The sequence below is a fragment of the Struthio camelus genome, chromosome Z (assembly GCF_040807025.1).
Source record: "Struthio camelus isolate bStrCam1 chromosome Z, bStrCam1.hap1, whole genome shotgun sequence".
Classification (NCBI taxonomy): Eukaryota; Metazoa; Chordata; class Aves; order Struthioniformes; family Struthionidae; genus Struthio; species Struthio camelus.
In genome coordinates, this window is record NC_090982.1 from 32,238,659 (window position 1) to 32,310,747 (window position 72,089).

At 41.4% G+C, this 72,089-nt stretch overlaps 1 long non-coding RNA gene across 3 annotated transcripts; it reads left to right on the forward strand.

Annotated features, from left to right (window-relative positions):
• Nucleotides 1-29,499: 29,499 nt before the first annotated feature.
• Nucleotides 29,500-59,609, forward strand: LOC104141362 (uncharacterized). 3 transcript variants are annotated; one of them, XR_011138036.1, is made up of 4 exons: nucleotides 29,500-29,589; nucleotides 42,508-42,943; nucleotides 46,033-49,082; nucleotides 58,361-59,609. It is a non-coding gene; the product is annotated as an uncharacterized lncRNA (long non-coding RNA). The 3 variants fall into 3 exon arrangements; XR_693519.2 differs by lacking the exon at nucleotides 58,361-59,609 and adding an exon at nucleotides 44,703-44,848 and having other exon boundaries at nucleotides 29,501-29,589; nucleotides 46,033-49,447; XR_693520.2 differs by lacking the exon at nucleotides 58,361-59,609 and having other exon boundaries at nucleotides 46,033-49,447.
• Nucleotides 59,610-72,089: the final 12,480 nt, after the last annotated feature.

The following is a 72,089-nucleotide window of genomic DNA, read 5'->3' on the forward strand; positions in this document are numbered from 1 at the left end:
ATCTGTATTGCTGTGAAGAAACCGCAACTGCTTTTAGGGCTGGCTGGGAGCCAGAAGTAAGGTAAAGTATGCTTAAAAAGCATTTGTTCAAGTGAAATCTCATTAATGAAGCTGAAAGGGAAAAACATTTTACTTACAACTTGAAAGAAAGACTATGAGATAAATCCATTTCAAACGGACTACCCCAGCCTTTGATTAGTATGTAAGGTCCTCATCCTGTTAAAACTTCTGCACAGATGTCCACATTTCCTCTGCCTCACTTCCCGTTCTAACCAACTTTTTGCACCACCAAAATGAAGGGAGTTGTCATTGCATAAGCGTTTGCCAGACTGGGGCTGCTGTTTGTATTTAATTAGTGTTTGACATATAGAGTAGGAAGTCAGATCAACTGGAGGCTGTAATTAATGCATAATTTTGCATTTGCTGGGGCAAGTTTAATTTACGAGCTTGTTACACTCATAGCCGAATGTTACTTTTGGCAAAAAGAATGTTTACGATGTTGTTGTTTGGACATATTACAACTATTTTTACTTCGCCTGATTCACTCACCACTGGCAGGAAGAAAAGATCGTCACTGCTTTCAATGGCAGGGGCCCTCTTTCTCTCTGTGCATGGACGAGTAACCACCATCTGACATTTTGGATGACTTGACCCTTGACAAACCTTTGACTAACCCATCTCGGAAGCACCTAGGCTATCTTCTGTACGGGCCAGGCAGCACCTACCTACACTACCTATTTCAGCACCTGTGCTGAAACCTAGGCAGAATCAGGCATATCAGTCCCCAACAGTTATCTGTGGAGTCCAGGCTACAGGGCTTCATCTCTGTAAGAGTGACCTAACATCCTTCCACTCGTACCTTTGGGACTGGAAGTGTTTTCCTAGTACGCCTAAACCTAGCCAGTAGTACGTAACATCTTGCTCTGCTCTAAAGACCATTACAAACCAGAATGACACCTGTATCCCGTACATCCGCAGAGGAACCTTGGCTTGGAGCAGCACATGGTGCCTCCTGGTGGTCTAGCCCAGAGGAAAGCATCTCTGGTCATTCCTTCTCAGAAGTTTTCTGCTGGCTCTGGTTAGGCCTACTTCATAATGGCCTGCTGGTTAAAGGGTTTGCACAGGAGCCGGGAGACAGGAGCACGCACCTTCTTGTTGGATATCTCTCTGACCTCATTACTTTTGCATTCCTTTCTGCATGCTTGCATAGCTTGGACAGGAAAGGTGGGAAAGACCTCTCCAGCAACACCAGGTAACACACATTTCCTTGGTAGGTCAGAACAGTGCCATTTTCATCCGATGTCGTTTCAGAGAGCTGACAGCCCATCACCTCCCTTCTTGGCTAATTGCTTTTACCAGTGCGCAATTATACAAAAAGGGGAAGAGTCTCTGGCTAACCTATTTTTGAAGTCCCAGTCAGCTTGTCCCTCAATATGAGGAGTCTGAGCTTTTAGTCTAGATGAGTAATGCACAAGCCGAAGTTGAACACCTAAGCTGCAGAAGTCGTGCGCATTTGCTCTCAGCACTTCGCATGAAGTGTTCACGTTCATCTTCTCAGCCTCCGAGTCTTTTGAATTTCTCTTTGGAGACATCCAACTTTTTATTTTGATTGGAGGGGGAGCTTAAATACTGAACTCTGACTTCAGCAGCGTTCAGCTGGGAGCAGGTGCATAATATTAGAGGTAGCTAATCCCCAAATTAGAAGCGCTATGTCCTTTTCCTGGATCCCTCCCCAGAGAAGGGGCCCTTTCCTTTTGCCACCTCTCCTTTTGCTTTCTCCTTAATCATGTTTCAGGAAACAGCTACTCGGGGCAGCGTGCTTCCCTTCAGTGTAGACTAAAGAGTGGCTGAGAGAAAATCTAGTTAATCCTCACCAGCATAGCATTTAGGGGAGTTTCACAACTGTCTTGAGGAGGCCTCATGCCTGATTCCCCAGAGGCACTGAAAGCAGCCATGTCCTGGAAGCTGGTGGCAGTGAGAGTTAGTCTTGTTGCCTGTGTTGTGGAGGAGTCACTACAGAACGTTAATTCATACCTTCAACAGTCCAACATCAATTCTAGTCCAGACTATTATCACTGAAGTTTTATGTTCAGTTAACAATGAGTTATTGCCTGGTAAAAATGGTAGGGATTATTATATAGACACTGGGCCTCAGGGAAGTGGCATATGCAACCACTGCTGTACTTTGATCACAACGTCCTAAGGGTCTTGGTATGCACACCAACTTCTGATTATATTTTACAACTTTCTCTGCTCTTTTCCTGTGTATAATTCCTTTCTGAAAGAAAGGAACAGAAATATATTTTAGCAGGCCAGAGAATAGCCAAGGTACCTCAGTGCAGATCACAGAGGGTTCTGCAAAAGTAGTCCATCCTTAGGGCACCCCACCAGGGAAATCTGAGATTTATCATCTGCTCAGCCACTGGATATTTTTTCATGTGAAATCCTTCTGTTTGATTAACCTGAATGAGCCGACTGAACAGCTGCTTTATTTTAATTTATTTTTATATTATTACTGCTGTGCAGTTCAGTGCTCTTTCATCTTCTATTATTTCATTAGCTTTTATGATTTGCCACAACTAATGCCCGAGTACTGCCTCACTGTGCTTGTGTGAAAAAAGTAGAAATAATTAGTATGACGTTTTGAAAGGCTAAATACGCAATTATTGCCAAGGCTTTTTACTATTGTGCTACTCTGAAGGCCGAATACTGGCTAGTTGTGTTCTTAGCAGTCCAACTTCTGTAAAACCCTCTAGCATGAAGTTGCCAGTGTCTTCTCTTAGACTTACCTATTTAGTAAGTGAGTTCCCCTGTTTTTTACACAATTTCTACTATGGGTCCTTACTCCTCCTACAAACCTTCCAGCTGCCTGCCCCCCGACATTTTTTGACCTGAACACCACTGCATGCATGGGAAACACCACTGGAACTGCTGCAAGGGCACTTCATAACCGAAGTCTCACTTCACGCAAGCCTCACTCCTTTTAGAAAATGCCATAATAATTGCTCAAAATTGTGTCAGGAGTCAGACAGCAGGATGCGAAGATTTCTCCTCACTGCTGAAGATAATTTAGTAAATCAAGGTGAGTGTGTCTCCAGGTTATATCTGTTTACCATAATCTGTTCACATTGAACCATACTCCTGGGGATGGTTCTCTGGATACCAGAGAACTTGGTGCCACCTATTGCATTAGCTGTACGGTGATCTCTTCAAGGGTTGGCAGGTGATTCAGAGAGCTCCACATCTTAATTACGCACTGCGTAAAGAAGTATGCAAGGGATTTGTTTTATACCTGCTGTCTGGTATGTTCACATCTCTTGTACTGTGGGAAGTAATGAATCATCATTCTCTATTCAGCTTTTCCAGAGCACTTACAACTTGATAGATTTTCATCGTATCCCCACTGAGTCATCGCTTTTCCAGGCTGAAGTGTGCTAGTCCAGCTAACTTCCATCAATCAGTCTGTACCAAAAAGCTTATCTAGATTAAATTACCTCTACCTTGTAATAATCATCTTTCAGGAATATCTAATGTCTGCTCCTTATTATTTTTCTGTTTGAACATTTTAATAAGAAAAGAGAGAGAGGATAGATCAGCTAAAGATGTAATAAAGTTGTCTCTAAAGGAGATACTCCTAGTGGACCTCACCAAGCCTCTGTTTATTGTCTTATAATAAAGCTCTGACATTTTCAGAAGCAAGGTGACCCAAAAGGCTAGTCTTCTTTTTGAAGATGTGACTGATGATACCCTTAGACTGTAGAAGAAAGAAAATACATTTGTATACAGTTTGATGTTACCTCTGCTGAAATTAGCTGGTGTCTTGAAATCACCACCGTGGCTGTCTAGGCTGCCTGAACTAGCCATGTAGCTCACAGCCTCTCACTGAAGTTGGCAAGGGCTTCACGTTGATAAAGTCCCATACACCCACATATTCACATTGCAGCTGATTAGCAAAGAGTATATTTTTCATGGAAACGCTGCATATCTTTCTCTGTGAGGTGGCTCGAAGTGCTCCTTGAAGTTATACACTCCTATCCTGACAGTACATACAGCACAGGCTTTTTCTGGGGGGAGGGGTGGGTCTTGGCAGGGAGGTGATACTGGCCATTTGAAGCTAACCATATGCACTTATTAATCTGTTTGATTTTTACTAAAAAAAGTATACTAACTGTAAATCTGTGTTGGGATTGGGCTTTTTTCCAGCTAGCGGGTGATCACATACACAGTGAATCTTTAGGAAACACTGGAGCTATTCTGTTTGGATTGTGGTGCACAGTGCTGGGGATGAAATATTTCAACAAATCAAGTGCAATCATCATCAGAATTTGTTTTCCTTTTCATCATGGCAAGTACCTTAGCCCACAGCTAGTACTTTAGGGGGTAAACCTATTCCATGGTGTATTATCCCAGAACGTACAATAAAAATAAATGATTTCATTTGCATGATCTCTAAGAAAACTGCAGCTGCTTGACTACGTTAGTACGGAAAAAACACTTGAAAACTTCAAAGTGCTGTGACACGTTCCTTCTACCTTTCTACTCATGAAATCTGACAACTGCATCTGGTTTATTCATTAAGAAGCTGCTGGCTGAGTAAGAAGCTAATCATGCCATGGATGCTTCCAAAAAATGGGGCATTAGAGAAACTCCAAATCTCACCTGTGCTGAAGGAAGGTATCCTGAGCCTCCAGAGGGAGAATAAACATATGAATTAAAAATTAGATCCTAAGAGGAGAAAAATTATAAGAATTAATGAATTATTTAATCTTTTTGATAAATTATGGTAAGGTCAAAGCAAGAGATCTTTCCTTACCTTGGAAAAAAATATAAACTATCGTCTATAAAATCAAGTCTGATATGTCTAAGAATGCTTATAATTCACTTTAAAATATTTCTGAAACATCACAAAGTTGGTTTATGTGTTTTGTTTTCTTGAAGAAACTGCTTGCCTTATAGCTACAAAAAAATACTTGAGACCTCTTATGAGGAAAGAAGTTTGAAGAGAACCTGGATGAAGGAGCCAACTAAAATGAGCAGGGCAGTAAAAGTTACAATTTCACAGGTAATTTCTGTGCTTCCAAGGGTAGGTATGTCCTTAGCACAGTTACAAGGAGTGCCTTTGAATCTATTTTTTCAAAACTGCATGTATGAATTGTGAGGCTGATTTCCCAACCTGGCACAGTCCATCGGGATCCTCAGCCTAGCTGCAAGTGAGTGTGGCTCAAGATTCAAAGAGACACATTTTTAGAAGTGTTAGGACATTTGTGAAATTTTCAAAATAACTGTAAATCAGTATTCTATCGAAACCATACATTTAAAATGAGGTGCAGTTTACCTACAATTTAAAAGAGGACAGTATAATGCACATAAGGAGAACTAAAGCTTGTACGTTATAGAAAAAAGACAGGAAGATCTTGCAGCTTTGCTCGGAAAGTAGAGATTCCTCTTTTGGAAGAGCAGAGTAGGTATGAGTCTGGAACTTGTCATTTATCTTCCAAAATAGTTAAGCAAAGTCTTACTGCCTTCTGGTTTTGAGCACCCAGAGAGACATGCTCCATATTATCCAAATTCCTATGAAGTCTTGTGGGTTCTTTCCAGAGATAACAAACAAGTAGTATCACTGTAATCATTTTTTACTTCCATCCACTAAACAAAAATATAGTTTTTTCAGTGGGTAACATAAGAACACAAAAAGTGCAAATGGAAACAGAGTATTATAAGTATTGGAAATTAGAAAGTTCCATGCACTTTTTAAGTTTTAATTGACTCAAGAGAGCTACAGCTAAGCCAGCAGGCTTGCTGCTGTTTATCAACACTTGCAGACTCTTAGATTTTGCTTATCACTGGTTAATTTAGATTGCCTACCAGTTAAAATTCTTTTTTTTTTTATTGTAGTTCAAAATGGTTAAATAAAATATTAGGACAGGCAAGGCAGACAGGCATTGATAAATTGCAGAGCACTTTTATTAGATTAGCAATGTGTTAGTTTTGACATCAGCTGTAATACGATCCAGTATTGCAAAACACACATTTGGATCCTGACACGTTTATTGTTGTGTTTGGCATTTTTGCTGGAATATCTTTTTCTTACTAAGAGCTGAATGCATGTCTGTTATGGGGCAGGAATTTTTTTTTAAAAGTGACATTATGCAAGCTTGTACTTGAAAGCGCTTTACATGGCAAATGAGGTTACAGAGGGTGTAGAAGTGAGAGCAAAAGTCAGTACACAAAAGGGCTTGTGTCTTAAGATGCTGGTCTGGAATTTACCTTTACGTCAACCTCTTGGTCTATTCAAACAACAATGTACTGAGTGTCAGTCATGGATGGGCAAACTAAGGGTATTGCCGGTCTCTTGACACTGTACTGCTTGGATATGATGAATGTGGAGAAATCTAATCCCTCCAGAGGGAGTCAGGTGGCACTGTCAGGACAAAGAGAGCAAACAATTTTGTACTGGAAAAAACTTTCCATTTTTGTCTTCCTGTGCCAAAAATGTTACAGTCTACAGCTGTTCTGTGTTAAACACTAAATCTACTAGAGAAAAGAATCTCAAAGAAAAGGTTAAACACTCTGTAGGAGTTTCTATTGGTTGGATTATGTTTAGATCATAAAAAACATGCTAAAAATCATTTCCCAGGCACTGTAAAAACATCTGCTTTCTCGATTAGAAAGCTAGACATTCAAATCTAAGTTGGGAAAAAATGATAGCCAAAAGCTATTTTCTTTAAAGGCCCTGTGCAGCAAACAAGTGAGTTGAGTGTTTGTGATATATTCCTATTACCCCAGAAATCAGTCTGAGCAGACAGAGAAAGAAAGCAGATGTCCTACATACTGAGACACTGTTATTTGACGAACAATATAAGTGATCTTCCAAAAAAACAATGATTTAATTTGGGTTTTCCCTTTTGTTGTCCCTGCACTAAAACTGAGTGTTTTACTTTGTCCTCTTAAATCAAGAAAGAAGAATGGAAGTGTCTGGTCCTTTGACATTTCCACTGATTTTTTAGAACTGCATATCACTTTCCCATCAATCCAGGGAATTCCAGCATTCATCCTGGCAATCTGGTATTTTCCCGTTTGCCCCATGTTTTCTCCACAGGTGATTTATTGGTTTCCTTTCACTACAGCCTCTGACTCTGGACAATGACATCAGGCTTCTTGAAACTATACATGCTGATGTTGAGATAGGATGAGAGTACCATAGGTCAGCTAGGCAGAACTGGCTCTTGGTAGTGCTGGAATACTTGTGATTATAGCACAAGTCTTGTGGTATCTGGTGCTCTTTAAAACGCCCAAACAGTAAGATGTGCTCCCGCACGAGTCTGACCTTATGTTCGAAAAATATGTGTTTCTGTTCTTATGGTAGCATAGAAAAAAAATAAAAAGCTCTTGAAAATATGAATTAAAGTTCCCTGAATCTTTTTTTTTTTTTTTTTTTGAAATCTCATTATTTTAAGCCTATCTCAGGATTTTGGGGAATGTCTCATGACTTTTTTGTTTTAGAAGTTCACAGTACTGTGATGGAATGCAGAAGGCTGGTTACAGAGTGTTGACTCTTTTTGTCTTCAGTAGCTGACTTGCATAATAGAAAACAGATGAAGACATATTCTGGTCAGCGTTGTCAGAGCTATTTTGGGGTCAGACTTGTGAATAGAGATAGCTGGAAATATCTTCTAGTTACTTTTTGATAATTGGATTTCAATTACTTGTTCGTAAAAAGAATTCTGTTGTTCCACCAAAACTATCTTTCGTCTAAATAGTGAAAATGTGAACACGCAGAATGTTTTGGCATTCAGATATTTGTCTAAAGGCTTTCCAAACAAAAATTTAAAAGCTAGTGCGTAGTTTTATAAATGTGACCTGAGTTATGTAGGTTTTTCTGTAGCTGCCTCAGAGATGTTACATCAGTAAGAGCTGAGCAATCCTCTAAGAAATCTTTGTAGTTCACGAAAACACCAAAGATTCCCCCAGTTTCATCTTGACTTTTTTGTGCTTTGGAAAAAGTGCCATTATATGAAAATTATACAGGAGCTCAAAATGTTTGTGGAATGTGTGTTATTAGTAAAGAATCAGCTGCCCATGGATTATTCGTACCGCAAGGGGTGGCATTCTGTGCACAGACTTCAAAATGCCTAGCCAAGAGTCACTACTAAAGTAAAATAGAAAGTCAGTTGCGGATACACATGCTAATCGTTGTGTACATGGAAACCTAAAATATACTTTTGACAGAGTCACTCAGACAGGCTTTGAATATTAATGAATATGAGAACTCCAGGAGACCCAGCCAGGAAGGAATCACACTGGGACACTGATGTACATAGTACATTCACATATTTTTGCCCAATATTTGATCAGTTCTATGGTAAACTTGCTTATTATCAAAGTTAGAGGTATCAGTGCAAAGTTAGATTTTTTACCACATCAGCTAATCCTTAGTATTCATTCAGAAATCACTGGGAAAGGGCTGATATCTTCAGCCCCCTTCAACACGCAAATCTATCAAGTAGCTACACCAGTAAGTGTGAGGAAGGGGCATATTGCTGACCTGATTTTGCAAAGTCAAATTCGCTACATTATTATAATCCTCTGAACCTGAAGGGAACTTGGGTAAAGAAGACAAGAAGAGCTCACAACCTTAGAAGGGCTCAAGTTATGCTGTGCTGCATGATCCGTGGTGTTTATTTGTTGGTAAGATGTGTGCCTACAGTTAATCTGCTTTTCTATCTTAAATAGTCCAGATAGATAGATTAGGACAAGAAAACATCACATATGCCTGGAGGGCAAGGCAGATGAATGCGGAGACTTTATACTGTGTAAGATATTAGCAGGAATAAAGAAAGCTCCAAACTGCGGCAGTGTGATACAGAAAATGTGACACCACTTTGGTTTACTTAAATTTTAGTTCACTGTTGTCTTCTAGGAGTACAAATCAGGCCCAGTTCACACAACGGTGCTTGGCCAGGGTTACATAAAGCTTGTGGTGTTACGAGACTCTGCAGTAAGGCATGGCAACACCTCAGATTTGGGGATGTAACACTCATGAGATGGAAAGAGAAGAGTAATTCAATCAGCTCCTCTATACGGAGGACAAAGGAGGCCACTGCATTATCTCATGCAGCTTGTAGCATTTATATTATAATTGAAACCAGAGCAGCCAGAGGAGGTCATTTAGCATCTGTGAAGCATCTTAGTAGATGCTTACTGAATTAAGCTAGCTTATGATTTTCAAAAAGCTGAGCATTATCGCTTTAGTTGACAGCCTATCCCAAGACAGATAATTATGTTGCTGTTGACCTTCTCATACTTTTTTCTTCCCTTTATTGTGCTCATTTCCACTTTTTCTTTCTTCCTTTTTACCTCTCCTTCCTCTTCTTTTGCTACCCTGGGGCAGGTAGAAGGAGGATCCCTCTGGAAATAAGTCACATACTGTGACGTGTCTGTTTCATCTTTCTCTGGTCTCTTTTAGTACCTTCATCTTTCTGCCTGAATTCTGTGGTTAAATATTCTATTGGATAAAGCCCCAATCTCCATTAAAGCTTTATTTGTTGCAGAGCCTCTCTGTGATAACCGTTACTGTAGCAGTTCAGTTCCTTGCAAACAAAAGTTTGAACTAAAAATAGTCCCCTTTTTTAGACAATGAAACAGAAGCCTTTAGAAATTAATAAAATTACTCAACTTGCAACAAAAACTAGTGGCCAATAAAATCTCAGTTTCCTGACTCACAGTTCTTTCTCTGTCATGACTAAAAGATTTCTTTCCTCAATTCAATCATTTCTTTCTGCAAAAACAAAAAACTGATCTCACATTGATCTACATGAGAAGATGTAGGCTACACAAAGTAATGTTAGCAGTAAAATAATGCTTTTTTTTTTTTGGAATAACGTCAGTTGCAAGATAGAAGAGGACATTGTGAGATCATTTCTTGGAACATACTTGTTATTCACAGATATTACTGGAATAATCTGATTAATCAATTGTCTTGCTAGTGGGTGTTATTTAGCTGTTTTGTTTGGCTATGCACTCTGTGATTTGTAGCATGTAAGCCACAACATCAGTCTGGAAGTACTCCAGCGTTTAAGAAGGGTTCAGATACAGATCTCACTGTGTTGTGGGTTAGATGTCCTTCTGATGACAGTAAATTGACCATCTGAAGTGTGTCCATGGTCAAAACTAATGAAAAAATGTCTGACTATTAGTATAGACGTATTAGGATTGGTATAGTTAGCTCTATTAGTATTGGTATAGTTAGATGTAGATAGAAAGGGCCTTCTAAATCTGAGGTTGTTTCTCACTGAATATATATACCAATCACTGAAAATGACCTAAATGGTTTGAATTGAGGAACTATTTTAAGGATACATGCATATGTCCCAGTGTTTTTATAGCACAACCTATTCTAGACTTAAATGCAAGATCCAAAGCATCTTTAATCTGTAAATTATTTTCTCCTTTATTCTTGCTTCATGGATGCATCAAATTGGTATTAGTATTAACAGCAGGTGAGTGCCAAGGGGAAGGCATGTTTCTGAGAGCAGTTAAAAATGGAGCAGAAAAGTAAAAAAAGTACATTCTGAGTTCACTACTGGATATCTAATGTATTAAATATTGCTATGATTTACACTACACTTACAGCGCACCCAATCTAATCTCTTCTCTTTTCTTCTGTACATACTATATTGGGGGCTGATAGCAAAGTTTCACTCCTGGATTATAAAACATGTGTGCGAGCCTCCTTGTGGAAGCCAGAAGAGGTCAAGGCAGCCAGAGGTGGACACCTGGGCATTAATGCTGGGGATGCAGAGGAAGTTGGATTCGGATGCTAGTTCCAGCCTTCCCTGCTGGGCTCTTGGCTATAGAAATTGATCGAAATTGACTGAACCAGATTCTCCCCTGCCTGATTGGTGCCCCTGACTCAGGTAGGTCTCTGGCTTTTAATGCAATGTGTCCATTATGATGCTGGCTGAAAACAAAGGTTTTCCAGTCTCAACGTTTTATAGTTATGCAGTCCTTAGCAGTTATCAAAGATGTGTAATACATGAAAAGACAAAAATGGTAGGGTGATGGTTGTGGCATCAGTATCCCTCTTCTGTCTTCTAGTCTTCTTCTAGTGAGGCTGAAGGAAAGATTCCCACTGACATAGCCAGGAATCAGTCTGTGCCCAGAAATGAACATACTATGACAGTGAAAAAAAGGGCCCCGAGATGGAGGAAAACTAATAACAAGTCCCGATGGATATCCAGAAAGAACAGAAAAGTGGTAGGAGAGTGGTAAAAAGAGTACCGCAAATCCTTCTCTGGACTACAACACAAATGCTAGATTGGGTAAAAGTCCTTAATTTTTGTTCGGTGTACCTTCAGAGGAATAAAACAGATTCCTGACTCAGTAATTAAAACAATCGGATATCTATAACATAAACCTATACTATGCTGAGTCATCATATATCTTTTTAAGTGTGTCTTCTCAGATTGACAGATACTATCTTCGTAAGTGATTTCACGATTTACACAGCAACAGGACAAGATGTGCATTACGCTTTGTATGAGGATGAAGCTCATCTGAGGTCCTCATGCTCGGTTCTGCAGGGCACTGCTTGTCCCTTCCACCACACCTGGCACATGCTGCCCAACTTCCCTCCTGAACATCTCCCTTTCTGCTTGCAAGAGCCTCCTGTCAGGCAAAACCTCCTGCCTAAGCAGAGAGGACCTATTTTGCAGGTGGTCCCTTCTCACACCTTGCATACATGCCACTTGGGACTGCAAACCTCAGGGTTACCTTGGCCTGCCAGTGAGGCAGACCCAGCTATAGACTGTGGTCAGGAGCCTTCTGCAGGGACCAGAGCATCCTGTGGTCCCAGCATGTCACCTAGCATTGTACATTTTCATATATTCGGCTAATACTCTGATGTGGCTTATATCATGGAGAGTTTATGTGGTGGTCATTGAAAATAAAGCTAAAGTGAATGCTCTCTTACATTTAAAGGATATTTCCCCATCTCAGGAAGTACTAAAAGTCTGAAACATGCATTGATACAGAAGGGTGCAAAGGATGGTGCTTTTCCAAAGATGATGAGAATAAATAGCTGTTTATTCTCATCATCTTTGGAAAGCTGTTTAAATAGCTGCTCAGTTTTTAAACAGGCTTTATTTTTCTGAAGGGTGAGGATAAGGACCAAATATTTAACCCAGGAGCTTTCTAGCACGCATAGGCTGGAACTGTTCCAATCCACTTTAACCCCTGGACATAATGTTTACTCACTAGACGGTCAAATGCCAGCTGTTATAACATGCACAGCTCTGCTCCAGCACACGGCACAAGTAGGTATATTTATACAGGCTTGAGGGGTTACTCGCAGACAAATAACACTTATGAGATGATGCTAATCGACAGTTAAACTATGGAACAGAGAGCAAGAAAAAGGATCTGCATTCAGAAGAAGTCTGGAGCTTGCAAAATGAAATCTGTTAGCAGATTTCCAGTGTGCTCATGGAGAAAATCACCAAGAATACCATACAATGGCAAGGTTTCTTTTCAAATGTGCGGCATCCTTGGTCCTGCGGTGCTATTTGAGGTAATCATGAACCACACGATGTGCAGAACTGATATTTGATCACCTTCATTTTCGTTAGGGTCCCAAGTCATATTTCTCTGTTAATCCTGTATGATTCAAGGAGTGAAAAAGATATAAACCACCATTTTTGGCTGGATTGCTGTGCTTGGGTCGCTCTCAGTCACAGCCTAGCTTTGGGCCTCTTCCCTCCTCTCTCTACCTAGAGCCAAATGGCTGCCCACCGCTCAGGCAGTCTCCTTGCTCATGGAAAGGCTTATTGGGCCTTCAGGCTCCAGGCCTCCTTTGCTGCTAACCCAGCACCCTCCTTTCCAACCCGATGTACCTGGTGGTGTACTCGGCTAATGCGGCTCTGTAACCATGTAGTTTTCCTGCTACTTGAGCGTTGGTACACTTCGCAGGTTGCTCAGATTTATGGATGTGTGTAATGAATTCAGATCAATAGGCTCCTCTAAACCTTTCAAGGAGCCACATTCATCAGGCTCTTTAGGAGTTTTGGCTCTGTGACTAATCTCAGAACTATATATTCTTTATTCCTGTGCCTGAGTTAGTTATTAAAATCACAGTTTATGGCATTTTCCTATTAAAATACGTAGTTTCCCAAAGGCTAGTTGAAATATCTAAGTACTCGGAATGAAAGAAATGTAAAAATGTTGGCAAACGTGGTATCCAGTTTACAGTGGTAGAAATTACTCTGGATCATTGTTATTGTTGGACTGCATGAAAGACTTCAGGCTGAAAAACAGGATTTTCACTGAAGGGAGATAATCAGAATACTACATGTTGTCTTCATTCACTCCTTGACTTAATTTTCAGAATATTCTTGGTGACATTTACTAACTATAGGCCCGTTTGTGGCAAGCGGAAGCATTGCCTGATGCTCTGAGCCTGTGACCAGCAGGTTTTAGGACACCGGCTTTATTCCGTTCTGGTTATCACGCTTATAGAGACTCTGTGAACATTTAAAGCACGTTGTCTTTGACCAGCTTCTTCCTCGAAGAAGAAAGGTCATGAATAAACCTCCTGTACTTTGCAAATAAGCTGCAACAATCAACATTTATAAAGTGTTCTGAATGTGAAATATAAGGGAAATATAAGGGAGAAACAGAGCCAGTCCCACTACATTTGTTAAGTCCAGAAATGTTTCCATGGTTGTTTTCTGTTAGTTTACACCAATTTTTGTGGGTGAGCGGCTATATGGGGGAGTAGTTAACCTGCTAATCAAACAGTGATGTTTTCACTAATGGCAATAGGAACACATGCAAGAGTATAAAAACCATGAAATGCCTGTAGAAGAAGTGCATTTAGCCAAAACTGTCCATCTAGAAAGCAAATGTCAGGTGCTGCCTTGTCATATAGTCCTGTTGATTTTGCCTGAATTACGCTGTGTGTAAATTAAGGTCGATTTTGGCCCTTCCTGATGTGATCCTTATAAACATTTGGACCATTGGCTCGCAGGCCTCAGGCTGTGTATTCCATCAGGCAACTGGTCAATGGGAAGTGCCCACCAGAACCACAATCATGCTGGCAAGGCTTCCGAGGGAGATAGTGAGGAAAAGGTTCAGCACGGGAGAAATTTTGCATGTTAACAGTGATCCCCTGGTCCCTTGGCTTGCGACCCATTGCGCCGGAGAGATAAAAATGTATATTTCTGGTAAAAAAGAGAAGCTTTGCCATCTGTCCCCAACACCAGCAGGCAGCTGCAGTCTTCTCTCAAATTTTGCTGCCGTCAGTTTTGAATTTCCGGTTTTCTATTGGGAGAGGTTTGAGGCCTCCAGCAATCTCATCCTCTCCAAAGCCTCGCTGATGCCTTTGCTGCCAAAGGTGGGGAACAGCAGGAGCAGCTCTGGCTGGAGAAAGCCTACAGGCAGGTGTTAGCGAAGCATTTCTAGGCTCACAGGGTGCTTGGGTCTGGCTCAGTGAAAAGGAGGGAGAGAAGGTGGCGGGGTGGACAAGAGAGAGTTTATTGACAGGCTATTTTTTCAAAGCACATGCTAAGTTTATAGTGCCTATATTTTTATTCCCAAAGCCTTGGGAAGTGATATGAAATGTCTAGAGGCATTGGCCAACCACATAGGTCAGGGCCGGGGCTTGAAGGATGCTGCCTTGGAACAGGGAGACAGGCAATGCACAGCCCTTCATGCAGGGTCAGGCATCCTTTCCCCATCTTTTTTTTGGGGTGTCATGTCTTTATTTTAACAGAGTGGCAGGAGATATTTTGAAGGACTGCTGATTTCAGAAACCTTTGAAAACACTGACAACGGAAGCGCTGTCCCTCATCTAACTTCTGCACTGACAGGATCCAAACTTCTTTGTCAGACACGGAGAAGGCAGTATTTTTGTTCCAAAATGAAAAATTCCACTTTGACAGAAACATCTTCCTCAGGGACTGAGACTAGATGATTTAGCTTAGAGTGTAAAACTGTTTTAAAATAGATTGTTTAAGAAATTCAGTATTCAGTGTCACAAGGAAAGAATTTACAGATTCTCCAAATTTGCCAGATTGTTAAAATTCACTGTAATCTTTCACAAAGGCTGATGCAACTTTGTAGTCAAGGTGGCCAAAGGCCCCATACTCCTCACACTGCACTCTTAGCTTTTCCTAGTAAAACAAAATACCACTTTTGATTTCTCTGTTCTTGAGAATAGACACTAACAACTCTATTAAATAAAGTCAGACACTGAACTTGGCTTTATTGAACAGATCATTAAAAGAGTTGTCATCCACATTCACATGTTGAAAAATAAAATATATTAAGAGGTAAATAGTAAATACTTGTTTTGGGGGTTATTTTGTTGAACTGATGGTAACTTAACAGGCAACTAAGAGTGTGAAAAAAACATTTTTCTGCTGCAGATAGGTAAACCAATCTGCTACCCACATGCTCTGTTAATACTGGCAGCCAGTCAGGGAACAGAACTCAATTAAACAGATTAGGCCACAGAAAGCATAAATGCAGAATTCAGGCAAATTACCAAAAATTGCCCTCATTCAAACATACGTCTCATTTGAAGTCTAGGTATAAGCTGTACTGCAGTGTCAAAAGTACATTTGAAAGACCTTGACAAGCTCGCATAGGATTTGATACATGTTAAGAAACAGCACAATATGAAGCCACTTCATTTGAACACAGGCTGGATGTGTTTGAAATTTATCGTGTCGAAGCCAGCACTTGCTTTGCAGCCCTCATTAGAATAACCAAATGATACAATGGCTTCTTTCTACGTAAACAAATGGGGGCTCGTGGGCTGCGAAGGCTTTTTTCAAACACCCAGACTGAGACCTGATCAGCTGCCTCCAAGAGCTGGAGGCACAGGACAGACTGCCCTCTGTGCTGGCTGGCGGGAAGGAGATTTTATCTATCTCGTGCTTCGGCCCTCATAATTGCATCTCACTCCTGACTCCGGCAAAATAACGAACGTATCCTCCCCATGCTTTGCAGAGCACATGCAGAGGAAGTAGCAGGGCTGCGAGCTAACTGACACAAAAATCCTATCCAGATGATGGAAAATATGTTTGTCAAATTGAGAGTGCTTCAGAGATTTTCTTCTTCCAAGAGTATTGTATATAGTATACTAAATAGTCTCCCCTGGAATCGACCTACCCTATCTTAAGAAAGCTATTACTTGTTATGCCAGTACCATTTTGCCAAGTGCTCTGCTTTAACATATGCAAGAAGATTCCAGGGAATAATATTCCCCCCTTATTGGCAGTCATATAAAGTACATTTGAAAAAAAGAGGGTCAAAAAGCCCCAAAAGCAATAAATGACATTTTGGGAGGGAAGAAAAGCTCATAAAACAGCATTATATTCCTAATTTCATTAAATAGAAAAGGTGATTAAATACTCCTGAAAACCGAATGATTGTTTTGCTGAGCTTTTCCTTGGAATGATGATGTTTTTTTCCCAGCTCTTCTTGCAGCTCTGGAGGATTTAGTTCAGCTCCTTCAGAAGTAGTCTGCATTGCTCTATACTGGAACAAGTTATTTTTAGGCCAGATTTTCAGGTGAAGCATCAGCGCGCCATTAAGAGCTAGCAACAGCTCATGGTGTTAGTGTTTCCCCGTCTCCAGAGGCTTTCATGACTCATTAACACGTTAACTTTCAGAAATAATGCTTATTTACCAACAGTAATTCACTAAATGCCTCTGACAAGATGAAGTAAAACGATTTTCTCAATTGCTGAGATAAAATTATGGAGCTGGGACTTCAGAAAGTGTAAATAAATCTGCCTTTTTTTAAAGTTAGGGACTTACACTAACTTCTGCCAGTTGAGACCTGGGCCCACATCTGAAGTTCAAGGAGGATTTTCCTATCGAAGAAACATGTGAATAGGCTCTACCGTAGCATGAAATTTGTGTTCAGGCTGTTGCCAAACATGCTCAAGATACTCTGGCTGCAGTCAATCACTGTCTTCATTTATCCTTCCCTTTAACAAAAGCCAGTGCCCCCTACGCCTTGCCCTGCCTGTGTCCTTGGTATCCTCGCTATAACCATTTTTAAAAGGATATTTTGTGCACTTCATTTGGAGAAAAGAGAAAGTAAGGTGAGAAAAAAGTAGCTGTCCTTAAAAAAAGGGGGTTTCTATGGAAGGGTCTTGAGAAGTCAGCTAGTCCATGCCCTTGTCTCAAGCCAGGCTCCACAGTGCTCACTGACACTGCAACCAGACGTTTTTAGAAAGCTGCAATGATGGCATTTCTGCACCTCTGTTGCAGTAGTTTACGTCCTGGCTTTAAAAAGCATCTCCTGCAATCCAACCTAGTACACCCTCGGTGTGACTTAGGCTTAGTGGACAGGAAAGAGATGTATCCCCTTGCTGGTTATAGCTACCTTTGAACATAATTGAAGAATATTAGCTAGTGTAATCTCCTCTTCTCCAGAGCAAAAACTCCCACTTGCTTCAGTCTTCCTTTGCAGTTCATTTTTTTTGACTTCTGATTGTTCTCTTTTGGACTATCCCTTCTTGATCTCATGATCTTCACCATGTCTGGAGTGCAATTTCCAAAACTGGGCAGAGCCCTTCAGTTGTGTTGCCTTTTCAGCACTGGGAAGAGTGGGATTATTTCGTGGGCCCACATTAGGGCACTATTCTTACATGTCTGATATTCCTTTTTCTAGAGTTCTTGGCTTTGCTGACTCCCAGTCACCTTCATCCTCAGGTTCTTTCCTGCTGTGTTACTACTTGGCTAGTCCTTTACCTTCCTGTCTTTGCGCTGCTGCTTCTTCATATCCCGAAAGACAACAGAGCTGCATTTATCCCTATTAAAATATGTCTTCGTATTTCCTGATCATTATTCCAGTAATCACTGCAAGCTCCGAACTTGCTGACCTGAAAGTCTGACTAGATGCCAAAAAGCACCATGTGGGAGTTTTCCCTACACATTGCATCCCCTGCGTACCTTGTCGTGTCTCCATCATGAATCCATCCACCCTCACAGGGGTAGTAACCAGTTTCATAGCCTAGTTTTATTTTGAGCAGCAGGATATAATTCTGCCCTAGCATAAGACATCCTTATGCCCTATTTTGTCCCAGTGTAAAGTTTCTGCTAAGCTCAACAGCAGGTGTCCCTCATTAAAACGATAAATTTTTTTAATGAAAATGATCCAGGTCCAATTCTCAAAACTGGCATCTTGTTCTCTTCTTTTAATGTGGCAGAACACTCTGTTCCGAACTCCAGAGGTGTCTCAGCAGCTAGAGCTTGTGGCCCACATGGGTTTAAAAAAAAGGATTGCCCCCAGATACAGCCGTATTCTGATGAAGTAGAAATTTTCTTAGGGCATGTAAGCATAAGACTGTAAAACAGTACAGAGCAAAGACAGTGATATGAAGAAAAGTGCTTGTTTCGATGTGTAGAGAATTTCAAATAATTTACTTTGAGACAGTTTGAATTACAGGATTCAGCCAAGGTCAGCAGAAGAAGCTAGAGCTCAGCAATGCTTGGTAGCCCAGTGGGTTGATAACGAAACCTTATACTCTGAGACATCTTTGCTTCCACAACGTGGACTGAAGAAGAAGTGGAGGTGTCTGTGCAGGAAGAGAATTCAGTATTATTCACTGTCACAGCGACTGACTGTTTTGACTTCCATTACTAGGCCTGTTTCACCAAACTTGTTTTTCTTTGATTTTTCAATATGAAAAACTGTTTTGCTTTGATTTTCTCACCACTTCACTACATGAGGGGGATTATCCCACTATTACTCAATTTTTCACATTTCTTTTTCTATAGTGTTGCTTCTATAGTGGTTTAATCACTATTAAAGCCTCATTTTTGGATTGTATTGAGTTAAATAGCCAGCTGCTTTTGGGAAAGAACAGAAAATTTGTTGCGAAAACTTGGGGACATTAGGCATGTTTTTAACTTTCAGTGTATAGCCGAATGGTTATTTGGCTTCTTTGCCTTGCGGACCGATTTTGCTTTACTCTTCTGCCAATTTTCATTTTATATGTACCAGGCAGTGTGAGAGTCACAGCCCAGTTTGAATAGGTGCAAAAGCTGGATGGAAGAACCTTCCATTACAAATACCAGAATAGGTACAGTACAGCCCTTGTCACAATAAACACTTGCTCCTGTGAAGGGCGGAGACGTTATGCCAGCTTTCTAGGGAAAGACCTGAGATCCAGGACACCTGAATAAATTGCCCAACGTTACACGGGGATTCGCGGAAGGAGTGAGCCATGACCCACTCTCTGCCGTGTCCCCACAGCCCCATAGGTTATGTAGCGTAATTTCCATTGGAGATGGGGCCTGCCTTGCATCTGCTTTCAATATCCGAGCCAATGTGTCTGGTAGCACTCCTTAGTTCCCCCAGATATCCTGTAACAGCTGTTGCAGATGTTGTGGAAACTCCTGGCTCCCAGCCTGTTGGGGGCTGCAGTCTCTTGTCTGAAGCACCCAAACCTCCATCAGCTCTCTAAAGCCATACCCAAATCTGTTCAGCAAAATCTCTCTTCCCTCCCCACTTACGGATTAATTTCATTTCTTGACGAGACCTTTCCTCCTTCTGTGGTGGTGCTCCCATGGGTTTAATGTAGAAATCTCGGCCTTTTTTTATCACTTTAGTCAATCTTTCTCAATTCTTTTCACTATTGGCCTTTGAATATTTTTAATACAATGCTTTTTTAACAGATATGGCCCTCAAACTACCTGCTTGCCTCACGTATTACTGTAGAGTGTCAAATATTTCCCCAAATGTTTGTATTTTGTTTATATTTTTTCCTTCCTTCCTATTTCTCTTCTATTACTGTTGTGTTCAGATATATATGTGTGGATGTTTTACCCATGGGTATGCATTGGTATTATATGGCAAGCAGTATTTTTAAAATAAAATCTTTTTAACTGAAGTGTATCTTTTATCTCTGTGTTGTAAGTATTTCTTGCACTTGTTTACAGTAGTCTTTCCTACCACTACTTCTATTATCTGAACTTTTGAAATTCCTGCTGTAAAATATTAATCCTACATTAATGTCTGCAGCTATGTTAATTAAACCGGTCATCTCTCGTTATGCTGAATCAGGTTTGTGCTTGGATGAGATGTCTTAAAGCAAAACATAGGTGCATGTGTTCATGTCTTGTCAAAAACAATAAGGACAATATTAGGACTTACCACAAAAATGATAGGAAATAAAATAGAAAGCATCTTTTTAAGTTCCTGAACACAGGCCTGGTACATCCACCTGTGGAACACTGCCTTCAGTTCTGGTCCCCCCTGTTTAAAAATATCCCCCCATTTGCAAAGTTAAAGAAAAGGACTACATGGCAGGCAGCATATGAAACAAATTCCATGGAAAAAGAGTAAAAATTAACTTTGATGAAGGGGCAATATGACAGAGATTTAAAAACATCATGAGGCAGAGGAAGAAAATACTGAAACGCTGTTCTTTAACTGTCATAGCGAAAGAACTAAATGAAATTTTCAGGCAGGAGTTTGAAACAGCCTAAAGCAAGTCCTTCCTCAGACAAGACGTAACAGAACTCGCTGCCGCAGGGTAATGGGGATGCCAAGACGCTTCAATGGATTCAGAAAGTAGTTAGACCTAAGTTCATGGACAAAAATCCATTGCAAGTTATTAAACTTCCCTCTTGGGAAGGCCCTAAGCCCCAGATAGCCAGGAGTTAGGTTCTTCCACCCAGGGAAATATCGCTACCCACCCGCCTTGCCCTCATGCTGCTGCCAAAGCATTGCCTGCAGGGCCCCAGGGCTGGTGAGCTGGAGGCAAACCCAGGCTGTGCAGCCCATATGACATATAGCCTCCACCAGCTTGCTCGGGTACGCAGGAGCAGCGACACCACTGAGCCCATTGTATGTAACATGGCAATACTCATGCTCAAGATTATAATACTGAGGCCTCTGGGCTCATGCAACCACTGTGGCCCTTTTCGTTACAGTTAGGGGCATAACCTTTGCTGGCCAAAAGCCCAATGTGGTCACTACATCCCCTCTGCCGAAAAGGACCTCCAAGGGCCTCAGTTTAATATAATTTTTCTTTCAGTTGTCTCAGGCTTCCTTTCAGAGAAGGCAGCTGCCACACAGCTGAAAGGGAAGCAGTTTCAGAAACTCTGGAAACACTGGCCAAAATATCCTTTGGAAATACTGATCGCTACTTTTGAGCTTATTGTGTAACCCATTCCCTGATGCACCACAGGGTGCCAGCAGCGCTGGACTAGATCGTAGCACCTTTCTGAGCCACTCCGCAGGGGTGTCACCATTGCATACAAGAGCCCAGACACCCCACTTTCAGAATATCCTGCTGTGCTGGACCTTTATGTCACACATAGGAGTTTCTTCCTTTTTATTTCAATATTTACTAGGTTTTGTCACAGAGTTTCTCTCATGCTACTCTGTCCCTGCTCATTGCTCAGATAGATTTGCCCATTAGCAAGCTGTGCAAACACAATACCTCCTGCTGCCTGGTGAAATAAACCCTTCACTTTAGGACCACAGCATCCTTTTCTAACTTTTTCTACCAGTGCAAAATTTTCTTCTCACCTCAGATGGGCAAGACAGCTTTAAGAGACTCAAGTAACCCTTTTTTTGACTGCTGCCCAAGAGGCATTATTCCACAATATGAAAAAAAAATCACTCAGGCTTTTTTAAATTGCACTTTAGTATTGCTACCACATTTTCACTATTACTTCCCCTCCTTTTAAAAAAGCGTCCTGAGATCTTCATTTACGGTAGTTATGAAATTTGTATGGTTCCTAACTTTGAAGACATGTCTTCATGAAAGCCAAATTTTGCTGTCAGTTCCACCAGGAAACATCCAGATAGACTCCGTGGCCATCAGTGCTGTTGTTCTACATTGCACTGGGGCAACTGGATCAACTCGCAACAGGTGAAGATTTCTGGACCTAGATTCTTGCTGAAACAATGGAAGGGCCCAGAAAGAGACCGACAGTTCTTCAGCAGCAGTAAAAACTCTGCACAAGGCTAAAGCACATTTCAGACATTGTTTTTCATAAGTATTGCAAACAAATCCCCAGAAGAAAAATGAAAAATCTTTTTCTATAGCTTGCTCCAGGTTTGTAAAGGAAAGCTAATATTTGCTTGGGGTTTGCTTTCTGTTTTGTCCAAAAGAACAAATTCCCCTTAGCTATTTCTGAGACTTTTGATTTGTTTTCACAGGATGCTTACTCAGGAAAGCAGCCACATAAGTTAATTGTTATTCCTCATTTGTGCTAAGGTGGTATCTAAAGTATGACTAAGATTGGGTACCCAACACAACTACCACATGTTAGGTACTGTACAAAGAGCAATAAGGAGTATTTGCTGCCCCAAAAGGAATGAGCACGTACTTACTTGAGTCAGTACTGCAGAAAAATTGAGTGTTATGTTTCGTTCCTCTGGCTTTTGGTCACATTTATAGAACCATTTGCAACGCATTCTGGCTTGGTCTGTGTGACTTTATCCAAGCTGTGTGTTGTGTTAAGACAACCATCGCAATGTGCATGAACGGACAGGAGGGTGGCTTGACACCTGAAGTGGGAAAATGGCAAACATTTTGTTTCTATTTATTTAATCAGCAAGAGGATGAATATGAAAAGCATGATAATAAAATAATTTAGAAGGACAATATAGGAGACATTCACCATACTACATGGTAGTAATATCATATTTGACAAGTCCGGTGTTGTAGTAATGTCTTTTGGTATCCTGAGAAGTTATTATTCAGAAACAATGACCAAGGTGAGACAGAAACTATAGTACACTTGAAATATATTCTTGTTTATTTTCTCTTTTCCTCACTTGAATATGAATGATCACTCAATAATATATTCTACAGCTTTTGAATCCTTAAATCTGATTCCTCGACCTAGAGCAAGTCAATATGCTACTTTTTGATGAATAATGTAATCTCTCTCTCCCTTATAGACTTGGAGATGAAGCTTTCATTGTCAAAAGCAGTTAAATTAAGATACCATACCACATCCAGCCTCTCAGTGCAACTGAACCTATTTGGGAGTTTGGCAACAGCCAGACCATTCCCAGCATACGGTGGCACTGGCACTGCCGATGTTGTCCTGTCCTTGTCCCTATTCGCTCCGTGAGCTAATAGCACAAGACTCCGGAGTTTTGGAAATGTTCAGCAGCCATTAATGATGTTTTCAAAAGAGCGCCATGTATGAGATATGCATTCAGGGGAGGAAATCTGGTCCTGTCCTGGAGTGAGCTGCTAATGGTTGGCTTTCCCACAAACACTGCTGAACATTTCCCAAAACTATGCAGATCATTAACACTGGTAACATTTGCCTCTTAGAGTTCCCAGGTCTGCTCAGAAACACCCCATGAGTTGCTATACTGCTCTGCAACGCAGAGCCAAGCCCTAACGAGCGCACTCCCATCACTCAGGCCAAGATGCGAGTGTAACTGTAGACGGCCTCAAGGGTTGGCAGTACTGCTGGGTGCCACCCTGCCTGGCCTACCAGTCCTGCCTCTTCCCTAGATGAACACTCACAGTCCATCTACTCCCTGACCAGGCCTTTCCTGTACCCTGGCCCCAAATCATTAAGCTTCACCATGGTCTGCTGGCAGCAGCCAGGGCATTGGCCATCATTGCCCCCTCACCCTCTCCGAGGTGCTCACGTGCTCTTCCAGCCGTATGCCACATCCTGTCTCGCCTTTTGTGCCGCTACACAGTTCTGCACCCTTCCTTTTCGCATCGCCACGTCGGGATTTTTGTGCCCTTTCAACCATTTCTCCCAGGTTTGCTGCTCACTTCTGCTATCTTTTTGCACGTACTTCTTCCATCTGATTCTTAACCACAGGACTGACAGCTTTAATGATTTTATTACAGCAGTTGTTACATCTGATATGCTTTTTTGCTAAAAACCTCAGCTGCTGGACTGTAGTGATTACATATAGTCTCTGCTTTCACTTGTTAGGAAAAGAACATTTGTGTCCCTCATGGTTGCAGAGAAAACTTGGAAACGCAAAGCAAATGAACCTGAAAAACTCAGAAAGCACAAGGCAAGTAAAAAGAGACTTTATTAAAAAAAAATCCAAACAATTTATAACAATATCATGGCATTTTTTTCCAGCCCTCCCTCATGGCTTTGATATGCAGTAGACTTAGGGCTTTGGGCTGATGCTGACTCCAACCCTCTGTAATTATGTTAATCAGAAAAATCACATCAGAATAAAAAACCCTCCCCCTCTTAGTGTACTGTACATTTTCTTCGTCTGACACAATCTAACTGAGTAAGTGAGTAACGCAATGGAAAAAACTGCCTAAACATAAATCATCAAGTTTCTAGCTGGCTTTCCTTTCCAGGAGAGTGGAGGGAGAAGGCTGTGTTGCTTGCTGTTTCAGACATCTTTGAATAGTCAGTAGAATTATAATAATTTTTAAAGAGCCAGGCAAGAACGTCTGAGGATTTTAAAAGTTAGAAAGTACATGGCAAGGGCCATAGGGTCTGGCAACCCTAGCATCCAGTTTTAAACAATTTTTGATTAATTTTTCATCTGTTACTTTCACTTGTTTAAATAGTAATGCTACTGACGTTAAAAGCACTGACATAGTGTAATTTTTCAAGACAGACTAACTTCAAAAGACTTGCTTGGGGATGATGAAAGGATGTGGCAAGCTTACGAGGAGTCAGGCTCTGAGTTCATCATTCAAATAAAATAATAATTGGCTCTGCAGATCTCTTTTGAGCATGAATCGCTGTGCCCGAGCATCACACATTTATCCCAGCTAGAGAGGTAGTGCCGCATGGGGCCCCACCGCAGCTTGGCAGGACCCGTGCAAGGTGATGAAAGAGCTCCCAGCAGCATCTGGTATCAGTTTTTCATTCACCGTGGAAAACTGCTGGTGTTATAATCAACTCGCCATGCCATTTGTTTTTTTCTTCCTTTGTAGTCCTTGCAAGAGGTTTCTCTCAGATTTTTGATTTACTGTTGGGTTATTTCTTTGTAGCTTTGTAGTTTTGTGGTAATTTCTGACAAATGGCCAAGCACTTTGAAGTTTGGTCTTCAGAAATGTTTTCTTGCGTTGGGGGACACAAAGAGATCAAAATTCTATTGACTCTGGATCAACCCAAAAGAATATGATGAGGCATTAAATTCAAGGGGATGCAAGATTTCACTTGAGCCTGAGGCCTTGTATATCTGCTGCCTGGTCAGTGAAGAAGGAGACTCAGTTCCAAGTATCTTTCTTTTGTCAGTTAGGACAAAGGCTTTGGCTTTTGTTTCCTGGCTTCTTCAAGAAAAAAAAGACTGAAAAAGTGGTTTGAAAATTTGAAAATCATGGCTCACACTATAACAGCACAACTTCTAGCCATTTCACAGGTCTCAGGATGTCATGGTTCCCTCCACTTATATATATGAACTTGCAAGTTCATCTGCAAGTGAGATCTGATTTTTAACAGAAAATTGTTTTCCTAACTGTACTGGACCCATGATCAATATAGTGCTCTCTAACTCCTTCCTCTGATCAGATGTTTTAGAGTAGAGATGCTGCCAGATTACCCCACACAGCACCATGCTCATATAAGTGCAACCAAGAAAAGTTTGTTCTCAGATCTGGAAAGCCGTGTAGCAATACTGCGTTATATTCATTCCTTTATCCTCTCTTTGACCAGGAAAGGCCCATCTTGTACACCTAATTTAACCATCCCAGATGGCATCACTGGAGGCCTTTGTGGTCTCTGAGGTCCTTCTATAGCAGTCCCTGTTTAGAAGATGGAATTGCCCTTGAATAGATACACCTGGCAAATTTGAAATGTCCTATCTTCTGCATAAGAAAAGACTGCCAGGCCCTTTACTTTTTGCTTGTCTTCCTCCTCCTTCCAATATAAAAAAAAAAGAAAAAAATGCCTATGTACTGTTTATTATAATATAACTGAGGAGCACCTAGAGGCATTACCACAAGCAGGTTTCAAACAAAAGGTAGTTTTTCAGCCAACGCATAGTCAGGAACTCATTGTTACAGGATATTGCGGAGGGCAGAAGCATTAAAATACTTTTTAAAAATAAAAGTAAAGAGTTAAAACAGGTAAACATAGAGGATAGATGAATTGCTGTCTACTAAATAATCTCCAGCTTAAAAAGCTGCTTTGCTTCGGAGTCTTGGAAGCTTTGCAGCTGTGACATAGGGAGGATCACCTTGTACCAGTCCTTACAGTGTTTCCGTAAGATTTGTTTCTCAGGATACCAGGAGATAAGGTACTGAGTCAGATGGAGCCTCCCTGTGGTTCAGCATAGCTGTTCTTATGTTCTTTAATTCTTCTGGTTTTGCCAAGGCTGCAGGGCAGGACTGAATGTTTATATAATGCTTTGTATTGTTTCTGCACTAGGCTCCTGTTTTCAGTACTTTCATACTCTAAATCTTGGATACAAAGCTGGGTCATGATTTTTCAAAGTTGCCTAGGACCTTTCAGAGAAAGTAGTGTGTGGAAGCCCTTACATTGCTTTGAAAACCTCCATTACAAAGCTTCAGAGTTAAAAACACTTACAAATAATTTCTTGCAATCTGAAGGCTTGCTCTGGTTAACAAACCGCTGCCTTGCTACAGTCCAGAGTTCAGGTTCGTGTATGTCTAGGCCTAATATTTAGACACCTCCCCTAAAATAAAGTTTGCAATCAACCGTTGTATTGAACCGTGTGTGCCACAGGAAGCCAAGGGATACTGCTTCTTCTTGAGCACAGCAGTTGCACTCTTCCACCACCAATATGGTTTTTAAGTGAGCTCCTGCTTCCAAACCACCTGCTGACTTCCTCAGAGGGTTTCCCGCCTTGTCAGTTGTCCTCCCTCACACCTCCATCCTTTGGGGCTGGGAATTGTCCCTCCTTGCCCACCTGTGCTGCTGGCTTCCTGCGTGCCACTCGCTTCCAGGCCCGCTGCTGCTGGTGCCCAGGAATGGGGCTTCCCGGCGGAGCAGCTCTCCACACAGCCAGATCCCTTCCCTCTTGCTGCATTGGTGGGGAGCAAGGAAGAGGCCGCTCAGCTGTGTTTCAGCTGCTGGGATACGAGCTACATGTTAGCTCCTTCCCCCAGGAAGGACAAGCACCCAGTGACCCAGGGAGCGGGCGCCTTCCCACAGGGTGGGAGAGTGAGAGTGGGGTAGAAACCACATGCTTGAGGGGGTGGGCAGAGAGGGATCACTTTGCGAGGCAGTCCGTGGCAGTAACTAATACATAGGAAAGCCTGCTGTCCTTGCAGGGCATCTTTTTAATATAAAAAAATTTATTTTCCGTGTTCATTCACCACTACCTGGAACACTGTTTACATCTTACACAGTGGAGTTTCTCAGGACATTCGCTCTATCCCCTTTCATCCTTTCACTTTGCCTGTAAGAAGACTGATGATTTATGTAGCATTTTTAGAAATAAGAAGGGAATGGTGTTGTTTTTACATCTTTTTTTTTGTTTTGTTTTACAGTAGGTGACAACGTGCAAACCATACCTTCTGCATTCAGAGAAATATTCACTTTTTTCGCATTTATTTTGAAATTATACGATCTTTTTTTCAGTAGATGACCAGAATTGTTTTGTTTTCCTTCGTTGTATGACGAACTGAGCAGTGTAAAATTGTGAAATTCCTTTCCGGAGAACAAAAGGTAGCCTATTTCCCACTGATAAAATAGCTATTTTAGCACCTGTAAATCTGTTTTGCATTTAATGGAAAACTACATTCTGTGCTGATAACAGGATCAGAAAATGGGCTCTGACAGCATGTTGTGATTTTACAGTATCCAGGGGTAAAACATGAGCTAATTATGAGCACATGGCTTTCAAGAGTCATACTTTTGTATTTAACTCCATAAATCTTGCTAAGTGAAATCCAAACCTATGTCTACAGCATTTGCTAATCATTAGGCCATTAATTGGTTTTGCTTCTTTATTCATAAAAGATGGGAGTGTTCGGAGTTTTATTTCTAAAGAAATGGCTGCAAAAAATAGGAAGTACTTTCTTTCCCTCTGTAACTTCACAGGAGGTGTTTCTGCTGAGCTGCTGAAGCTAAAAAACCTGTTGGCTTCCTAAACAAAGGCCTCTGTACAAGAGTTTTTCAGCGCTGCAATTTAAATGGTGTCTAGTTTCAGCCTAGAATACCAAGGTCATAATTTTAGGCCGTAGATGGCTCTCCCAGATGTCTTTGGTCAAGTTAATCACAGTTTGCCTGAAGGTTGCGCTTTCAGGTAATCCATCACGGCATAATTGTAAATCAAAACCTTCTTCTAGGTCAATAAGTAGCATATTTTTAGCTTGCGTTAAGGCTGACATTGGACAGGAACTTAAACTAGGGTAGAATATTAAGCAATATTACTGATTACTTTCATCTGCCACACATACTTTTAGAAAAGTGTGTTTCGATAATTACTATCAAAAAAATTCTTCTGGAATTTTTTAGAAACCCTCCTTTAAACTCCAGCTGGATTTACTATATATTTTTTTCAACTTTCAGCCAGTATTAATAAGCCTAGTTTAAGCTACCCACTGCTTTACTCCACTCTAGCTGGAAATATCAGATCTTGACCTGATCCTCCATTGAAATGGACCTCAGACCCATGGCGTTTGGTTAACTGAGCATGCAAGAAATCTGGTCGTGTACAGGAAATCAGATCTTGAAGTAGGATGGTAATGTACAGGGTGAGGAGTCGGTGGGTTGGCCAAGGGCTGTAGGAGGCAAATGAGGGGTGGTAAAAGCAAAGGACTTAATGCAAAACACAGAAATGAGACGCTGGAAGATAAATCTTCCTCTAGCTCTTGCGGTGGGTTTTTGTGTGTGAAGGCACATTCTTGCCCTAAGTTGTTCTGACATTTGGGATCTGTCCTGACTTCTTTCTTCTGACGGCAACAGATAGCATTTTGGGCCTGAAAAGTAAAAAATCACTCTGCCTGCAATTGAAGTTAGCCAGCACAAAAACGGAAAGCACCAGACATTCAATATGGCATGCTACTGCCCTTCAATAATTTAAGTCAGTGGTAAGCGGTACTGTGTCTACCTGAAACACTGGGGACACATTTTAAGCTGATGAGTGCCAATTACATGAACCGGAATTTGGTCGGGATGCTGAGGCCTGCAGGCTTGTGACATGTGCCATGGATTCATTAATGCCCAGATGTGATGGGGCCACGATTTTATGCTTTGTCCCCAAAAGCAGCAGTTTGTGGTGAATCCTGATGTCACTTTTAGGATAATATTGAGTGATGCAAGAGCCAGTTTAATTGATGGTATGCCTCAGTAGATACATATGTACCTACACTAAGCACCTTTAATAAATTAATGTAACAAGCATAGGGAGACCTGCGGCTTCACGGCTTCAAATTCACTTTGAACTACGTTCACAGTACGCACTGTCAACAGTTTCCCTGCCAAAGCCATAAACTATCTCAGCGGATAGACTAAATACAGCTCTTTACAAAGGACATGAATCTCCCTATTGGATGTCTCGGCTCTAAGAGGGAGGGACGGAGGCTTAGCTGGTGCAACTCCACATAGCTCCAGGGCAGCCAGGGAAGGCGCCCGATTCCCACCAGCTGATGAACTGGCCCCCAGGAGAAAGCCCAGGGTAGGAGACGAAAGGTAAGCCCTGTGAAAACATTTTCTGAGACCTCTTGTGAATTAGACTTAATAACAACACAGCGTGGGACAGATCCAAGCTTCCATCCAGTGCCAAAATCTTACTGCTGGAGATTAAAGTGACAGTTTCTAAAATCCGGTGAGATGCAGCAATGCAAACTTTGGCTAAAAGCAATAACTCCTTTTTAGACTAATTAATGCCAATGTTTGTTTAATCTCCAAATTCCATCACATGCTGTAGGAGTGCTCTACTTTTATAGACGGGGGCAGTGCAAAACATGTTCTGTATCCAAGAAAATCGTGCCAAAATCCCTAGCAACTTATCTTTTTCTTCTTCTTCTTCTTCTTCTTCTTCTTCTTTTTCTTCTTCTTCTCCTTCTAATCCGTGTTTTGCTCTTGGTGCTCATGGTAACAGTAACAGCTGTCGAATACGGCTTCAGGCTGTCTGACTCCCTTGGGAGAATTTATGTGTTTTTCTACTTCCTTTCCTTATTAGGAGGCAGGAATCTGCGACACCTATTAGAACAAGTATGCATAAAGGGTAATGACTGTGCAATTTATTAGTGGTCTGTTCTTCTTCAAGCAAGCCATCAACCAAAAGTACTCGCTCTGTGCCAGGGACCGCAGCCAAGCATAGTCTTGCCGTGTGGCAGGTGGGCGACAGCAGAGCTCAGCTACAGGGAGAAGTTTGGCAGGGGATGTCAAATGCTGATGTACTTAAATAAACTCCTTAACTGAATATCAATAAGGAGAAGACAGTAGGGATGGGGAGTTCCCCTTGTGAAATATTTAACTCAAAGCCCCAGGTGATGGAGGCAAATATCAGATCACCCAGTCCTGCAACTTGTATGCCAAATCACTTAATTTCACCAGCAGTCCTACTGCCATTAGTACTGCTGAGCCTAATAAGCATTCCTCAGAAGGAGATATGCCTGTAGAAGGCAGTCTAGCAAAAATAAGTGAAAATATGAGCGCTTGGTGTGTTCTAATACGTAATATAGTCATTCTGAAGTAGACTGATAGTTCAATCATGTTTACCGTCTTTAAAACGAAAACGTTCCAAAAAACAAAAGGTAGGAGTTCTGGTCTAGAAACTAGCCACAGAGGACGGTGATCAGCCTTTTTAAAGAGCGGAGAAGTCAGCAGACATCCACCTCACATGAGGAACCTTGCCTTACATTCCCTGTGTTGAAGGACTTGAGATGCAAAGGGGTGGATCTGCCCAAGTTTGGGAGTATTCACATCCAGCCTTTACTCGGGACCCATTGCTAGTCTTGCAAGCTGCATCTGGCCATGGCTTAGAAGCATTATTCTTGCTGATCTTGTGGTCTGTCAAAGTAGTTCAAGCTGAAAAGGGTGAGAATCCTGATTTTATTTAAATATGATGTGGTTTGGATGTTTGTACTTCAGTCCCTCGCACAAACGGATGCTTTTAGTCCAGGTGTGTAGTCAAACGGAAACGTGGGTGGAGAAGGAAATAAAAAGCCGAGAACCAGGTCTCAGAGGACTAGACCAATCATCTGAAAATGTTGTAGCAAGCCTCAATCTATTATTCCAGACAAATCTCCCACCCATTTTACATCACTGTGTAGCAGGCGGCGAAATAATTGCCCTGGATTACTGACGTATAAACAAGTGCAGGCTCAAACACATTGACTCCACAAGGTAACGCACATCGGAAAGAGCAGAAGGACAGGGATCATATTTTACTTTGGTTAGAATATTTTACCAGTAAATCTGTACTAATTAATATAATAATATTTTAATATGCTGTGAAAGTTTAATTGCCTGGCTCATTAGTAGGCAGCTGGAAGAAATGGCATGTGGATGAAAAAAATCTCAGGCTCATCAAGAGACCTTCTTGCACATTATGTCACCTAGCTAGCTAGCTAGCATACATTCCCTCTACAGGCAAAATAGCAACACTGATGAAAATAACACCTGCAAACTCCAATTCTTTAAATATTTGTCTTTTTTTTTTAAGTACCCATTTGGAAAATGCTGTAGTGAAAATATACTATTGTAAAGCCGCAAATCTAGATTAAAAATACTAAAAGAAACCCCTAAAAACTGCTGAATTAAGACAAACATGAAGAACCTTTAAGGAAAGAAGGTCATGGGAAAGCCAGTGCTGATGAAGAGCTAGCACGCACATCACAGAATTTTGTCAATTTTTGCAGTTTGCTTGTACAACTGTAACACTCATCAGAGTTACCTGAATGATAGCTCTTTGTTCAGGCATTGCTGCTGATTAAATCTTGGTTTTCCAGCTAACTGCTAAACCTGCAGGCAGCAGGGATAATGTAGTTGTTTGATCTGTCTAATTAAGAGCTTAGATGTCTCAACATATGCAAAGCAGCTAGATGCCATAGAGATGAAAAAAATGCATGCAATGCAGCAGTAAGAATAACCGTTCTTTTGGTATCTCTTTATGGAGGAAACGATGCAGCCCCACCACGGCTTCCACCATATGAAGTCACTGTGCTGATCTTCACAGTGCCCCTACGAGGCACTATTAACTCTATTTTTTTAGGAGCAGTAAGGCTTAGGTCACGCCAACTGTGTTTTCTCCAAGCCAGTCCCTCAGGTGCCTTTGCCGAGCACTGCTTCTGGGCAGAGAAGCTCTTGCCTACTGTGAGACACAGGTGCAGACACCACACCAGAGCCATGCATCAGGGAAGACTCACGTGGGCCTCATCCTTCTCTTTCACCCTTGCCACGCAGGGTGCCTTGCCGTGGGGTAACACTAGTGCCAGGGATGTGTGGTTTGCTTGATAAGCACTGCTAGATGAAAATATCCCATTTCCTCAGGTACTGCACCAGAGTCTACAGACTATATGTGCCTTCTTTGCAGTATCGCTATTACAGTTCAGATTGGTAACTACCAAAAAGTCTCCATGTGTTTGGGGAGCGAATGACGCGGGAAGGAAAGGAAGGTCAATGAATGACCTTTGGTTTTCACCAGCATAAATAAGGGCAAGGTGCAGCCCCCTTTCCCTTTATTAGAGGGCATTTTTCTTCCTCTGGGTGACTTTCCTGCATGGAGGTGGGTATTGCTGCAGCTGTTTGACTGTATCCTGACAACACTGCTGTGTACTGCAATCAATTTACAAGTATCCAGCACCGATCCACCCAGCATTTTAAATCAGTTTTCCTGAGCAAGTGTTTCTTTGCCAAATTCATCCAGGCACCTCAGCATCAGCTCTAACAGATACCATATGGGCAGCTGGTGAAGAATGACAATAAAAACTTCTATTTGTATTAAAAAGACCTTTCTATAATACGGCAATACATATTGTCTTTTCCTCTCCTTCAAGCAAAGCACATAATTTATGGTAGTGCCTACCTTAATGATCATGGGAGACATGTATTTTTTACTTCTTGCCTACCTTAGTTTATAGGTTTCTGATAAGACAATCCTAAAGAGCTCCTTGCTTTCAGTTTCAGGGGTACTATATTGCTGCCTTTCATGTATTTGGCTGCATAATCCAAATGGTGAGAATGACAGCTTAATCCCCAGAAATAACAGAGGAAGAGTATCGAAGACAATGCTGGTGGCTAAGATCTCATTTCCGGAATCAAGTTAATTTAATGCTCATAAAAGACACCGTAATGACAGCCCTCAAGACAGAGTCTCTGTTTATTCACCGAATAGGCTCAGCTCTTGTAATGTTTTGGCGCCACTACTCGTTTTATTTGCTTATCAAAGTATATCTTGTAGGCAGCAGCTATGCTTGAGGATGTTTTGCATGAATCACTCTTGTCAAGAACCTGACTTTACAGGTATATGTGCAGGAGCTGAAAAGAGGGCTCAGGCAGCTGGTGTTGAGCTTTACCATCGGGACTGCTGCTTCTGCCTGACCAGGTAGAGGATCGAAGCAACCTCCCCCGGGACAGATGGAGCTGGGGGCTCTCCAGCGTGCCATTCCCCCAACCTGCCGGGGCAGCAAGGAGAAGCTAATTCAGGTTTTGTACCCCTCTGGCTGCCAGGTGCCAGTGGGATGGACAGCCCCAACAGATGCGCATAAGTAGGGTCTGAGACCAGCGACTTGTAGCTCCTGGGCCAGCAAGCCGTCAGGATACCTTTGTGGGGTTAAGCTTGTGGTTTAGCCAGATCTGAAGTGATGATATAGAGGTGAAAAGCGTCATATCCCATTAACAGCTCCCTAAGCCGTTCAGTGTCTCAAGTAAGAGCTCTCCTCCTACTGAGTAAGATCATCTTTAAAAATACATTTGGTATCTGTCTCCTAACAAATTCTGTATACACACAATATATACAACAGTAAAATATGTGTTTACATAAAATATTACATTTTGCATTGATATTTATATTCAAGCAAGCACAATTTTAAATATAAAGACTACACGTGTAATGTATGTGTATAGTACATTGACAAGATTTATGTAAACATTATACTACTAGGATAAATGTACAGATGTTCTCAGCGTATGTAAGACAGTCTAAGATTAGCAGTTAACAGTATCACTGCTATTGAACTTAGCGGGTAAAAGGTATGTGAACTTAGCGGGTAAAAGATATGAACATGTGAGTTAATAACCCTCCACAAACTCAGTCTGTGACAGTGGGGAATCAAAAAAAGTCAGGAGAGAATAATTCAGCTTGCTTCTCCACTTGTGGAAAATCCAAGCATTAATGCAGGACCATGACACATATAGAGTTCAACTATCTTTATGATTCAGTTTTGCCCTCAGATAAATGTGCATTTCTTGCATGTTTTCAAAGGAAATTCAATATGATCTGAGTTGCTCTCCTTGCCAACCTCCTCTGCATGTATTTGTGAGGTGAGTGCTTATGGGAGATGAAGCAGAATATGTGGGACCTGGCTGGAGAGCTGGCTGTGGGGGTAGAGTAAAATGCAGACCACAACTGAATTCATTTGCCATTGTGTACAAAACAGCTGTCAACTTTGTAAGTACTAAAATACTAGCCAACCTGCTCAGTTGATCCTCTCAGAAATATGGGATTGTTTTACAAATTTCAGCCCTGTTCCTGTCCAGTCGTGTTCAAATAATCATGTCCGTGAATTTTCTCAAGTTCATGTCAAAACAAAACGTTCCTAGTTTGAATACCCCCCATAGATCATGTGCTCCTAGGAGACACCACAGGCCACTCATAAGCCTGGGTACCAAAGGACATTGGTTTCTGTAAATCCTCCCACCTATTTGTAGTTTGCCCTCTGCTGCTCTGCATGCTAGGAGAGCTTGCCAGGAGTCCTTTTCCTACGCTATTTTCATAGCAGAAAGTCACAGGTCCCCTGGAAAGGGAGCCATGGGAAGCACAGAAAAGGGACCAGTATTCGTGTCTAAATGCAGATGTGTAAAGATGCACCTTCCACTGGGCAAAGATAACCCAAAACTCAGAGAAACAGTGAACTCCTGTGAACTCAGTGAAGCATTTCTGGCAGATGATCCCACTGATACATGCTCCAGAAGACAACTCTATTTTTCCCTTGTAACTACATACAGTTATAACATTTACATCCTCTTACTTTTTTTTCTGTCAGAACAACTACATCTTCCTATAATTAAATTCCCTGTGGTCATTTGGGAGCTCTTACGTTAGCTGGAGAGATGTTTTGTATTGCCTCAAGTATTAACAAGCCAGAGCCGCCAGCCAAAGCACACCGTGATTTAAGAGGGTGCCTAATTTTTGTGTTTACTTGTTTCTTCTCGTACACAGTGAAAATGCAAACATTAGAAGACTGATATCCCTGTTATTAGCCTTTTGCACATCATATTTACTGTTTACTTTGATGATCGGCAGGTGATGATTAAGGAAGACAGGTTCATGAGCACCCCCAGCTCCACCTTCTGCCTTTGAGTGACGGCATATGTGGGATGGGGAGGATCAAAAGGCAGAGAAAGCAACTGTATAAACAGTTCAGGTGGTAACTGGCTTCATTAGGCAGCAGAATATTTAAGACTATTGATGATATTTAATCAAGTAGACATGGCTTTATTTCATCAAGTAGATATGACTGATGCTAGAGTCTTTTTATAGCCTACATTTTATTTAGATACCCTCCCCTACTGACTGAAGTAATGGAGGGTCTGGTTCTCATTTGTGCTCAGCCTCTGTATGAACATTAACTTTCTAGCCATAAACAGCCAGTGGGCTTATTGTAGTCATCACAGGGCATGTGATCCTTCTGGAGGGATTTGAATTTTGTTAATATAACAGCATTAGAAAGACTGTACATGTACTCTGCAAAAAAGGAGGAGGAAATAGAAAAACCTCGGTGCTTTCTCTTTATTGCCTTTTAAGAAGAAACATCAAAATGCACAAATGAGCACATCACACAAGACATCTTTAACAAAATGCATTTGATATTCAGAGCTGTTGAAGGGATAATATTTTCTCAGAACTGCAATGACAGCTAAGTATTTCTTTAGAGTTCTTCAGGCTGTTGTTTTAAAATTAGAAAAGGGTGTTTTTGTTCTTCAAAACCAAATAGTCTGTCTTTTTTAAATAAAAGGGAAATTCTTTTCATGAATATTTTGATTTAACACCATTTTCTGGCAGAAAGGTATTGCAGTGGACATTGTTGTATGAGATCCATTCACATACTGAAAAGCTAAAAAAAATGTTTGCCACACCAAAATGCTTTCCTGGAATTACATGTTTCAAAATAGCCTTAGGTTTAAAAACTGAAATTTCTTATATATTACTAACGCAGTAACTTCTAGAAAATATTTGGCAGCTGCTCATGAAAAGTCACTTTTTCCAAAGGTTTTCTCCTAAATACTTCAATACACTCAGGACGCAGTCTAATTACTTTCAGCATTTACACATTAGAATGGAATGACTCTGAAGAAGCTATCTATTGCCTTGGGTAAAGAATATAATTTAAAAACTCTTAAGGAGTTCCTACAGCATTTAACCCCTTCATAAATTTCCCTAAATGCTATTTTTAAGGCTTCAAATGTGTGTGAAGCAGAGGCTTAAGAACCCAAAGCACTGACTGAATCTGGATCTAGAAAATTAGTAATTTTATCTGGGTGAAGTGAGATCAGGCTTCTGGTTCAGCCCCTTTCAGTCAATTTACAGACTGAAACTGCTACCCAGTGCCTACTGTGGGGCCCTGAACTGGTCTTGTATCCCTGTATTTTCCCCTTCTGCTGCCCAGCCCCTGCGCTGGGGTGTAGGAGAAGAGCTAGGGAATCACAGGGCAAGGCGATCTCGCAAGTGCCCTGAGAAAAAGCAAATCGGGATGCTCCTGGTGCCGTGCTGGACAAAAGGGATTGTGGTCAACCTTACAAACATCAGCAAGCCCTTGCATCTGTTTTCACTGAAGATTAGCATTAAGACTTAAAGGCTGCAGTGAGGGCTGATAAGCCTCAGGAATATCTTCCTGCTTCTTCTCCCAGAGACTGAGGAGACATTTCTGGAGCGTTATTCCTGCGGAGGAAAGATAAGCTGGAATGCCAGAGCTAGTCCGGGGCATTTATCAGTCAGTGGAAACCTTGGCTCAAATAAAAAAACTAGTTCAGAAGCTCATCAATCATTTTTTTAGTTTCCAAGAGATAAAGCAGGGAATGTTTATTAAGAACATTTACTGCACTACTGAACTGTTTTTAAAGAGACATGCTCTCCATAACCATGCACTGCATTATGCATTATTAAGCATTTATACAGCTGTTTTGGGGATGTGCTCTACCTACAGATTGTTTCTAAAACTGAAGACAGCTCTGAATTAAGGAAAAGGCTTGTGTTTGTCACTGTTTATCAGCTTAATGATCAGCAAAGACTGTCACTAAGGCAGCTCTATTTTAAGTTGAAAAAAAGCCTTTGCGCTAGCCTTGAATATTTGACACATGAAAGTCCTTTACCAGGGACCTTCATGGCAGTCTCCTGGGTCACTGAGATGCCTCCCCCACCTGCAGGCAGTGGATGCTGGGGATTAAAAAAAAAGCAAAATCCCAAACTCAGTCTCTTTGCTGCTTCAGACCATGGCTGCTTTCCTTGTCCCAGCTGTAGCTTCGTGCCTGTATTGCATGGCAGTTTCCAGTCCCAGGTTCAGGTTTCAAAGAGCACAGGTTTCTATTGCAAGTCGGTCTCGCCTTGATCACACCCTGGCTACAGCAGAGCCTGCTCTTGTGAGATTTGAAATTTGCTTTTCTGCTTTTGCTTTCAGCCCTTTCCTGGGAGGCAAAAACAAAAGAAGAAAAAGGCTTTTACTGAGTATAGGCATTTGCTGCAGTGACCCCGTGGTAGCTTGTATGTATCTCAGTACCTCAGGCAGGGGCTGCAGGATACATTTATTATATACACAGTCACATTTAAGAGATTGAGATTTAAATTAAAGATGCTTTTTGGTAGATGTTAAATAGAATCCCAAAGTGCTCATTGCATCTACCCTTAAACCTTGTCTTCCCTTATCCCTTGCCTGCTCTACCCGTGAGAAGACAAGAAAGACTTGGGATTTATTGTGGTCCTATCTGGCAAGTTCACTGATGGTCAGTACAGTGATTTGCACTCATTCAAGCAGGGCTGGACCATGAGATTTATTTCCTGTGAGGAGCCATTCTTCAGGGCTGAGGAACCCTGAGGTTTCACAGAAATTCAATACTCATCTGCCGTCATGGCTCCAAAACATTGGGGGTGGGGAAATGAAGCGGGTATTAGCCTTTCTCTGTTTTTTGAGTCACCTTGTAAAATCCCTCAGTAGGGTTAAAATTCTCAATTAGATCATACAAAGCTGTCCAAATGACCAGCAGAAATGTTTTCATTTCCTTTGACAGTTGACAGGACCTGTCTATTTTGGAGGGGCTGCCTGCGATGCAGCACAGTGAGCTGTTTCCCTCTAGGTTCATGACAAAATTTTCAGTGGCTTAGAGATCGCCGCACGATACTCTCAAGCAAGTTCATTCCTGGTAGGGTCCTCTCAAAGATACCAAACTGCTGGAAAAAACATGATCCCTTTTGGTCTATTTGCTTCTGTGTATATCTTTTACCTATTGATCCATTAACCCAGTTCCACGTCTGAGTAGTTTACTAAAAATTCAAGTGCCGAAGTGCTCCGTGAAACAATGAATCCAATATCCCATGAGATTTTTTTCTCCAGCAGATTGTAAACACTTTTTCCAGTCTCACTCGCTTTCTTGGTCGGCTGACAGTTCCACGCGGGGCAGGTTTCTATTCGTGAACATAAAAGGGAACGAGGGGGCTGCACAGCTTGATCATCATTATTTTAAGTAATGAAAGAATGAAAAGATAAATATCCCTCTTGTCCGTCTGAGAACTAAAGAGGCTTCACTTCCCATAGCACTCCAGGCAGGGGAGAGCCAAGGGCTCATTGACTGTGCACAAAGGGACTGTTCTTAGCAGGCTCCTCCCGGCAGCTCCGCAAGGCAGCTATTACCCAGCCCACTGAAAGGCCGAAAGATGGAAAATGGAGAACCTGAAGGGCCACGAATAAAACCCGTCCATGTTAGGGAACCAGCCTCATCAAGCTCTTTTTGGTGAGCAACCAGCTGGGCTGCCAGGGCCTGAGATCCCAGTGACAGACAAGATATAAGCTGTGCGAGTTTGTATTTCAGGCTTCTGTCAAGGAAGAACTGTTTGGTTTGGAGGGAGGAATGAGCTGGGAGAGTGGAAGAGGAAGGGAGGCATCAATATAGTTATTAATTGTTGTATGTGGTACAACCTGCAGTTCCTTTCTAAGAAAGTGGTAAGTTAGTCATCAGCAAGAGGGTCCTGCTGCCTGTGTTTGCTCCACAGGAGCAACCCTCAACAGTGAAGAAAATACAGCCCTGTGCGGAGCCAGGGGCTCTGGTGTACTAAATACATCAAGGTCACTAAAAATATAAAGATAGGGCCAATTTCCATCTCTTTTAATGCTCAAACAAATTTGGATGTGCTTCACTTTACTAGAGCTCAGCACACACTGAAGCCACTGTGGTTTCATTACTTTTCTTTCTCAGAGTCAGTGCCCAGTTTCTTAAGCCTCTTCTGTTTGACATTGTCTCTAGACCTCACCAAGAAGTGTCGGTAGTGATGTTCGTAACACAGAGATGTTTTAGCAATGGAGAGCCTCTATGGGCTTTCACTTAAAAGAATGAAAACCGTGGAAAAGGTAGCTGAGGAAGCAGGCACAAACTGCCACCACTTTCCTCAGTGTCAAGTCATTATTTCAGATATGTAGTATCTAAAATATCTCTTCTGTGGGTCACAAAACCTCATAGAAATGAATCATTTTTATGATCACTTTTCAAAGGCGGCAGCTGAAATTGCACAGATTTGTAAGTCAGACGAAAATCTGAATTTGTCCAGGCAAACACTGGGTAACTGTGCAAACAAGATAGATTAGGGCATACCCCAAGGCCTGCTAGGGAATATTTTTTAAAATGTGCTCATTATTTGCTCATTATTACTGTGCAATTTGAATATACTTGGGTTGTCACCAACATACACTTTTGCACTGTGACGATAATAATTAACCAATCAATTCTAGCAAATAGATGCAGGAGAAAAGGAATTTCTTACTTTCTATATCTTGCAAATTCTATCCCTTTCCAAGTCCATATTTCAGAGTAAAGAGTCCCAAAAGAAAGCAAAACGTCAATCAGGAACACATTTTTCAAAATTAAAAAAATATTTTTTTGGTTATGAGCAGGATGCTACCTTCTCAAATGCAGCATGGAGCCATGCTGTGAACTCCTCTCTGTGGCTTTTGGGAAAGGAAAAGCATACTTGTGCTACAAATTATTACTATGGTAGAGCATGCTGTGGTCCATGTTCAGGATTTCCAGATATTGAACTGCCCATACTGAAATTCTTTGCATCCATAAATCTAGCATGCCCCCTGAGTGAATCAAATTTACTGCGTGCTTACAGCAGCCAGAGATGCTTAGACCCATGGAAAACAGTGTGTTCTTGTGCTAGGCACCTTGCAAAGACAGAACAAGAGGAAGCATCTGCCTCTAGAAAATTGAAACCTCAATAAGAGAGATCAGTAAAGAGTGAAGGAAGACTATGTGTGGAGTAAGCACTGAGGGAAGGACTGAAAGGCATTGCAGGAAAAAGGCAGGCTGAATGAGAAAGAAAATCTCCCTGGGGATACAAGAAATTATTAGTCTTGTAGGAACTGCTTGCTGCAAGGGCTCTGACTAGCTGTTTCAGGTGGATTTTTGAAAGCTACAGAGCACAAGAGGCTCAGTACAAAGCACAGCCCCTTGAAAGTGAGCAATGCCTTGCATTTTGGGGGACCAAAATTGAGGTTAAGGAAGGCCTGGCACCAGCTGGATCCTAATTTCTTCTCTTTTGCCCAAATACTGTTGATATGCAGCAACAGAGCAAGACTGGCATGTACAGCTTGTGCAGGTAGACACTGTACAACTGGAGAGGATCAGTGCATGTTTGAAGATCTCATCGCAGGCCAGGGCAACATTTACTTGGTTTTTCCCTAACGTTTTGCCTCTGTATTTTCACTGTATTAGGAAAAGACTGTGGCAATATGATGCAACATGCAGCGATCCAGTCAAAGTATGCTTCTTGTTTATATAAAGGCTTTGGAGCAAAACAAGCCTTACAAGAGATTTCAACCTCAGCTCCTGAGTGTGATAGTGCAGACATCATTGGTTCAGATGACTTAAAACCAGGCATCTCACAGTTTAAAAAGGCTTCTTACAGAGTGGGTGCAGACAGCTTATATTGGTCCAGGTGCAACCAGGCATGTACTGAACAGCCATATATTCCTTTTTTCCTGCATGACAGCAATACTATGGCAGTCCTCTGGTATTTTGGGAAGAAAAAACAGAAAACAAAAAAATACAGTATGGAAAGGAGAAGGGAAGCAGCAGCATGCTGGAGCTGGAGGTAAGGGAGGTGATAGCAACTAGTGATCTCTGTTTGGCTGCTCTGTTGCTGTAGAGGGAAGGGGTCCTCTCTCCTCTGATCCCTCCAGGCTGCACGATGGCTGCTCTTTGCTCCCCATCTCTCTTACAGAGAAGAGTTGATGCTTCTGCATGCACGAGGCTCACAAATGGCTGCTGGAGACGGGTAACTGTCCTTGTCATCCCTGGCCTTGATAGCATCAGTCTCATGCTCCTTAGTGAGAAGTGCCTTTCCCCCCTGCTCCCCACAGAGAGTGCAGGTGCTGCAGGAAGCTGGCGCAGGTCTCTGGAGGTGCCTCTCCCTCCCCGAAGAGCGCACAAGGAACCAAGGCTGGCACCTTCCTGGCCTGGACCACTCAGCAAAGTGTCTGCAGTGAGGCAGGAAGCATCCAGACTAATGGCTTTTTATGGGCAGGAAGGGCAAACGCTGATTTCGTGAAGATTTCTTGGAGGCTGCCTTCCTGCCTCCCAGTTGAGTCTTCTCCTGCCAGATGAGCATTTCTCTCATTTGCACTCACTCTGACTTAGCTGCCTTGTTTTCAGTAATCTTCAGCAACAATTGCTCCTGCAGAGGAATCTCTATGACAGGGTAATTCTCCATTACATAGTAACTTGCTTAGTCAGTACATTGCTAAGAAGAATTGACAGGCCTAGGGGACCTGAATGCTGCTGTCTGTTCAGCATTTAAAGCACTGAGGAAAGCACTGCCAGCTCAAAGCCTAAGATCAATGAAGCTGAGCAGAGTGCTCAGAGTTTTCATATGGAAACTTAAAACACGGTCCAAATATGCAGCTTCTTCCTTATTTCATTGAATATTTTCCTTGTTTTCCATATCTGAGCCTAGAAGCTGATTTTCCCTCTGTCCTGTTGAATACCTAGACCATATTGGGTTGAAATACTATGGCTATCAGTCCTTTTCCAACATTTGAACCCTATTTGCATGAACAGACAATTCTGGAGGGATACAAGCTGTATACTCACACTATACCACCTGGTCTTTGACTGCAAATTCATCATCAGTCAGAAATGAAACAGCCCTCTTGACTAGATCTATTGTTTTTTCAGGCTGTGGATTCCTCCTATATAGACACCTGATCTGCGGAAGGGAGGAGAGGCTGAACCGGAGCTTACGCTCTGAGCCTAGAGACTGACCCCTGTCATCAGTGGCATTGCCTCCCTCGAGGAAATACTTGACTTGGAAAAGCAGAAAGAAGAGAGAGCTGCAGACAAAACACCTATTGTTAGTGAGAGCAGCCTGTTGAGACGTTGTGGCAGAAAATGCTTACAAAGCAGATATTGATCCATCTCACAGGTGAAAGGTATAATTAGGCATGCAGTCAAGGCCTGCAAGATCCAAGACAAGATCTTCTGATGAAGGAAGGCCCTTGATACGTCAAAGGGTGCAGGAAGCACATGTATGAAATCAATAGAGTGCATCAGAGCTGATAATAATGACAGAAGATTGATTATACTGCAAATGATAGAACGATTCCCTGGGAAGGTGAGTGCTCAGGTAATGTGTTTTTAACTTTTGAAGAAAATCTGCAAAAAAAAAAGAAGAGGTATAGGTATTGAAACCAAATGCTGTTTTGAGCTTTACAGGGTTAGGTGAGGCAGAAGCTGGGACAGAACCAGACATTCTGGAAATCTGTGAATTTTTTGCCTACAAGAAACATCAGGAACACATTCCCAAAAAATAACTCTCATAAGTCTAGAGACCAGTTGTTCCCTTTGTACTATAACGAACCGCAACTGTTATTACCACATGCAAGGTTTGCTTTATCAGGCAAAATAGTATTGAATGTATTGCTTGTAAGTTTTAATCTGTTTACAGGTTTAACTAGATAAGCAAACAGGATTATTCTCACGAGTAAATATTACAGGCTTGATTTTCACAGTTCAAGCTCAGCAATCCATCCTTCTTCATCGCACTGCACTTTTCGTGCCACGCGTGTGCTGAATTGAAGGAACTTAAGTGTATGCTTTTGAAGCTTCGCTTAACTGGAACCTGACTGAATCAGAACAGCAGAAAAACACCTCTTGCCTAGATAACAAAGTCTGTGCTGTTTAAGAAAATGCCAATGACAGAAACTTTTTATTAAATACATATGGCAATATTCCCCATGATCCTTTCATGAATTACAGATGCAGAGGGTCATTCTCTTCTGCCTTTCAAGCAGGTTTAAAAATGAACCGATGCTGCTTAGCTATATGCTGGATGAGTGCATCTCATTTTATTTCCTGCCATGCATAAGACTTAGCTAAACCCTATCCATTTGTTGTATATTGAGGCAGGGAATGTGTATATGGGTATATATTAATAGATAAATTTTATGGGCATATTTTATATACAAATAAGACATTTGTTGTTTCTTTTTTTTTTCTTCTCTGAAACTGCACATCACTTCCTTTTGTTTTCCCTCATTTCTTGAACATTCTTTCATTTACTTTTTCCTTCCCTGTCCTTTCCCTGACTTCCTCCATGTGTCTCCATTACTCATGCTGTCTTCCCATACTCCCTTTCTTCCTTTTCCCACTCTTCTTTGCTGAATTACACAAGAAGCCTCTTCAGGTTTCTCTGTGCCGGCATAGTTTCTCGTTAGGAAATATGCAAATATGTGAAATCTTTGACTTTTTGTGCTGGCAAAAACACTATGTGCATTCTGCACATACTTGGTCCAGCCTGTCCTGTTCAGCAGTGTGAGATCTTGCCCTTTCATCTGCTGTGGCTAGTCATTTTGCTCAAATAAAGGTGTGGAAACCACATGCTAAGCAGCTGCAATGTACAATCACTGTTCAAACGCTGGCCTAGACAGTTTTCTAATCTTGAACAGTATAGTGTCCATCAGCATGGAGCAGAGGCATAAGAAGGAGTTCTCAGACCAGCTTCAGCATCTTAAGATGTATGCAGAAGGGTTATTCCCCACTTTCTTAAGTCAGAAAGGATCACAATGCACTGCAGGAAGTAGAAGAGGAAGAGAAGTGGAGCCACATAAGGAGATGTCCGTTCCAATGGGAAATGAATATGGCTTTTTTAAACTGTTTTGAATTTTAGAGTCCCTTGTATTAGCAAGTGCACCAATAACAGCTAAATCAGGGCACTTCAGGTATACAAGTTGCACACACTTATTAAACTTGACATTAAACAAACTATATTCTTTTTCTATGCTTCTCCCTTCCTGGTTGACCCCATGCTGTTCAATCCTACTGTTGTGTCCAAGAGATGCCCTCAGGGAAATAAATTTGTTGTAAATCCACAGTTCCAGCAATAAAGTCTCTGTCTTCCGGAGATGACCTTCTGACTATCTCAAATAAGAAAAGATTTATGACAAGAAATTTCTTGGGCTTGGTCTTGAGTGGAAGGTCTGGGAAAGTGCTACAGAAAATAAGCAGTCTGAATCTTCAGGTCAGTATTTGGAAGAGTAAGCCAGATTCTATCTTTAAACCTATCTCACATTTATCTTCCCCTTCTGACTCATAAACTTCTCATACCGGCATTGCTAATGTTACCTCAGATTTTGAGTTTTGACCTCTGCTGAAAGCTACTTTGGTACAGGTGAGGTTGCAATGTACTTTCTTTCAAGTTCTTTAAGGATCAAATAATATTTCTTGAGAATTTTCAGCAATTTAGCAATCAGCTTCAAGAGAAGCAATACCCTAGTTCAAGTTTCACTTTGTGTCTTTAGAAAGGAGAACACAATAGTACACGTTATTGTATACAGACTTCCACAGATTCAGGTTGATCTGGCAATCACTTCCCATTTCCACTTTTACAGGGAAGTGTCCCTTCCTTTAGGATATCTGTGTTTCACCATGTTGTTCGGAGTCCCTCTCACTCAATTTTGCATTTGTCTCACAGGAGGTTTCCTGTCAGAGCACAGAATTTATTTCTTCAGGAATGAAAACCTCTTCTGGTCTTTTAAGCATTGATAGGAAGCATCTGGTACTCTAGCTCATGGGATATGTTTTCAGATATTCTAAGACTTCTGCTTGTAATCTTCTAAATGTTTTACAAGTGGCAAAAAAAGGGCAGGGAGAAGAAAAGAACAACCACTATTTAAGATGTTTGTTTTACCAAAGTTTCCTTAGGTTGCCACTGGAATGCTAGCACCAGCTTTTAAACAAATAATTTCACTTTTCTCCCTACCTTTCATCAAAGGCTTGAGATCTATTTATCCCACTCAGTTGTTATTGAATGTTACTAAAACTCTTGTTGCAGGAAAAAAATGACAGCTTTCAGCATGAAATTGAAACCTCTAAGAAAGCATTAGGCTAGAGGAGAAAGCTAAATAACCTTCTGGCTTAGGCAAACGCATTCTGCAGAGAGGGCAGAGATTTCAATTTTTAGCTGATAGCAATGAGAAAGTTTGTTTTCAGCATTTTTCAAATCAAGGCTTAATAAAAACAAACAATAAAACAAAAATGACTGTGGCTTCACCTTATAAGAAAACAGCCAGCCCCATTTCTTTGATTTACGCTGAGGAAACACAAGGACAGTGGCCTGGGATTTTAACAAGAAGCAAAAAAAGTCAACTCGAAACCCCAAAGCAGACCTTTCTAACAGATATCCCTGCTTCCTGTCTCCAACAGCTTGCGAAAACAAAGAAGATATTCATCCCTGCCGGCGGTTCCCCCAACACGTCCCAGCTGCGTGTCCCCGGCCATTGGGCACCACACCTGGGCCCCCACCACAGCTGCTCCCCCCAGCAGTGCCTGGGAAAGGCACCACGAGCCCTCTCTGAGGTCGGCACAGAAATGCCGCAGCTCAAAACTCTGCGTGCTGGGCAGCCGTGGAGAAAGCTGATTCACACTGGGGCTGGGGCTGTCACAGGTCCTCAAGGAAGGCGCCATCTCACAGGGCTGCAGTCATCTCTGGGGCCTGGCACAGCAGAAGCTGCAGCTCATTTTGAGGCGTGAATATTTCTGTAATAATAGTAATAATCCAGTTTGCCCCAAATTTGCAGTTTCTGCTCAAACCAAAGTTCATGGGAAACTTTTCTGGGAAAGAGGTCAATCATATGTTTAAAGGAGGGGGGGAAAAAAACTTGCTGTGTGAGTTCACCTGCTTGCGAAGGACGTGAAAGAGTCAAAAGTGAATGCACTGTACCGCTCAGCATGCTGTGCTGAGGCAGAGCAGACATGGTGGTGTCTCCAAGGAGTGCCAAGTTACCCAATGTCTGCCTTCTGAGCTAGCAAGCAATCCTCCTCCGGCTTTCTGTGGCTTTCTTTGGAGAGTTTTGGAGAGTTTTGTGCATGAAGAATGTCGAGAGCAATAAAACAAACTCCTCTACTCTGCATCGCTTGAGCAAGGAATACATTTTCTTCTCAAGGCATTGTGCTGATGGATAGATCCCTCACTAACGGCACAGTACTGTTCCAGATCCTCAAGCCTGAGCACCACATATCCTTTCATTTCCAATTGGAGTAAACATTATCATTTAATTTTTCATCAGTAATAACATTTTCTTAAACTAACCTGTTCCACTTTGACTAAACAGAGACCTGAAAGGTGTTGTTCAGATTTTTTGTGGGGGGAATGGTTTTGGCCAGGTTCACAGACGAAAACAAGTAGAGAATAACATTCAGGCCTTATGAAAGTAGCTGCTTCACAGATTTAATCTCAAAGTAGTAATCCTCTCAAGGTTTCAGGTATACCCAAATCCTTCTGGAGTAATAGGGATCTGACCAAGGCAGCAGACAGGGACGGCTGTAGCAGAGAAATAGTCCTTCTAGTTTTGAGTTTGAGCTAAAGGCATAACCTTGAAATTCAGCTCCAAACACCTTCGGTACCAAATAATGCTATGTAGGCCTGGTTGTAAATCCCAGTTTCCAGTGAGCAATGACAACTCAGTGAAACGTCTGCAGTAACTTTTTTTAATGTCGGCAAGTAGCTGAGTCTCCCTCCCTCTCCCATCTCGCAATCTCATTCTCATAAATGTTTCCATTCTAGCAGAATTTTTTCCCAGAAAAAGCAACCTCGTAGCAGACGCTCAACATTTCAGCTTGAATTGTTTGGCAAAGTGATAAGCAACTGAAAGTAGCACTTTTTAATGGGAAAAAGTGTTGCGCAGCAGTCTCTGTACCACTCATTATTTTAATCTGTTTGTCTAGCTGTGGTATTACCAAGGCATGTATTACTGTAATATTTAGGGCACAAGCTCAATGTCCATTTATTTTTCCAGCCTTGCTGCAAAGATTTAGCAAAATGAAAAGGGAAGATTTCCTTGTCCCTCATGCTTGGTATATACAGGTTTGGCATCCCAGATAAAGCGTATTGTCAAAGAGAGGGGTCCTTTTGGGAACTCGATACTTCCCTAGAGCCCCAAATGGTCTATTTGAAACATGTGCTGAAACTCTGTGCCTGGTGGTGTTATAGTTACACATGCTAAGACTAGAATAATTGAGACTCCTCCTTGTGACTGTAATTTGGATTTCTTTCACCTCATGCCCTGGTGATGGAATGCATTACTCACAAACTAATTAGAGCATCTGAATTTATACATCATTATTGATGTCTTTGTTTCTTGCCAAAATAGGTTTGGTGTTTTACAAAGCATGAAAGTGGGCAGCGCCTGCCCCAAGGAAAGGTTGACATGCACACAAGAGGTGTTGGCTTGAACAAAGCTACTTTAATGATTGATGGAAAAAATATTTGGAGGAGAAACAAAGCTTCTTTTCCTTCCAGATGTAATTAGATGAGAAACACAAGAAAGCAATTGTGGATCTAGATTGTGGCAGATAAGGAACATTCAGTAGTGCTAGGTACGTAGTGGAGCGGGCTACGGTCATGTCCACACCTGATCAAGAAAGGTGAATTCAGACCAGACCAGGACAGAGAAGGGCTGATGGACCCAAAGGATAAGGTCATGGTTAACCTATCCCAAGTGAGAACACCTGGAGACTATGGCCTCACAAATGAAGTCAGAAGTATGACAAGAACAGGAAGGGTGCATGGCAGTGTGGGCTGTACAAAACCGCTGGGAACAGCTGCACATGATTCTTCAGGAGCTATTTAAGGTGAATAATGCTGATATGCTGATAGAAGGATTAATGGGGAGTTAGTAGACTTGGAGATATTTAAGCTAGACATCAGAAGCCTGGCAGCATGAGGAGTCTGCAACAACCTTCCCGTGGAAGAGAGCAGAAGGGTGGGCGCAGGGTTGTAGGATGGAACCCAGCCCAGCACGAGGCCAGTGATATGATGCAGACCCCAGAGAAATGGGGTCAGCATTGGTGGAGTCCCTTCCAATACTGATTTTTTTTAAGAAATGGGCAGGAACTGCTAACCTGTCAAGCTGTATTCCCTTGAAAGACAAAGGATATTCTACACAAGATATGCTACTTGTATTTCATATGTTGCATTATGTTACAGGGGATACATTACACCCAAGCTTGTCCTAATACCAGTTTTTCCACCCTATGTATAGGGGACACAACTCAGTGATGTATCTCCCAGTTCCAGTGAATTTACTAATCTATTTTTCCCAGCAGTTTTTCTGAAATCTGATTGCTACCTTCTCTATCTACATGAACCAAAGGTCTAATGCAAGTCTACTGAACTTGAGGAACAGAGGCTGAAGCAACTTGTTGAAGAAGGCCTTGGATGCTCTCTTATTTTGCAAGGCCTGTTCTGCCCACCCGTAAGTAGGGAGAGTCAAGAACGAGACTAATACTTCTCTCTCCTTCTTACTTCTTCTCCCTTTGGTGGAAGCACCTAGCCTTTCTCAGTACACATGAGCTTTGATTTCATCCATTTCCTCCTTGCAAGACATAAGAAAAACTTTATACGTCTCCTCCTCCTCCGTATTAGCCATGAATGGTTAATCACAATCTCTCCTTCCATTAGCAGAAAGGAAAGAATCCGTTTTCAGATATTTCCCTTCATATTTCATTTGCTGTAATTAAACTATTCTTTCAGTGTCCTTGGAAACAAAATAAATTAACTACAGTAACAGCATATACTTTCTCCCCTTGTTATGGGTAAAATGATACTCACCACATCAGCAGAACACGCTGTGCTGGAAGCATTCCAGTCTCTTGAGAAACCTTCTCACAGTTATCATAATATGCAGTCAGCATATATGAACAAAGAATTAGGAAAGTTAAATTTGAAGCAATTCCAGTATTGTGGTTAGACAATGTATATAAATATCTCTTCTATCATACAGCACTCTTGCATTTGCAAAAACATTATCATTTAAAATCACCAGCTGAATACAAATGTTCAAAGATATTATTTTCATTATTGCTTTTGCCAGTGAATCTGGATCTAGTTCCTGTTCTCAATCACTGAGTAGTTGTGGATGGTTGGATCACTCCATTTTAGCTAGCAAAGGAAGTGGTTAGATATTACTCTTATCTCTTTCTCCACCTATATGAATATGCATATGCATAAACAGCTGATTTGTTTTCAAATTTTTAGGTGAATCTTAATAACACACTACATGAAATTAATACTTCACACCTTGATCACATAAAACCACAGTTAAAATTGTTCAATGCGTTTTTGCCAAGAGTAAGTGACGGCAGGAGTTTTGAATGGCCTGTGTCCTGTAAAGATGCCAGCCCAGGTAAATCAAAATCAGTCCACTGAAGTGAAATCGAAGTTAATAGCAGGAAAATTTCTTGAAATTTTCATCTTGGAACGCACCTTGGGTGCAGCCCCAAAGCCCCGAATGCTTTATATTTAAGAAAGGCTGGTCTGTGGTGATTTCAGATTAATTTATAGGCATTATCAGTTTTCTCAGGCCCTTCAATGAAACATGGCATTGATTCAGCAACTGAAAGAGATAAATGGAATAAATAGTATTTGGGATCTGGGTCTCAGAGTTCATCAAAGCTGTCTGCTTGGCATAGTTGCTTCTAATGTGAAAAGATGATATTATCACACTTAAAATAGACACAGCCGGAAAGCAATTGAAATAAATAAACAGTGGATCCCCCTGAGATAAACTGAGAGGCTCTTCACTTTGGTTTAAGAAGAAATATTTATCCCTTGTTCCCATAAATCTCCTCATTTGCACACATGCACACATGTATGCTAATTCTCATTTGTACCTCTGTTCCTTCACAATGGGAATAAAATCCCATGGAAAGACTCCTCTGGCTCCCCATGTACCCAGAAACGTGAGGTATGATAACTGAATGTGACCTTGATCACAAAGCTGTGGAGTGTCTCTTTGCTGAATCACTCTTGCCTTTTAAAAACCATCGGGCAATGTAAGGACTGTTGAACTGATCAGCTACTGTGCATGGGAGGGAAGAAGGGGAAAGAAGGGGCAAGTTTTACAAAAAAACAACAAAGCAAAGCAAAATCAACAGCCTATCATCCTTCCGCAAAATACGCCAGAGGATTTCAGACCTTAGATTGCTGAAGGCCCTCCAGTTCTGCTCCAGCCATAAATATGTGAGCAAGTTAAGCTCCCCGTGGTTTTGGCCAATCCCAGCCATGTTTAGTCTTAATCTGTCTCAATCACTAGCTACCTTTTAAAAATAGCATTCTGTGGTTCCAAAACATCTTTAGTTAATCCTTGCTTAGTTTGGAAAGGAATTATATTTGGAAGGATGCACATGTCCGTGTGGCTTTGATGGATACTCCCTTTACTGTTCTCATCCATCACACATTTTCTTGAACTACAATATATAATTCTCCAGCATCAGGCTACTGAGCACTGGATCCTTACGCAGTATGTTTTCGTTCAGAGGAACCCAGATCCTGTAGTAGATGAAAAATAAAATTCTTGAAACTGTGCCAAGTTGATATGTGGATGTTCTTGGATCTTCTCCATAATGTAAGTCAGAGGCATTGGTGCTGCTTACCACACAAGAAGCTAAGGAAAGAGAAGTAAGAATTTTATAATATTTCAAAGATCTTTTCTACACGCCTACAAATGTCTCTGGAAAAGCCCTGACATTTCATTTGGAGTTGTAGCTCTCTCTGCAGAACAAGAACTTGGCTTTTATTACTGGACGTAAGGAAAACAGTTTCTGAGATTAGTTTTCAGTTCATGGATAATTGACAGAAAGTGTTTTAAATAGTTCATTTCAGGACATCTTCTGCACTCTTTTCTCAAGTGAAACATTAATTTTCATTTCTCATTCCCTTCTCAAATTAGAGCAGCGTAAGAGACTGCAAGTCTTGAGAAATCTGGCCTGAAATTCTCTCTTTATATTTCTTAAGCAAAAACTTCTTTCTTTCCACTTCACCTTTTAGATATTCTATTGATATTTTTCACCAGTCTTATTATTCCAGAATAGTACTAAGCACATCATTACTCCTAAGCACAGTCTATTTTTGCTAAAAGAGAAGTTCTCTCTCATGCAGAGAGCATATGCATTGCTCAACCTCTCTTAAGATCTTAAAACAGATATGCGGATATGCATATGCATATGCAGCTGTATTTGCATCACCAGCTGTCTGCAGAAAGGTAGATTTTGTATGTAGGAGAAAACTCTTGAAACTGAATACAACAGTGTCATCATATTCCACTCTGGACAGAACTCATGTAACAGAACTCATTGTCATAACTGGCAACGTGTGCTTCTCTCTCAAATGAGTACTTTTCAGAAGGGTGTACAGGCCAGTGTGCGCTAAACATAAAGGCTCTTAAATGACATTGTCATTTTTATAACTCCAGTATTTCGTGGAAAAAACTATTACATGGTTTCCGCATCTAGATCTCAGAATTTCTAGGAGAATCAGGTGGGGAAACAAATCCTCTGCTTGACCGTGTGAGTACGTGCTAATGTAGCTGATGTGCACACATCTGAGACCACAGATGGAAAACAGTTTGCACATAAATTTGTGGATAAGCAAAACAGGCAGTGCAATTTTAGAAGTCAGATCAAAACCACTTACAAAAGAACTTGCAGAAGTTTGGCTCTAAATATTGTGAGATTTCATTTCCATGCTTTTTTTTTTTTTTTTTGAACACTAAATTATAGTGGCCTACAGAAGCAAATGCACAGGCATAATATGCAAAGAGCACAAAACCAACTCTATGCTGTGCTGTCTGTGCAATTCAAAACAACTCAGTATTAAACTCCAGAACACATGCAATTACATAGAACATGAAAACCTCAGAATAAAAAATAGAAGAATCCTCAGATTAGTTCTGGTTTGTGAATCAATTTCCATTTCTCTTATTTCTACTGAACAACTGGAACTGAAAAGCAATAAAACCCAGGAAGTGCCACAGTAAGGGATTTTTGCAGTTTCTCGACTAGCACAGACCAACTTGGTGGGGGGGAGGAGAATGATATCAGCAATTTCCAAAGCCATTCGAAGTTTCTTATATTATTCAAACCACATTGGTAGAATCACCCCTAAGAATTATGTTACATGTGGTGCCTAGTAGCCACTCAGGTTCAGTTCGGTAGCAAACTGTGATTTGTGCAGCCATCCATAGTGTATGATGCCATGAAGAGCTGCTGCCCCTACTCCCAGCACACGGTGCAGATGGCCCCAGAAACAGCACTGCACTTGGCTACAGTAGAGGGGTACAGTCCAAAAAATGGATTTAAGAGTAACTAGAGGAAGCTTCAGGAAACGGAAACTATGGTTTCATGTTTTCATGAGATATTCATAAATACCCATAGCTCAGGGGAGTTTTATAATGACTTTTTAAACCAATTTTGTTTAATGATTTAGGATGATCTTCTGGGAGCTCCCGTGGGAACAAGATTTGCAGGCTAAGGTGCTGCCGTAGTGCCTGTCCCGGGAAAATGCTCCTGGAAACAACTCTGTTACAAAAAAACAAAAACAGGGGAGCTCTCTCTTTGGCATCATCTTTATCCCAGTGAATGGGATTTCTCTGGCATTAGGCCACTCTCCAGCAACAGGAGGGTAGCAGTGTTTAGTCCAATGTCAATACATATATTTGCTTATTTTCTTTTTTTATGGTGTGCAGGAAGTTATTGTGCAGCCACTGGATAAGTAGGATTTAGGAGAGGATTTTCATCCCCAAAACATGTTCATTCCTGAGTGGTAGAGGCCACTTTCACAGTGAATCGAAGGGATGCAGAGCCTTGTTGTTTGCCACAAACTGGCAGGTCGCTCCACCTCACCCAACAGCCCTCTTGGTGACAACATCCCCACTGCTTCTAGCCACGAAAGGACTCCTCACCGCAGGGCTCAGGCATGGATTTTCTCTGAGGAATATCCAAGTACTTTGCCTTGTTTGAAGCTATTCATTCTTATATTTATACTTCCACACCCGGAAAAGGACACCTGGCCCAGGGGCTGTTTTGTCCGCGGGGCCCATTGCTGCCCCTTGGCTCTGCTGCCGCCCCCAGACCCACAGTGAGGCACCCTGCACTCTGACTGCACTGCGTGTTGTGACTGTTGGGACCTACCCACCTCATGTCCCACCTCCAGAAATGGAAACGGGCCCTCTGGAAGGATGAGATTTCACTCCGAGGAACCAGCAATGGGATCTGGGCTACTCTTGGTCTTCTTTGATACCCATTTCAGCTCTCCAATGTGCTGCTGTATGTCAAAGGCACATGACTTTCCAGATTTCTGTGTTTGTCATATTTGTATTGAATGAGTCCCAGAAGAAGAAAAAGGGAGTAATTTGAAAAACTTAAGCAGTAAAAATTACTGAACTTTTTACAGAACTCTTAAAAAGTGATGACATCAAAGCAAAAAAGGCAAGGGGTGCTGGAAGTTACACACCAGGCTTTATTCCTCAGTATATGCATGCACCATTGCAGTTTATGATTTTACTTAAACCAGGAGAGGCTGGGGAAGGTGGGTCCTGGTCTACTCGTGCATAGTCTTTCCCGACCTAGCCAGGCAGCCACCGGGCTAGGGGAAGCTGGCTGGAAGGGGGAGTTGCACCCACTTTAGGTATCCTTTGACTCCCAGATGAATTTCGTTCATTATATTTAGGTCATTAACAGTAAACAAAGTCTAAGTGCTCCAAATATCCATTACATGTCTGTGCTCAGGTAGCCTAGACCCAGTCACCCACTGACCGCACTGAAGTGCGCAGTTGCTATACGTCTGCTGTGCATACATGACCTCTATGATACTTTCTGCACATGTATGAACTCACTGTATAAGTATGTTCATCCCAGGTGTATATGTGTAGCTGAATATTAAACAGTATTGGTAAGTGCAAAAAGCCTGTGGGGATTACACCTGTTTGTACAGGGATATAAATGTTTCTTTCCCAACTTACAGTCTATCCACAGATTCCCATTGAGAATTGGTTCATGATTTTATACTTTAACCACAAAATTGTCGTTCTTTTAACGTGCTCTTGGAAAAAAATCAAAATGATATTATGGAAAAGAATCTAGACATGGAAAATAACTTAGACATATCAAAACTGTTCCAACTTTCCCACTGAGCCACCTCTTTCCTACTTATTCATGTAACCTTTCTGCTACTTAGGGCAGTTTTAAATGAAAACAAAAATGTTACATTAGGAAGTTATGTACTCTATAGTTTTGAATAAGAACTTTTTTTTAAAAAAAAGTCTGGTCACAAAATAGCACCATTAAGGAAGGTGTCTGCTGAAACAAATATCATAAAACAGACTCTACATTCTCAAAGTAGCATGTGTTAAGAGTATTAGGTGATTATGACCATGGTGAGATGAGCTTTTAAGAGAAATATTTGAGGGCTGCCTCACAGAGGACCTATTATATCCCTGATTTACCACACCAGCATTCCTGACCAGACCTTTTAGAGTACCCCAAGAAGACACCAGCCGTGGAGAGAAAGCAGTTGCTTCATAAACATGGGTACGATATCATATAGCTCCTATGTTATGGATCACAGCATAATACACTACTTTTTTATTAACATATGAATTACTTCAGCTTCCTGTGAAGCCAGTTTCTGCTAAATCCACCTGTTCTGGAGTAAAGTGATGAGCAGGTTCTCATACAAAGCCTGGCTGTGCTCTCCATGTCCGCGTCTGGCTTCAGCAGGACTCTTGAAGCTGGAGGCAGGGTAGCCCTGTCTGTGCCCCTGGACACAGGAGTGCTGGTACCCCCACAGGACTCAGTCCCCTTTAACCGTCTCATAATTTCCCCAGTCCCACAGATAACAGCAGTAGGTCAGTCTTAAAATGTAGATATCGTCTGTAAGATTCTGCAGTTACTGACTTCACTGCTGAAACTTCATTTCACCTGATTCCCCGTAACCTGGGGCATGGAAGACTGAAGATCCACATGGCAGATCTGAGATCTAGTACTTTTTGTTCCCAATGCCTTCCTTCCCTTCCTGTCCTTCTCTACCTGCTGCCCACATAGCCTAACCTAAACAGTTAGATAGGTGGATGTAGAGAGAGTTGTAGGTTCATCTTCTAGATCATGTAGCGTCTAGCAAGTAATTTTTTAGGTAGCGCTGGTATAAAATAGATATCCATGCTATACTTGCAATCAGTAACATCTTCTGCCTGCCTAAGAGAAAGTTGATAGATTAAAGTGTGTGTGAACGCTCACAGCACCTTCTCCCATCTTTCAATATTCGAGGCTTCAGAGGTTCTGCAGTGCTAAAACCACAGAAGTTTTGAGGCCTAGACTTCAGCCTTTTGCATCTTCCCAGGCCCTTACATCAAAACCTGCCAAAAGTCAAGAAAGAACTGCAAATCTGAAGACAACGTAATTATGATCCTTTCAAAACCACTGCATTTTCCCTAAATAATTTTTTATACTAGCCTGTCCCCAGAACCAGCATACTTTCCATTGAGCAGTAATGGGCTGCTTGCTTTCCCTGCAAAGATGCTGTGGTTTGATTTGCTTTTCTACTGTCCAGGGCAGGCGTGATATAAGAAATGAACTGCAGACAAGCCAGGCTTGGATAGCATGAGCCTGTAGGTATAGAAGAGGTTTCCTATATGGCTGGGCTCTCAGGGTCATGCACATAACCCCGGGTGAACGTTGTCAAAACGATAATCCTTTAAAACCTATCAAACCCCTCACAAAGTGAAAACACTGGGCCTTGGACTTGCTCATCACCTCTTGCACCACACTGGACACTATCAATTAGCACAGAAAGCAGCTACGTTTAAGGGAAGTCGGTATCTCGCCGGGAACAAAGTGTAGGTCTGGGTCCCCTGAAAGGTGATGGGAGAGAATGGAAAAGTCATATGACATAGCGAGTGGGAATACTGAAACAAAACAAAGAGAAATGTGAAGGACTAATTCCTTTGCTGACAGCTTTAATGCTGCTGGGAAGCTGTCCTCTTGTATTACAGCACAGAGCTATACATTATAAACACCAGAAAATACTACTTAGCAGAACACACAGTTCTGCTTATTCATGGATTTTTTTTTTTTGCACATTATCCTTGGTGATACTGTATCAAATGAAAAGGCTCAGATGTTGTTCCTTTACCTAACTTTGAAATAATTCCTTTTTCTGAGGTATACCCAATTTGCCATGGTGTAAGGGAGATGAAAATCAAGCTTCTAGGGTTTGCAATGCAAAACCTAGTTAGTTTGTGGAGTAAAACCTATCTTTTACCTAGAAATTCCTAAAAAATGGGGTTTATCATTATAATCTAATTGGAATCCACTGGTCATCAAGCGATTCCTGTTGACATCCTCATGCATTTCTTTTTTTCTGTTGATGCCTATTATTTTTGCATTTGAGTATCATAAAAGAGTTGCGTTTCAACCTATATACATTGCCATCACATTTAGAGGCCCTGGAGTCTAAATGGATCAAAATTCCATTGTGTGAGATGTTTTACAGAATAAAATACAGTCCTGGTCCCAAAGGGTTTACAATCTAAGTTGATGAGACAGACAAAGGAGGGGAGAGAGCCACTGGGGAATGTTTTCACGTCTCCTATGTTCGCAATGACTTAGGAGACTAAAGCTCATTGAAAGGCAACAGACTTCAGCCTCTTTGTCACTTTTTATGTTTACAATTCACTGAATATATGCCCTGCCCAATTCACGTCAACTGTCAGAGTATCCACTATCACAGACCCAAGCCATAAAATCCATAAAGCACTTTAAAGGATTTTAAAACTACTTTAAATGTTAACGTAGCAGACAGCGTGTCTATTTCATTGCCACACTGTCACCCATGTATTTTGTTAGTCCTCTGACATCTCGTTTATCATAATCACAGTTCTAAACACTTGAGTCAGAAAAGTGTTTACTTTTACGGTATTTTTTCCACCTCAAATACATTTCTTTGTAGCTGTTGCATTTCCCACTTAATTCTGCCAGTGTTCTACTTCAGCAATCAGTTTATCAGTGTTTTGAAATCCTTTAACATTATATATTATCAAGGATACCTTCTAGCTTGCTTCCTTTCCGTGGCTTCCTACCCCTTTTTCAGAATGAGTATTTTAGAATGAGTGTAATACCTTTCTCCTAGTGTTTGGCAGGGATGGAAATGCTCGCTGTCACTGAGACCTTTTATTTGGGAGGAATCTCATTTCTTTAATTGGATTCTAGGAGTGTAGATGTAGCTTGACTGCTTAAGAGACTGTGACCTGAAGTAGCTCTATGCTGCTTCTTCAGTTCACATACATGATATTTGGCTGATTTATGCTGAAAAGAAGACAAGTATGTTTGAGGATCATGCATTACAGTGGCAGACTTCTTGAAAGTTGCCTTTTTTCAAGGAAGTTCCTTCCAAACTTTCATCCATTTTAAAAGCCTAGTGCTACCAAGTGCTTAGCTCGGCCTGTTGAACCTTTGTAGTTACTGTTGGATACTTGTAATATGATTGTAGCTCTAGCTGAATCAGAAGACTCATTCTTCAGATTTAAAATCTGTGTTAAAATGCCATGTAGAAAGCGGGTACTTTAATTATTTTCCATTCATTCGTAGCCATCTTTAATATAGTCTGACATTTCATTTTCTTTTAATTAAGTCTCTGTGTTACACATCAACCTCTTTCACTGGTGCTGCAAATTCCGATTGTTTTTTTTTTTTTTTCCAGGGGAAACTACATGTGGAAGAAATTATTTTTATCTTCCTCTTTAGAACAAGCAAAGCTGAATTTTTGTACATTTCTGTGAGTTGAGCGAAGCACAGAAGGATTCTGCGGGACACATCAACCGTGCTGTTCCCCTGTCCTGGGAGATGGAAGGTCTGGCAGACAGCTGATTGATCAGGGGACAAATGAACATCAGCTGACCTCCCCAAGGTCCACTAACCAGGCTGTGAGCGCACTCTGAGCAGTTTCGCTAGCTGACAGAACAACCTGGCAATGCTGGCAAGGAGTTATTCAGAATAAAACGTAAACTTCTGAGTAAGCCACTCACAAGGTTCAGAATTATACTATGAATGTGCCACATTGCCTTTAAATATAACTGAATATAGCTAAAAATATATAAAACCATATTAAAACACAGTTCCTTCATGCTTTTCATCTCTTTAAAAGTTCATGCCTTTAATTGTAAGGTAATATTAAACAAATAGATAAGCAGCATTTTCAGGCCAGCTTTTGAATGGTCACTGGGTTCAGCGCTGCTCTGCTCCCAGGCTAGCAAGGCAGTACCAGCAGCCCAGGACCAGTCCCATAGGCGCATATCTCATTTCTCATGCTGAAGATCCAAGGAAGTAGGCTGTGCTATCAGTACTATGCAATTACCAATTTGTGATTTATCTTCTGTGAAATGACTGCACAAACAAAAAAAAAAGGTAAAAGAGGCCAAGTAGCAGTAATGGGAGACTTTAACTACCAGCAATTGACTGGCTTATTAGGGGAGGGAAATAAACTGGAGGTTGCTAATGTCTGTTTTTTAACTTAATACAGAGTACGTAGTGAGTGTAAATGGCTGGAATAAGACTTGGATTACGGACAGGGGAGAACGAGGGTTAGGAGTAGTCAGCTGATTGAGAAGAAGAGAAAGACATTTTCCACATGTAATTTCTATAACTCCATGCAAACGTAAATGAATGGCACAGTTACCTCATATGAAAAATAATAATAATAAAAAATCCCAAAACCAAGCAAATTTTCCCCAGCCAAAGCCAGGAAAGGGTCATCACTGCTGTTTGCTAAAAGAATAAATTCCCTTTTCCTTCTCTGTGAATATTATATGTCTGTTGGATTGTCTTTTCAGAAAATCGGTGTCTCTCTCTTCTGCAGTCTTTGCTGATTCAGATCTCAACATTACAGAGCAAGAAGAGATCGTATAGAAATGCATTTCTATAGGAAATCATGTTGGGGTGGGCTACATCATAGAGGGGGATGGAAAGAAGGTCAACCAGGTATTAACTCTTGTACACTTACCTAAGTCAGAATAAATCTAGGGAGGGTTTTCCTAGTAGTTAGGGCTGGAAACTAACTCTTTAGTACCCCTAAACCGTATTTTGATTTTGCCTCAATCCTACTTTGTAACTTACAAGTTATGTACTAGCTTATCCCTCTGTTTACTTTCTCTGACAGAGTGACTATAATTGCTTTGTAAATGGTTGCACATTATTTAAATAGTTTTACTATTATTTGAGCTAGTGCTTGCAAAGCTAATGCCTGAAAAAAACAGGCCATGCAATAAATCACTGCCTTCACACAGACACATGCTACTTCCCAAAAGAAAAATGAGTGACATGGCACACACATGCTCAAAACAAAGAGCAAGTCTGAAGTGAGCTAAGAAGTCCCTTCCCATCCTAATTTTTATGTCCTGTATTTCCCACGTTTTCTTTAAATAATAGAAGGAAAGGGGTCCCTTCAGAACACAACTCACTGTAATGATGAGAATCTCAGCCGCAAGAAGTATTACCCATAAGAAATGACACCAAGAGACCGGGCATGAAGTAGGAGGGCACAGGGTTTGGTAGGTGGGCACTCGCCTTTGTGGCTTGTTCATTGTCGTCTCTGGAGCAGGACGGAGTATTGACACAACCTGTAGCTCTTAAACCAGGGATCCAGCAGCCCGTGGCCAGCAGCCACAGACACTAATGATATGGGTGCAAGAAATGGGGACCAGATAATGTTTCTTAAAACATATTGCAGTCTATGGGAAGGAAACAAGTCAGTCAGTTGTTGAGGATGCCCAGAAGCTTGAAAACCCTTGCTTGCTTGGAATAATAGATGCGCAGCAGCTAAGTAAAGGCTTTCCCTTTGCATGGTTTCCTTTTCAACCGTGCTACCATTTTTTTCAGGAACATTTAACTGAAAATAGAATTGATATTGGAAAACTCTCTCTCTCAAGAAATAATACTCCTAACTTACTAGAAAGGTCACTATCTCATCAACTGTCCCACACAGTAGGTTTGTGGGGAAAATTAACATTACCATGAATCCAAAGCATGGTGTACAATATACAAATTCCAGCTGAAAGAAGGATGTATATGAACTGTTTTTTTCACATACTGAACCACAGAACACGCTTATATTCTGTCTTGCATGTGAGTACGTCTTACTGTGCTTACCCTGCACCTCCCCCAAGACTGTAAGGCAGATAAGGTCTGTGATTTGGCTAAAGAGCTTGTTTGCAGGACCCAGCTGAGCAACTCTAACCTGAAGGCAAAGCGAATCACTGCCTCTATTTATGCATTCATTCGCTCTTCCTTTTTGTAATAGTGGCTGCATTTTCCCAGCTATGACCCTGAACCAAAGCGTCTTAGGCAGCTTCTCTGAGTCCTGAAGCCTCCCACTGCTCTTTGCTCTTCATCTCTGTTTCTCCTGCCTAGCAATGGATTTTCCATGGCGCTCTGTGTTTTTTAAAAAAATAAGCAGTTAAAAAAAATCCCTGGGATTATTTGATTTCAATACTGGTAAACCTTCCTGGGTCTGACTTCTCAAGCATTTCCCTTTTGGGCTGATTCACTGTACATTCATCACTAAAGAACTGACTGTATTTTCTTATACTGGTTACATTGGCAATCATACTGTTAGCAAATATTAAACATCAGTGTTAATCACTTGAAGTTTAATCCACAAACTCACTGTGGCCCCCGTGGGTGACATCTTGTACAGGGCTATATTTTATGGCTTCTCCCTGGAGAGCTCTCAGGTTAGGCCAAAAAAATGCTGGTGCTTGATGTTTAATAGCTTGGTCATTATTCTGGAGCCTGTAAAACCTCACCCCTGCTGTTATGTGGGTTCTTCAGTAACTGTGCAACGGGCATGTTATAGCTGCAAAATGTTTTCCTCGTTCAAGGGAGCTGTAATCTAAAATGAGTATTAAAAAGAGATATTATGAAGAGCTTTTGTCTACAGATGATCACCTGTATCATTGCAGCAGTAAAATTGCTTTCACTGGAGTTTTTCAGGCTGGCTACCTATAGCACCACAAATGAAAAAGCAAAAATATAGGCTTTTGACAGATACATTCACTTTAACTAGTTGAAAACTGCTGGTATTTGTACAGGTCAGAGCTGTAGCAGGTCATCAAAGGAGAAGCATTTCAGCTTTAACGTTGCCCTTGCGTTGCTACAGTTAATTACCACAGATGGAGTCCTGCCAACCCTCTTGCAGTTAGGGGATGGCATGACTTTGGCCATAGAGTATGGCCATGAATTGGTAAGTAGGTTTTAAAGAACTGATTTCAGCCTCAGCTCACGTTCCCTTCTACTCTGCACTGAAAACAGAAGCAACTACAGAAGTGCACCATACTTTACTTTGCACAGAAAACAGCAGGCTTTGGTCTGTCAAATTTCTCCTCCGCAGAAACAGTGTTTACGTTTTTAGTTGCAACTGCATGTTTTGCATATTAATTACAAACTTGCAAACCCTAGAAAACTCTCCTGATTGTAGAAATGCATTTTTCCAATGCGCTTGGAGAGCTTTAATGAAGCAAAATCTAGCATTAGACATTTTACCTGTTAACTTGGTGTAAAACCACCAATAAATCTGTCTCACCTCCGACCAAATGTGCGAAATGTTGCCAAAGCAACAAAAAGTAGTTAAGGTAGAAGGGAAAAAAATGAAACAACTCTTTTATATAATATGTGGCGATCTGTATAGGATTGTGTGTGTATTCTATACGGATATAATCTTTGCACTAAGAAGTGGGGCAGGAAGGAAGGAAAGTCGCTTTTACCTCATGTAGGTGTATAAAACTTTTGTATACAGATATATATATGCATATATCAAACACCTGCCCAGATGTCTCAAATTTCTATGAGAATTCATAGTGCTGCAACATGGCCAGCAGGTTATATCAGAAGATTGGGTGAGAGCCACACAAAAATACCACCTTGACAAATAAGTATTGTCACTTCCCTCCTCTAACAGAGCCAAACTCAGTCTTTTGTACGTAATTGCAGGTATATTCATCCACTCCAAGTGGCATGTTGGTAGTGGATGGGTAAAATCAGATAGAAATGCTTGCTGAAGTAAAGCTGGCAAACTAAAAAGAAACGGATTAAACAAGAGATGTATCTGAGCACCTTGGAATGTGCTGCAGAAAATGAGCTTTCTGTGCCGCAGAAGCTGCTAACCCGTATGACTGAGAGGGTATTTCTTCTAACAGAGACCTCATGGAAACCAATGCCTTGATGTCTGTTAAAGTCACCAAAGAGACTGAAATCCTGAAAAGGGAACAAAGTGCTTGAAACATCCCAGAGCAGTGCTAACTCTGGTGCTTAGTCATTAACTTAAATGTCACAACCATTCACTATTTCACCATTGAGGAAAGCATGCAAAGAAAGCAGAGAGAAAAGCCCGCCATTCCTGCACAGTGTAGCCTAAATCTTGTAACCACACCTCAAGAGAATACAGGTTTGGAGGATTCCAATTTCCCCCCTAGTTCAGGCTTGAGGTTGGTGTTTTGCTGCGACCAAAATCATTGCGAACGGTGTGGGACAGCTCCCTAGCAGCTCCCTGTGTCTGAGAGTGGGGACGCACAGCGACAAATTCAGCGATATGTTTAACAGTCACCTCATGTTATTCTTTCCTGCAGTTTCCAGAGAAAAGTCAAAAATATGATAGAACTGCCGTATAAGTAGATCTACATGCATACCTCCTCAGGATGTAGTCCCAGCATCTCATGTAATAGGGGGAAAATAAAGGTTAAGAGTGAACTTTTGGCCCAAATAAAGTTAGCGGGAGCTTTGCCACGGCCTGTAGAGGATCAGGGTTTTACCACAGGTATTTAGCCTGGGTCAGTATAACCCATTCTTATTTACGGACTTTGTGAACACATTTCTTCATTAGCGTGTGATGAAAATACTGATCATCTGAGCTAAAGAAAAGCAAAAGGGAAAAAAGAGGTATTGATTTGTGTTCATGATAAAAGCGTTTTTCTACAATAACACAGCATGAGGTCAAGCAATACACGGGTTGCATTTGCCACTTTATATGTCCTGCCAGACAAGTACAATCCTGGGCCTGTTACCCCAGCCTGCAGTACTGTTTCATAGTTATGAAGTCATGACAGCTGTGATTGCTGGTATGGAGAATAAAGTCAGTGGAAAAAGTCTGGACAGCTTCCCACTGCACGCTGGCCAAAAATAATTTAGCTGGAATTAAAACAGAAAAGCTTGCAGGGGGAGAAGAGCAAGTGAACCTGTTGAGGTTTTGCATTGAGACACAGGCTGAGGCGCAGCGACTCCAAGCCAGATCCTGGCCCCATTCCCATCTCTGCGGGACCCTGGAACGGCTGAAAAGGCGGAGGTGTAACCGAGAGCCCAGTCTGGCTAGCTGTGTCCTGCCTCATGGAAATTGGTACTTTCCACTTCCTGCTTCCCTGGAGATTCACGAGTCATTTGAATTAATTTCACTCCCAACTTAACAATAACTGTGCAAACACATCACCTCAATCCTTGCACCTGAGGAAACATTTTATATGATCTATAAACTCACAATGTCCCATTTGAACATGGGAAGCAGGTGCTAATCAATAATGTGTTGCCAACATTTAAACAAGGGATCTGCACAGAAATAGTCTCCCTGAGCTGTGACAAACCCTGCTGCTCCCTTCCCCTATGGGTTCAGGGCTGTATGCAGTTGCAAAGCTGGATCCAGTTTCTCCCATCCTCATCTCCCAACTGTGGAAAATCTTTTCTCCTGTCATCCAAGCAAAGCAAAGCAATAGCGCTTTGCAAATAAATGCTACTGGGAAATATTTCTGTTTTGTTCATGAAAAATAATGTGAGGGTACCAATACTTCATAACGGTGTAATGTTCAGCACATACAATTTGGGTTCTGCATTTCGATGTGTAAGTACCAGAGAGAAGATTGCCTAGAATTTTCTTTCTCATCTAATAACTAATATATGATACAGTAAGAGATCTGTCATAAGGGTGAGATACGTGCTCTTCAGAATACCTTGAAGGAACCTCACAAATAGGTCACTTCTGCTAGGGATGACAATGAAATATCTACAGAATCACAGAATCACAGAATTACACAGAATCACAGAACAGTTAAGCTTGGAAGGGACCTCTGGAGATCATCTAGTCCAACCTCCCTGCTCAAGCAGGGTCACCTAGAGCATATTTCCCAGGGTCACATCCAGGCGGGTTTTGAATATCTCCAGAGAAGGAGACTCCACTACCTCTCTGGCAACCTGTTCCAATGCTCTGTCACCCACAAAAGAGCTGATGTATCAGATGCAGAGAGATGGAAGCTCATTACAGATCTCTTATGGGCCATGAAGAACCGTAGTTCATCCACACAGACATAATAATTCAAATTCAGTGAGATTAATTGTGTATTTACTGTTGAGCCCACACTCAATTTAACTGTTTTCCTGGAATTAAATTATTTAGCTTCATGTCATCTGTGGATTGACAGAGACAAAATACATGAAGGTATTACTTTAATATACAGTAATTACCAGTTACACTTTTTCCTTCCCTACTCTCAGAAAATGTTGACTCATTGGCTTTAAATCAGCATGCTCCGTTAGATTCACTGATTAAAAATTGATTGCACGACTAGGCCACTTGTGACATTATCAGCCTGAGGAATAAATAGATGAGATCATATAAAGATGAAAGCACAGTGAAATCCTCTTTTTGATGCTGGGACATGAGCTAGTCTGACGTCCTCTGACAGGAGGAACAGGGTCTTCCCACTCACCGTGGGAAGTAACAGGTGTGGTGACACACGACACACAGCAAAAGCTTCTGAGAATGGAGGCTCAGGCAAAAGAGCAGCAACAGGCTCTGAATAATCAGAGCATCTGTGACCACCCCATGAAAGTAGTAATATTTATTAACTGTGTGTGGATTTGGCCTTATACTTACATCTTGTATTATATGATAAATTTCAGTGCTTTATATCTTATTAATGCCAACTGCATCTAATCCTCCCATTGACCTGTGTAGCTAGGTGGCAGATGAAATTTTCACAAGGACAGGTTTTCCCATTGATCAGAAAGACCAGGAAGCCGCCTAAGTTGTTGCTGGCTTGTTGCGAAGGCTGCCTGCAGCTGTTTGCAGCAGCACTCTTGGGAGGAGACCAGTTAATCCATTTTGCAGTTCAACCAAGACGCCCATGATCATGCTCAAAGGAAAAGATGTACTTCTTCTACCTGGTTAAGAAGACATGGAGAAAAAAGCTTTGGTTCATTCTTACAGTGTAAGGTGACCATTCACGTGGGCCTAATGATGCTATGGCAATGAACTATTTTTCTTGAGTGACTGAGAATCAGTCTTTTGCCTCAAAGTCCTGCCAGACTGTGATTAAGTTCACTAGGACATACCAGTGATGACAACAGTGATGGCTTTTTCTTTTTGTTGCTCCAGCTCATGTGGGAAGAACTCATCTTTGCCTTATTTAGAAATAAACTTTTTTATTGTGTAACTATCCGCCATGTTAACGTAGAGGGAGACTCAGACTGTTTGACTTTCCTAATCTTTATTTGTTTATGATTTTAAAATATTTAAAGCTAGAAAAATATAAGATTAGAAAATCAAACATTGTGAAAGCCATATACAAGGGGAAAGATTAGAAAATCAAACATTCTCTTTCTGTCTCTCCCCACTCAGCGATTGCATCACCACCATAGTACCTCCTTCACGCAACTGCATCAGCTCTTGGGAAACAGTTGGACTGCCATCAAAAGGCAACAAAATAAATAGATTACGGGGAAATTTGAAATACTTGTCAAAAGCTTCTTTTTCAATGCCACTTAACAGCCAGGAGCTCATGCAGGGATAACATACAGGTTAAGGAGACGTGAACCTTTGTTTGCATTTTCAGATTGACTGCAGACAGCAGGACAATAAGAGTCTCTAACAAGCCTGGAGGATCTTCAGCAAGGGCTCAGTTTGACCCATTCTGTAACTGTACTATCACTACAGAAAAAGTAGATACTTCAGAGATTAAGGCAAACTGTCCTACCTTAAGAAGCTGACAGACTCAGCAATTACCCACACCCACCACCTAAACAATGCATTAAGTACACATACCCTTACCGGCTCTTCGCCCTGCTGCCCTGCTTCACCATTTTTTACCTTTACATTTGGTCTCTCCCTCTGTCTCAGACATAGCCTTATGGCTTCAGAAGGGAAGTCAAGTTCCCAAAGATAAAACACTGCCATGTACTAGCTAGAGACCAGAAGTGAGGTCACATTTACTCAGCACATGACACCAAAGTTGGCAGTCTCAGAGCTGGAGCAAGATCATTTCCAGGTCTGCACAGAGCCACCGTCCACCAGAGGTAGACAATGTCCCCAAGCTGGCCACTGCTACAGCTCTAATAGCATAGGAAGGGGATGAAGAAACATGTGAATTAAAGCATTTGGTTTCAAGACAACCAACACACACAGGCTTACTTGTAAATGAGCATCAGCACATTTGCAAGCAACTGGGTAGAGAATGGAGTGAAAATAAATTATGGGGAGCATTCAGATGGCAGGAGAAGAAATGTATTGCCCTGGCAGTGCAGATACAGGCTGAGATGGTTTGCTTATTTTTAATTATGCTGATTCTCGATCTACCAGATCAAGCTAAGAGAAAAACTGGAACATCACCTCCTCTACAACTTCTTCCTGTTAATCACAGAGATTTGTTCTTGGAGTATTTTTCATTTAAAAAATTGTGAGTAAATTGAATACCTTTGATTTATATTAGACTGTCACTTCTTGGTTCTTAGCGTTACAGCAGAAGGAAATTGTGTCAAAGAGGACAAGATATTTTTCCTCGAGGCAGAGAAGAAGGGCCCAGGGTTGAACGAAGACAGGGAAGGGTAGCCCTCATTGCCTGTCAAGCTTAAAGTGTAGTACTTTGTTTTTTCCTGTCTTAAGGGTTTTGTTCTGTATCATGGCTGCTCTGCCACTTCTGGGACCAGGGTTTGCAGAAGCAATTTCCATGCACAGACACGTGCAGGCACTGTAAAAAGGGGTGAACGTGACTGCTTGCTCTATGTGACAGGGACCCATTGCATTTGTTTAAATTAGAAATCTTAGACATGTTTCCCTCTCTTCCTGTTTTGCCATTGATCTTGCTTTTGTGCTGCCATGCATTGCACAGCTGACAGAGCTCTTCAATGGAGGCTGGCATCAATAGCACAGCTCGTCCTAATTAGGGTTTCGTTGAACTGGTTGATGCTAACAGCCTGGGCAGTTGATGTCAACAGATGGATCCAAAAAGCCAGACAAACTCTTAGCTTTTCCTTCTGTGCTATTTTCTCCTTCTGTACAAAAGCATTAGGTCTCCAGGTCTGCCATTACATATTTTGCTCGGTGTGACTACGGTCAGGGGTAAGCATGAATGACTGCACAATGGAATAACCCAAAGCAACATTGGGCAAGAGGGATGCTGGGCTCTTCTCGTAAGCATGAGTATTCAGATTCTCATGGTTTGATCCTCTGTGTAATCCATAATCCTCTGAAATAATAATCCAGGGAAAAGCAATTAAACCAAAACAAGAAATCTGCAATTTATTTTATTTGCTGAGTGGAGAAGAATGAAGTGAAGAAAGCAAGTTTTATTTTCTTTACCCACCACAATGGACCTCCACATCAGCTGATGTCCTATTTTAAGTAAGAAATGCCCACACTTACCTATTAATTGCTGGTGATGGTTCTGGAAATGGTGGGCAAATTCTCTCTTCCTTTGTTAACTTAGCCCATAACAGATGAGAAGAGCACAGGAACTGGCACCATCAGTTGCGACTGGCAGCTATTATTTCATTATACAAACACAACAGAAGCACAGATACATTGAAAAATGGTATAATAATGACAAGCAGAGCCGAATACTGCTTTGCTCAGTTTCAAATACTGGCTAAAGGTTTAACCCGTGTTTGCCTATGAGGACAGAATAGGTTAATATACTGCCATATCAGAACCGTGCCCATGTGATTCTTAATTCAATAGTCATGACACCAACTCCCTCTGAGGATCACATTTTCCTTCTGGGCAAAACACTAGCGCACTGAAAGAAGACTGCAATCTTTTCCTTTAAAACTGCTAGACAGGAGAGGGGAAAAAGATCCCTGCAGTGTGCTGTGAACTGTATACTCATTAGGGACTTAGTCCTGCAAGCTGAGTTCTCTGGCCCAGATCCAGGAAAGCACAAAGTATACATTTAATTTGGAGCATGTGAGTGGTGTCATTAACTCCAAGCATATGCTTACATGCTTTTCTCATTCCTCATTCCTGCTTTTGGTTCTGCTTTTTAATATAAAAGGCAGCCATGGATTTTCAGGGGTAAGAACATTTTGGAGGGGACCTAAAAGGAAGCAGTATCCTTCCTACTGCATATGAGAATAGCTGGACAGTGACATTGATTGACATGATATTCCTGCCTGAATACTATATTTCGGATGAGTTTTGTCAGGCAGACTTCTAGCTGTTTGCATGCATCTTGATTCATGCCGTTAAGCTGGGCAGCCTGGGGAGAAGGGAGGAACTAACTGGCATGATTTCAGCAAATGATGTACACTGCTCTCATTTTAGCCAGACTGTAGCACTAAGTGTGCTACATTTCGACTCTAAGGAAAAAGGAGGTTACGTAGTTCTCTGCAGATGTACAGAAATTACTTTTCCATAGAGTTATAGTGCTGTTATAGTAACAGAGTGTCTATTCCAGTTTCCAACCCGACATGCACATGGTTGCCTCCAGGCACGCGTCTTCCTTGTCCTCATTTGGTACAGAGCTGTCAAGACAGAAGAGCCTTCTGTAGGTTGCAATGCTTATACTGAAAGCTTCCTCTGCAACAGAACATGTGTCTTCAGCTTTACAGAAATTTTTCCCCGTATCTCTATCTGCAAATTGCCCTATGGTGACTTATGTGGGGAGATACACAAAGTGAACTCTTGGCTTCAGTGAAGTAGCAAAACATATGCTGAATTTAACATTATCTCAATTTCACCGTAGTGCTTTCTCCAGTGACACAGGGAAATGAAGGATTTCTTCCTTCTTAAACTGATACATGATGTTATGCCCACTTCATGTGTAAAGGAACAAACCCACAGAGACAAGGTTTAATGCCAAGGATGTACAACGAGACAGTGGCAGAGGCCAAATTAAAATTAAGTAGAAGCAGAGCAGCAGACTGATGCCCAAGCCATTAGACACTGCGACTGCCTACAGGATCTGACAGGCACTCGGTGATGGTGGGCCCCTGTAATGCTTGAGAGGCTCACTTCCATCTGTACGAGCCGCCTCTCTACTACAAGCAGGTGGTGGGCACTGCAGGTGGGAGCTGCAGGAGTCCAAGTCGCTTCTGGGGCTGGGAGCCCACAGGGCTGCCGTGTGGTGGTCCTCGTGCCAGGAGTTTCTGTGGCATGGGCAAAGCGTCAGCGGGCAAGTGCCCACGGGAACCGGTCTCGCCAAAAAAGCTCTCTCCTCCACCAAGCTCACCAGCGCTCCTGTCTGAACACTGCCAAGCAAGGTGTGTGAAATAAATTGTCTGGCTTCCTTCCCCCCAAGTAAATCTAGAATTGCCTTGGAGATTTTGAGAAACTTTCGCGTAGGGCTGATCTTATAAAAAAATTGATTTATCCAATACAGAAGATTTCTCAATATTGCAGAAAGAGAGGGCTGTGTTATTATAAGGTTTAAGCCTTACACATTCCAGTAAGGGTTAAAGTTCAACAAGTAAATAAAATTTTTTAACTAACATTATTTGTCTCGTATGTGGTATATATACATCCCAAAGTCATTTCATTGGCATTGTTCTGTAATAAGAAACCATTGTGCACTGTTCAAAAAAAAAAAATGGTGAGGCACTTTATGTGTCTGATATCTTAAGAAAGTTCTCTGGAAAAAAAAATAGGCGCAGGCATTGAGACATATTAAAATGTGAGTCCTTTTTGAAGGGGCCAACTTTAAAAATACCTATAAGAAGGCCTGAAAACCAGAGACTGTCCCTTCTGGTATATGTGTATCATATGAAAGCCAGTAATTTTTGATTATCTCAGTATTCCCAGAAATGATATTAAGCTGAAACACAGCTCAAGTTAACATACGCATCAAGTATATACTGGGAACTTTTAATGCTGAACAATAAGCCAGCTTTATTACAGTGATTATTGATAATATGAGGGCTGTGCTGGTATTCAGCCATAACTACATAAAATTATTGTTTTTCTGCTGTAATCATTGGCTATGCAGTTACAAGGGACCAATAATAAGTTTGTAAGTAATTAGTGACAAAGATTTCTTTTGTTGTATATAAATGGAGTAAAAGCCTCAGGCTAATTTTACCAGCATGTTCATGTGATATCACTTCCTGAAAATACATGAAAGTTTAAAAAAAAGAGTATATACACAAAGTAGAGGCTGTACAAGTCTTACAGAAAAAATGACCTCAAGAAATATGCTGGGTTTCTACCTCAGAAACCTGATTTAACATTGAGCTCATTGCCAGAATTCAAACTAAAATCCTGTTTTGTCTTGTTACAAGGCTAGAAAGCATATTTTTTCCACTGGGTAGCTTGCTCAGAGGACCATTAAATGAACGGCAATATTCTCTGAGTCACTTCTTTGATTTGGCAAGGTTTTGGCTTCCTATTTTTTCACACTGTCACTCTACATAGATTGGAGCCAATTGTGCTCCAACTCTTCTTTGAATCATCGGTGCACAAACCTGAATCAATTCTACTGATTTTATAGGTTTCACTCTGAATTTACCCCATCACAACCAGATGTAGAATTTAGCCAATTTTATGTTTGTAACAAAAAGTAATTAAATACAACGTATGTGTTTATCCTAGAAAATATTACTGTACTGTAAGAAAGATAGCAAAAACAGTTGTGCCATCCTTAAAATCAACAAAGTCTTTTTTACCGTGTCCTAAAACCTGTTCTGATTTTTTTCCTGGCATGCCCAAATAGAGTACAGGTTTTTTAAAGGATTTGTCATCTTCAGTTGAGTTTAGATTTGTGATTGAACTGAGAAGTTCTTTTCTTACTTTTTTCTGACAGAAGTTTCTCACGCCTCTAGTCCCTGACCAACAATTTTTTACTTTCCTTAGGAATTTAGATGAAAATGTCACCAAATTCCTCTTCTCCTAAAAAACTGATTTTGATCTTGCATCTCCATGTGGAACAGCAGCCATATTTACTGCTAGACATTGGTAGGAGCGAGTGAGCTGGTCCAAAAGAGTGGAAGAACGAGCCCTTCTCCAGCCTCCAAATCAAATTGACGCCATTGAGGTTGGTTACAGTGAACCTGTTTTGAATTTCCATTTCTTCTGTACTGTTTGGATTTGGCCAGCAATTGAGATACAGAAATGCTATGAAGAAGGCCAAGAAGTTTAATTAAATTCAGATGAGATTTTGCAACAATTCCTATATGATCTTATATGATCT